At 42.6% G+C, this 60,948-nt stretch overlaps 2 protein-coding genes and 1 long non-coding RNA gene across 3 annotated transcripts; 2 read left to right on the top strand and 1 right to left on the bottom strand.

Annotated features, from left to right (window-relative positions):
* The first annotated feature begins 267 nt into the window (after positions 1-267).
* LOC117446317 (uncharacterized) lies at positions 268-14,580 on the top strand. The gene is made up of 3 exons (XR_004552125.2): positions 268-350; positions 13,648-13,924; positions 14,513-14,580. It is a non-coding gene; the product is annotated as an uncharacterized lncRNA (long non-coding RNA).
* gpr27 (G protein-coupled receptor 27) lies at positions 2,561-6,118 on the top strand. The gene has a single exon (XM_034082472.1). It carries the CDS (start codon positions 3,045-3,047, stop codon positions 4,161-4,163), a length of 1,119 nt encoding a protein of 372 aa, XP_033938363.1. The 5' UTR covers positions 2,561-3,044; the 3' UTR covers positions 4,164-6,118.
* On the bottom strand, positions 11,830-13,852 carry prok2 (prokineticin 2). Its single transcript, XM_034082475.2, has 3 exons — positions 13,628-13,852; positions 12,032-12,157; positions 11,830-11,952 (listed from the first exon to the last, which is right to left on the bottom strand). Exons 1-3 carry the CDS (start codon positions 13,775-13,777, stop codon positions 11,830-11,832), a joined length of 399 nt encoding a protein of 132 aa, XP_033938366.1. The 5' UTR covers positions 13,778-13,852.
* Positions 14,581-60,948: the final 46,368 nt, after the last annotated feature.

Here is a 60,948-nt window from a genome sequence, read left to right as displayed (position 1 = left end):
CGTTGTTGTACACACAATGATAGAACTAACATGTGAACACTAAATACTATTAAATTAAGTGTGCTAAGTACATTTACAAGGTACAGAGTGACTTTGGGAATTGCACTATTCACACATTTTATATAACTTTTGCCTCCATGTCTATCTTCTAGATCTGCACCAAGTACTATGTAAGCATCAAGGAAATGGGCCACCTTTTCTTCATTTTCTAGGAGTGAGGCATCTTCTCATTACACTACCTTCGGTCCCTCGACTCTTGTAGCCTGTTTCAGAGCACTATGGTGCAAGTGCTTTGCAAGCTCCAGCAAGACAGCAGTTCTTTGGGCATTGATTCACTCGGGTGACAAGATGTGAGTTTTTAAAGCTTCAGCAATCTAAATATCATCTGGCTGGATCTGTATTGTCAATGCACTGCACCACCAAACACTTTGTTTAACTTAACCACACTAACACCGAGAGCCATATAACATGTATTAGGATAGAGATTATGATTTACCCTGTTAGACATGTAAAGTAATAAAGCTATTTGAATTACTTATTTAAAGTATTATTCAATACAAAGTGTTTCGTGGTATCAGACTTGGGCTGAGTAGCTTGACCAGTGTGCCTAATGGTTAGTTGTAGACAAAGACTATATTTTCCTGTAAGACAAAGTTGAGGGCTTAAGTATAGCATGAAAAATGCAGAAATCCTAATGGAAAATCCTGAAAACATCCAGTTAAACCAGACAGAACATCAATGCAACACTGTCAAACTGTTAGAAGTCCTTAAATATAACTGGAATTAAGATTATAGCAGAGAAACAGAATGAACTATTTATTCTATATTTAATATTTGTATCCAAAGTAACTATACTTACCAACATTTTGATTAGCAACTGTATTCAACTACATATTTTTACATGAATTAAAACAGATAACAATAACATTTATTTTTAAACACAACCAGCTTGAGTCTACAACCGCCCATTTGATAGTTGGACCCACTGATTCATGCAATGGTGTTATAGGGTTTCGTATCAGTATGAACATCCCTTTTCCATTATTCATCTGGACTTCATTAGATCAGCTCTCCAGTGTGGTCACGGGATCTTAAATCAAAACCTGACTAGGAATGGAACGTGTTTCTTGGCATCAGACTTCAGCTGAGTATTGCGTGACCAATGTGGCTTCTGGTCAGCTGTAGACAAAGCCAATATGTCCCTGTAAGACAGCACTGAGGGCTCAATGTCAGATGTATCATGTGCTCCTGCTGCTCCTCGCCAGCAGGGGGAGCTGGAGACTCACTGCAGGTGCACATCTGTCACATGATGGCAACTGAGGTTCAAAGTACACACGTTCTGCTGAAACCATCAATTCATTATTAACCTATAAACATATTTTAGATATTTGGTCGTCTTTATCCTTGAAAGTCATATGTAGTAAGGCACACAAGAAGAAGAAACAGAAAGATTTAGATTAAGATGGACTTTTAATAATCCCTCGTGGGGAAATTGTTTCTCTGCATTTGACCTATCCTAGTGTTAGGAGCAGTGTGCTGCCATTTTGTACGGCACCCGGGGAGCAGTGTGGGGAACGGTGCCTTGCTCAGGGACACCTCGGAGTCGGTAGCACTTGGTCTTGCCGGGACTTGAACTGGTGACCTTCCAGTTACCAAGCCAAGTCCCTATCGACTTCGCCACCACCACCCCACAAGAGTTGTTTTCTCTTCTGAAAATGCAATTACTCTATTTGGTCTGTTTTTAAGTATACGCTTGACAAATCCTGTTCAATTTCTTTAAAAAGGCATCAAATAAAGCGTTCTACGTCAGAGTTAATTTTCTTCTGCTCTTCTGTCTTCTGAGAAACCCCCGCTCGGTTATATTTACCTTATTTGAACCCACAGTGTTCACTCTGTGTCTGTTTGTGTTTTTCTTTGGTAATTTCATGTGTCAGAGTTGTTCAATGTCTCTTTGTGGTCATTGTGTGTCTCTTTGTTGTTGTTGTTGTTGTTGTTGTTGTTGTTGTTGTTGTTGTTGTTGTATGTCTCCTTGTGGTCTTTGAATTAGTTTCTCTGTTAATCTTGTGTCCTTTTTTAGTTGTTCTGTGTCAAAATGTAGTAATTTTGTGTGACTTTTTATTCTTTTGTGTCTCTTGGTAGTTGTTTTGTTTTACTGTGATCATATGTCTGTATTGGCTTTGTATCACTTTGTCATTGTTTTGGTCTCTGTGTTTTCTAAGTTTTATTAAATAGATCTTCACACAGTGGTTCAAAATCACGAGCTTATTGTGTTTCATGTGTTTTCTATTGATAATTAAGACTATTGACATTCATGAACAATAAAGTGACTCTTACTGCTTAAACTTCAATACAATAAAATATAAAACTATATTTCATAGTATTTCCCTAGCAGGTAGCCTGTGATCAGATGTTTTGCGACGAAATCTGTCCACCTGTGCATGGAGACAGATTTCCTATAGATTGCATTAGAGCCTCTTGGCTGATCCCAGGCCTGCTCACGACATGCAGGAAGCGGACGTGCGTCGCTTACAGTCTGCAGACGCTGACAGAGATCTAGCGATGGACCCGCACAGACGCTCCCAATCCTGCGAGCCTCGGATCCACTCTTTTCCTACTAACACGTTTGTTTTCCGAGGCTATATTTAACTCCTATCCTCCCTGCCTTTTAATGAGGCTTTGGATGCGTAATTGCGCCATGCTTCCGCTCAACACTGTCTGCTTTTTTATTCCCGGAGCCGAAAGGCAGCCCTCCGCCATCGAGAGGAGGCTGGGGTTTTGTGAGCCGCTTGTCTGCTGAGCCTTGCGAGATGGTGTATCAAAACAAAACTAACCCGGGCTGCCTTTACTCAGCAGGGACCCACAGACAGGGACGCGTTATGTGCCGGACACTTGTGAGATGAAGGACAAGAAGAAGAAGAAAAATAAATATTAGATGTTTTGTTTTTTGGAAGTGGGATGATCGGGATGGATGTTTATTTTGTTCATCATTTGCTGGATACTAACACTGAAATTATGTGGGAATAAAGTTCGAATACCCGACTTCGATGGCGAACACAAGCGAGTTGGGAGAGAGCAGCAGTCCGTCCTTCCACAACTATGCGTCCGCGGCCTCTGCGGTCAAGCTGGCCTCCCTGGGTCTGATCATGGGCATCAGCCTGCTGGGCAACGCGTCGCTGTCCCTGCTGCTGCTGAAGGACAGCTCCCTGCACAAGGCGCACTACTTTTTCCTGCTGGACCTGTGCCTGGCGGACGTGGTGCGCTCCGCCGTCTGCTTCCCCTTCGTCATGGCATCTATCAGCGGCGGGTCAGCCTGGCCGTACAGCGCGCTCTGCTGCAAGCTGGTCGCCTTCATGTCGGTGCTTTTCTGCTTCCACGTCGCCTTCCTGCTGTTCTGCGTCAGCGTCACCCGCTACATGGCGATCGCCCACCACCGCTTCTACTACAAGCGGATGAATGTGTGTACGTGCGCGGCGGTGATCTGCAAGGTGTGGACGCTCTCTGTGGCCATGGCGTTCCCCCCGGTGTTCGACGTGGGCACCTACAAGTTCATCCGCGAGGAGGAGCAGTGCACCTTCGAGCACCGCTACTTGAAGGCCAACGACACGCTGGGCTTCATGCTCATGCTGGCGTTCATCGTGGGCACGACGCATGTGGTGTACGTGAAGATGCTGTGCTTCGTGTACGATCACCGGAAAATGAAGCCGGCTCAGTTGGTACCAGCTATCAGCCAGAATTGGACCTTCCACGGACCGGGGGCCACCGGGCAGGCTGCCGCTAATTGGATAGCCGGATTCGGACGAGGACCAACCCCGCCGACCTTAGTGGGGATCAGGCAAGCCTCTCACACCGGAAACAGGAGGCTTCTGGTGCTGGATGAGTTTAAAATGGAGAAACGGATTGGGAAGATGTACTACATAATCAGCCTGACCTTCCTCATTCTGTGGGCTCCTTATATAAGCTCCTGTTACCTGAGAATATTTGTGCGCGGAGCTCCGGTGCCGCAGCTCTACCTGAGCGCTGCGGTGTGGATGAGCTTCGCCCAGGCGGGGGCCAACCCCATCATCAGCTTCCTGTTCAACAAGGAGCTCCGGGTGCGCCTCAGAGCCTGTTTCCCCTCCTGCCAGGGAACACAGACTCCCATGGAGCCATACGGTGTCACCTGAGCCCCCAACATACTTGCAAAGACACATGTTGTTTCAGAATGTACGCAGACTGCTCCCCAAATGTGTTTGTACACATACATAGGGATGATGACTTCTCATTGCTTCTAATATTTATTTAATTGCTTTTTTTGTTGTTGGCAAATATAATTTGCTTTTTTAATCTGAGAAAAACTTGAATGTGATATAAAGTAAAGCTACAAAAAGCATATGATTTGATGGTTTTTCAAAACAATCCCCTTTGCCATTTGTTTTATTGGCTTCACAGTAGAGCGGGGTCAGTTGGGACACTTATGTATCTACACGAAATAACTTTGATTTCATACGTTACTTCAACAATAATGACAATATTTGAATGCCTAAACAGATATCGGTGCCTGCTGACAATCAAACACGTGTTGTAATGCCCAACCAAACATGAGAGGCACACATTTGTAAAAGGTTACCTTGTTTAGGGCAAAACAATTGAAAAATACAAATGTGCAGTCTTAATTTGAACACCATAGTTCATATTTACAATATAATTTGCTTTAAAACTTCTGGGGGAAAATTAAAATGTTAACGGTTTCTAACAATTGCTGCCACTTGAGTAAACATTGCGTCAGTGACGTAACATTATGGTCTCCTTATATCATGTCTTTGTTGTTATTAAAAACGAACTATAAACAATACAGTCCCAATTAAACTCGGGGACATGTCTCTCCCATCCCTGAGAGAGCAGACACACTTAACAGCTGAAATGGGCTTTTATAAGCTGCAATTTATGAAACTCTTTAAAATGTGAGGACATTGACGTGTATGCTCAAATTAATGAGGCATTCACACCCGACGCAAAGCAAAGATTTACCAACCGTAACTCGCACAACTTTTACTGCGGCATCATTTTTAGTTTACTCCGCAATATCAGAATGAGGCCGAAGTAACTACACACTTAAACAAATTAGTTATTAAACCATGAATTAATGCTTTGGCAAGTGTACCTGAAGACGGCAGGCAAAAACATTTGAAATGCTACGCTAATCAGGCCATGCTAAGCTAACGATGTTGCTCCTCCATCCATACTCAAAATAACGTCAGACATGAAGTGAATACAGGCGGAGATTCTTACTGCTGATTGGCTTGCGTGAGACAGCGTCACGCAAATGACTTGTTCAAGTTGAACAAATTGAACTCTTGCAAATTGCGCAGTCATTAGCAAAACCGTTGCAAATCTGCTTCTATCGGGCGTTTTTGCATTTACTTTACATGTAATCCCGCCATGTGGAAAATCCACTTTACATGAGCATTGTGAAGAGCAGAGATGCTTTTTGAAGGAAAGTACCAACTGACCCGCTCTCCAGGTGACACTTATTCCAAATATAGGGTATATGACATGTAGGCCTACTGTCATGTTATGTCCTATTTTTGGAGATTATTTGTCATGTCCTATTCAGTATATCAACTTTATCGGTCCACAACAATATTGTACATGAATGTTACTTTGGCTATTTGTATATTTTCAAATTGTATCCCGGCACACTCGTTTGCCTTTTGATGACTGAAACACAACAGAGCTCTTTTATCAGCTGATCAGAGCCAGTTTCTCTGTGGCACACTGGCTTTCTAGTCGTTTGGATACCACACATGAGACGCAGATCTCAGTATATTTTTAATGAGGACAGCCAGTGTCCCATTTGTAAATACTGTATAGCCTCATTTCCTTCATTCTTTCTGCTTTGTTTTACCAGATGGTATATTTCCTAATCCATTGGGACTCCTTGTGTTTAAAAAGGTGTTAAAACTCACTTTAAAAAAGGTATTTTGCCAATTCTTCTTCTTCATGGGTCAGTTCTGTTGGGTTATCCTTGAATTATATTATTTTCTACAGATATGGACAGAAACATTTTAGCAATTTGGTGCTTTGGAAAGGATGTTTGCATTGTTTGTATTTCTCAGCAAATAAATAAGAAGTGAAGATATGTTCTTTGGGCTTGATAATCTGTTCTTAACAAGATGTCTCTTCTTGCTCACCAGCTCTAATCCCTCCGTCTGGTCAGTGGTTTCTAATATTTTCTGTTTCCCGACAGCCCCCATGAGAGCAGGTGTGATATTGTTGCACTGGTTTTAAAAAGCAGAGGGTGATAGACATGTTTATCGATTATCTTGTTGAGAAAAAGATCAAGTTCACCTGAGGTTTGAAAAAGTGCTGCTCAATCAATACAGACATTGTTATCTTTGTTTTTCTGGGTTTTCTCTCATCAGGTCAAGCTTAGGTCCTATTGGTCTTTATTCTGAGGCGTCAGAGGTTGTAACGGGGCGTTAGAGGTTGTAACGGGGCGTTAGAGGTTGTAACAGGGCACAAGAGCAATTTAGAGTTGCAGTTCCATAAAGTTGAGACTAACGAGAGGCAGCTTCCTTCATTTGTTTTCATCAAGCCACTTAGACGCCTTTAACAGACTTTATCGTTCAATTGTGTTCTACTCACAGTTGTGATGACTTGTTTGGCTTCTCAAATAAAATCCTATTCACGCACACTCAACAAAAATCCGAAATAAAAAAAGGCAAACATATAAAATGGTAAACAATCTACAATTATGCGTAGCTCTAAACGGTGTGTGGAATAAATCTAATAGCAACAGTTTTGTTTTCTTTACCAATGTTGTGATTTTAATGTGATATTCCTTGTTTGAAGATCTTTTATTTAAACCTTTCTTTCCCATATTGATTGTACAGCCACGTGCCAAGGTATAGAAAAAGGAGGGGGTTGGATTCAAACCCAGGGCCATAAAGAACACATTAGACTAACTTGTAACTTCTTGCACTGGGCTACACACATTGTAAAGCAATGTGATATTGAATTGCACCGGCCTGGCCATTGAGCATCAAAACTGGCCATTTCCTTTGTTTACTTCATACGTATGTTCTTGTGAGAGGCTCCGTGTATTTTATCATTATATTATATAGAGTCGTTATTCATTTGTTTTAAAGCTCAATAAATAACAAAGAAGACCTTTGACCGGCACTTTTATAATTTTGTCCGGAAGATTTAAACTTTAATACACGTTGACTGGCGAAAAACTCTGCCCGGTTCCCTCGGCCCCCACCGCGGAGAATAAACAGAAGGGCAACCATGACAACCATGCTTCTTCGCTGCTTTTGTGGAGGAAGTTACAGCGCCACCTACAGGCTCCTGCATATGTACTGCAGCTTCTCCAGCGGTTGGAGCTAAACGGAGCGGTCTCGTGTGGACAGACACTATCCGGATAACTATTGCGTGTGGACGGAAGATTGTTTGCGATTGCGTTTGCGTTAATCCTATGCGTTTAGCCGTTTTCGTCCTCGTGTGGCCGCAGCCTCAAGATATTGGGTTTCTATTTCATTGCAAAGCTGATTTGAATGCGAGGAATGCTTTAGCCCCACTTTCATACGACATTCTCAAGGTGTGGCTTGAACCAAACAACGACATGTGACCAGAAACACAAAGCAAACCACTTGTACCTTTTTAAAGTTAAGAGTTAAAGTTCTGATTTTCACCTCCTAGCAAAGCACCAACTAAAGGGTTCGTTTCAATTACGTTTCAATTACGTTTTTCTGTGGCGACTGTTTTAATCAAACTTCCAATCCTCTCCTCCCTTCTTAAACCTGTAGCTATTGATTCAGCTATGTTCTGCTTTGCATCATTGACACCAAACCACAGCTTTAAAAGGCAGAGCAGTGCTCACTTTAATCACTGATGTCGTGAGGCGTTTCTCTCTGATCTGCCGTCCAACGCCAACGTGCCTGCGTGTTCCTGACAGATGGTTTTGCTCTGCTGTCGGCGTGCAGAGGTCTCACGGTATAATTGTCCCTCACCTGCATGTTCTCATGCAATGCAAATGCAGCTCGGGTATCTTTGGATCATCATCTTGTCTTCAGAGCACGAGGCTCCGTTGTGACGCTGGCTAAATGTAAGTTTTACCATGGCTTTTACTGCTGGCTGTTTTTATTGATCTTTCTAACCGCTCAGTAATTACACTGACCTCTGTACTTCCCATCGGGTTTTCCTACAATACAATTTGTACAATTGAAAATGTAGTTTTTTTGGGAAACAATATCACCTGATGAGGTTAGGAAATGTTGTGTGTCCCAAGTTATTGAAGGCATTCTATAGGCAGGAATTGACGCTTACTTCTACTTGGTATTTTGCCACGCTATATTGTGCGCTTCCTTTTGAATGCTTGCTCTAAAGCCGGGGTATCAAACTCAAGGTCCGGGGGCCAAATCCAGCCCGTGACTTCACTTCATGCGGCCCCACAAGAGCTTGCAAAGAATATAATACGTTTATTATATGGTTACATGCCGATTTACAGAAGCACGTTGCCCATAAACTACATGTCCCACAATGCATCTCAAATTTGACTTTTTTCTCAGAATTTGACTTTTCTCTTTAAATCATTTTTGTGACATTCTCACTGAAGAGACTTGCAATTATTTGCCCGAGACTTCTGCTTTCAGACGTAGTTAATTATGAAGTTATTACCCTATCCGATAATCATCCAATGCAGAGGGAATACAGGAATTTATATAACACATTATTTTATATATTAAACATTTATACATGTATTTTTATATAGTCTTGAAGTTACAACCGGCCCTTTGAGTGCAGCCATAATGCGAATGTGGCCCGCGATGAAGTTGAGTTTGACACCCCTGCTCTAAAGTCAGGGCTTCCAAAAACTCTGCGACTACAGATTACTATGACACAGTCTAATGGTTGAAAATAAAGGACTCGATAGAAATAAACAGAGGCACTGTTCCTAAAGCTTGAAAAGTGCAAGTTCTGAGTGTTTCAGAAACCTTCGGACGCTAAATCAGTCAGAGAAATATTTCACTTTGAGCCTCATACTTTCGTTTTTGGATCCTCAGTCACTGTGTCACACATAGCAACACATTTATTTTCAATTGTGTAACAAAAATAGAACGAGCTGCGGTAGAGTGGTGAAGTTATCAGTCCTAAAACCCGGAAATTGCATAGCATTTTGCCATTTATGGTACCGTCGTTTGAACGTGTGTGGTGAGAGTCCTGAACAAGGTCTGTGTAACACAAGCTGAAGAGATCGTCACGTTTTCTTCACAACACACAACTCAATACTTCCCGAATGTCCAAAGCTTTTATGCGTAAATCTGCAATTGCTAACAAGTGACTAAATTAAAGGGCACCTATTATGCAAAATCCACTTGTTCATGTCTCTCCTACATCAACACGTGTCTCCTCTTCTTCACGTCTCTTCTACATCAACATGTGTCTCCTCTTCTTCATGTCTCTTCTACATCAACATGTGTCCCCTCTTCTTCATGTCTCTTCTACATCAACATGTGTCCCCTCTTCTTCATGTCTCTTCTACATCAACATGTGTCCCCTCTTCTTCACGTCTCTTCTACATCAACATGTGTCCCCTCTTCTCCATGTCTCTTCTACATCAACATGTGTCCCCTCTTCTTCATGTCTCTTCTACATCAACATGTGTCTCCTCTTCTTCACATCTCTTCTACATCAACATGTGTCCCCTCTTCTTCACGTCTCTTCTACATCAACATGTGTCCCCTCTTCTTCATGTCTCCTCTACATCAACATGTGTCCCCTCTTCTTCATGTCTCCTCTACATCAACATGTGTCCCCTCTTCTTCATGTCTCCTCTACATCAACACGTGTCCCCTCTTCTTCATGTCTCCTCTACATCAACACGTGTCCCCTCTTCTTCATGTCTCCTCTACATCAACATGTGTCCCCTCTTCTTCATGTCTCTTCTACATCAACATGTGTCCCCTCTTCTCCATGTCTCTTCTACATCAACATGTGTCCCCTCTTCTTCATGTCTCTTCTACATCAACATGTGTCCCCTCTTCTTCATGTCTCTTCTACATCAACATGTGTCCCCTCTTCTCCATGTCTCTTCTACATCAACATGTGTCCCCTCTTCTTCATGTCTCTTCTACATCAACATGTGTCTCCTCTTCTTCACATCTCTTCTACATCAACATGTGTCCCCTCTTCTTCACGTCTCTTCTACATCAACATGTGTCCCCTCTTCTTCATGTCTCCTCTACATCAACATGTGTCCCCTCTTCTTCATGTCTCCTCTACATCAACATGTGTCCCCTCTTCTTCATGTCTCCTCTACATCAACATGTGTCCCCTCTTCTTCATGTCTCCTCTACATCAACACGTGTCCCCTCTTCTTCACGTCTCTTCTACATCAACATGTCTCCCCTCTTCTTCACGTCTCTTCCACATCAACATGTGTCCCCTCTTCTTCATGTCTCTTCCACATCAACATGTGTCCCCTCTTCTTCACGTCTCTTCTACATCAACATGTGTCCCCTCTTCTTCACGTCTCTTCTACATCAACATGTGTCCCCTCTTCTTCATGTCTCTTCTACATCAACATGTGTCCCCTCTTCTTCACGTCTCTTCTACATCAACATGTGTCCCCTCTTCTTCACGTCTCTTCTACATCAACATGTGTCCCCTCTTCTCCACGTCTCTTCTACATCAACATGTGTCCCCTCTTCTTCATGTCTCTTCTACATCAACATGTGTCCCCTCTTCTTCATGTCTCTTCTACATCAACATGTGTCCCCTATTCCTCATGTCTCTTCTACATCAACATGTGTCCCCTCTTCTTCATGTCTCTTCTACATCAACATGTGTCCCCTCTTCTTCATGTCTCTTCTACATCAACATGTGTCCCCTCTTCTTCATGTCTCTTCTACATCAACATGTGTCCCCTCTTCTTCATGTCTCTTCTACATCAACATGTGTCCCCTCTTCTTCATGTCTCTTCTACATCAACATGTGTCCCCTCTTCTTCATGTCTCTTCTACATCAACATGTGTCCCCTCTTCTTCACGTCTCTTCTACATCAACATGTGTCCCCTCTTCTTCACGTCTCTTCTACATCAACATGTGTCCCCTCTTCTTCACGTCTCTTCTACATCAACATGTGTCCCCTCTTCTTCACGTCTCTTCTACATCAACATGTGTCCCCTCTTCTCCATGTCTCTTCTCCATAAACATGTGTCCCCTCTGTGGAAAGAGACTCTGAAAGTTTCAGGAATAAAGATTCTCTCTCCTTTTGATCCATTTCTATAAAAACCTGTCTGAAAATGAGCTGATCAGATTTTGGCCACTTTATGATGTCATAACGATGTGTTGTCTTGAGTAACCATTAGCCAATCAGCAACCAAGGTAACCCCCCCCCCCCCCCCCTTATCACCTGAATCTCCTCCTAGAGCAACATGGTGTTCTTTGTAACCAAATGTCTCTCAGAGGGGCGTGGGGAGGGGCTCCTTATTTTCATCTAAAGTAACAGACAGAGAATCAGCACTTTGGAAACCGGGCTGAAACAGAGGGGATTATGGGTAATGCTGCAATGCTCTGTTTGGTATTTGGAGCCAAACACATTTTTGTAAATATCTGAGAGCTGTGATATATTGATGAAAAACAGTATAATAGGGGACCTTTAACTACTGAACGCACTGAAATCACGTCAACAGGAGTACACATTTACCTTAGCGATGGTGATGCCAAAATGATGATGCTTTATTAAATATATCTCTTTATTCCACATAAATTAAGAAACAAACAAACAGGACTTCAAAGGCAGATAGTTACATTGCAAGTAGAGATAAAGTAACTGAGTGGTGGTCTTCATAGGTAGATATCTGGAAACTGGTACGGTGAGAGACATTTGAATCTGCCCTCCAACATGAGACACGACAGGTTGGGCAGGCAGGGGCACATGTGGTGGAGTCTCCTCCCAAAGAAAGGAACCTGGACACAGACATCGAGACACATTGGTATTACGTTTGGCCTCTTGCAGAACTGTACGGAAAGAAATCAAAGACCTCACCTTGTGGCTCAGGGCGTGACACTCGTCTCCTTCCTGTCCCATGGGCGTGCACATACGGAGGCCACGGATCCACAAACTCATCGCACAACACATCCCTCCTCCACACTGAGAGTCCTTCTCACATGCCTACACACACACACACACACACACACACACACACACACACACACACGGTTAATATTCTGGGATTTAATAGGCATATTGAAGACTTATTATGCAGAGCAAAAGACTGATTACTTTTATGGACATGAAATAACTTGCCACCGTAATTTGAATCTGTAATAATAATTTCCAGCTACTAATTAATGCAGCCTACAAATGTACGTACTAACATACTCATTAATTATTTTTTAACATTTCTCATTTTCGATTTTTTTGCTTACCCTTTTTTCACCCTTACTATATTGAAAATAGTTTGACAAATACACATGCAAGTTGTCTATGTAATGCATGTATGTAAATTAATGATACAACACTTATTTTCTCATTAGTATATCAACTGTAAAATGCAGGTAATGTTGGTGCAAGCTTTGAATGTGTGAGATATGTATGAGAAGCAACGCTGGTGTTACCTTGACAGTATATTATGCTAATGAGAGGATATTAGTGCTCCATTAGTCGTATCATACATCAACAAAACACGTCAGGATTGCTGGTGATTGATCGTTGAGGGTCTGCACGAGAAGCTGAGTTACGGTTCTCGCTTTGGATGACATGAAGGGAACACACAGGATGATGGAGAGGAACAGAAATGATTTCATGTGACAGACGAGGATGAGAATGAATGTCTGTTTTATGGCCGCTCCTCTGTGCACTCACATCAGCACGCAGAGGGCGGTAGTGACAGGGACGGCTGATTTATTAGAAGGTTATGTCCGTGATTTACGCTCGCAGAATTATGGAAATCCTTTATGGAAATACTTCAAAGATAAGTTTACCTGGATGGTTGTAATGATATGATGTATTGTTGTAGAAACTGATTGATATGCTGCACTCATAATGTTATATTATATGAATAGCCCTTCATGCTTTTCGAATATCAAAAATGCCTGATGTGAGGAATTACTATAATTTATTGTTACAGAAATTTGGAAAAAAAAAGTCAAGCATTGTCACATTCGGAATACATTTTTTATATTTTTACTTAGATACATATTAAAACCACAATAATACCTATACAGATTTATCCAAAAAATAATTCATATTCTTCATAAAAATCCAATCCAATTGAATTGTCAATCTTTAAAATAAAAAAACACTATTCTTGATGGTTACAACTCATATTATATTTTTGCCTTTCATACAAAAAAATATGAAACATTTTCCACTATGAGAACAGCAGTTGGAAAAGCATGCATGTTCCCATAATACACCATTGAGAGCTTCCCATTGCCCTGTGATTAGAGTTAAGATGCCCCTATCTATGTATTTGACTTGTAATTTTTACTTCATTATCTTTGCTTTTTAAAGACTGTTTTTAAATGCCATTTTCTTAATGTCTTTCATTTTTGCAAAGCACTTAGAATTGCCTTGAAATTGAAAGTTAAAAAGTGCTATATAAATAAACGTGCCTATCTACCTGTTTTCTCCACTTACCCCTGTGATGACTGCTGAAGACCCGTTGGACACCAACAACAGAGTGAAGAGCAAGAGGAAGAAGGATTTAATGATGAAGAGCTGCCTCTGCGCTCCCGTGCACTCCATGGTGAAAAGTGATGTTTCTGAAGCTGTCGGACCTTGTTTCATGTGCCTACGTGACGGATCGCAGGGACAAGTGGCCTTCAAACTCCCTCACGGAGGTTTATAAACCCAGCCCGCCATTCAGTAACTCTGTGACTCACTCAGACCAGCATCGCCTCACAGGAGCGTCGAAACAGCAGGACAAAGACCAAGGTAAACATCTTAATGACAATAACCACTGCCGTACGTTTATATTGAAACACGTATATCCCACTCCAGATGAGTGCACACGTGCTCACTGTGGCATTCTGTAAAATACATACCATCTTTATATTTTCCACTTCACCTTTTTAGATCCCAAGGCCACTGTTTTGAAAACATCCTTTTCAAACCCACATTCAATGCTTTTCTCAACAATAAATCCCATTTCTGAGGCCACAGTACTCCTGAAAAGAAATTGTATTTAGGATTCAAGATTCATATTCGTCACGTATACATGCAAGTACATACAGTATAGCAGAATGTTGCTGCTTCAAAAACACATAGCGTGGGCACTACAAGTACAGACATTATTAAAAGGTGAATAAAAACAAAACCAGATTAAATACAGAAATGGAAACTATTTTGCAATCTTACCACATCTGTCTTTAAACTCAACCTTTGTGTTGATCTCAACTAAACATCTGTAAAGTGCTGTGACTTCATCATCCTGCAAAGTTGCGGTGACAAAATAGGTCCTGAAACAGAAAAATTACCACCTGGCAAAGTCTTTTAACTTCTTCTGTGGTATTTCCCTCTAAGGTAGGTGTCTTCAGAAGCACAGTTTGCCATGAAGAGGCACAGAAAGCGTAATAATTAATGGCAGGAATGCAGGTAAGGTATCCACTAGATACATGTACTCCAACACTAAACATGAAAATGCTGTTTGTTTTGGAAATGTCTTTCAAGATTACATTTTTAGTGGTTTGCTCATTTCTCACAATATCTCAATGGATCTATACACACATAATTAAACTCTCTATTTAAAAAGTAGTAGTGTAGACACAATCAATAGAGATCATTGATAATAAATGAGTCTTTTCAAGTAATCTCGGAGGAAGAAATCAAGCATAGAAAACGATAGCTTTTCCATGGCCTTTGAAACTATTACATGTGTCATACATTTGTATTTTTACCGGATGACGAGTGTGTTGGTGTCAATGCGTTTCAGAGAAGTGGCACCTTGGCCCATCAACACTTCATCACAGCTGAGCACAGTGACACTGACAACTGAGTCACACAGGATGTCACAAATAAAGTCTTCACCAAGGACGCTATGTTATATTGATGACTAATAGACAAGGAAGGAATATACCTCAAGACAAGGAAGGTATTTTTAAAGCACAATTGAGGCAATTACAAGGAGTGGCAATGTTATGAAAGAATATACATTAAGATAAATAAAATTAAGCCTGGACTTGAGGACTTGAAAGACTAGTCGACTCCCCTCAACTTCTCTCATATGGTCTGGCACAGGTTGAATGAAAGTGGCCCAAAACTGAAGCCCTGGGGGACTCCTTGACCCATTCAGACTCATGAACACAAATGTCAACAATACAGCTTCCTTTGAGATATGATCTCATCCAACTCACAATTTGACCAGAACATCTTACCTACTTTTCAAGTCCGTTTAGAAATACCTTGTGGGCAACAGTTTAAAAAGGGATGTTTTACCTGAATCTGAGATGACAATGTTTATATACAATCAGCAACACCCTATTATAACCTACTTGGTGCTCTGATGTGGTCTCAATCCAGACAGAAATCTGACCAAAACTCTAAAATGCATCTATCAATCAGAATTGTATTACCTACTGTGCTAGTCTTTAATCTTAGTTTAGCTTAAGTATAGATGTATACAATTCCCAATGCTTCTTTTCTGTCTTTCGTACCCAGGCTGCTTTCATCTCCATCACCTTGGTTGGTGATTGGCTAATGGTTACACTAGCCAACAAATCGTTATGACATCATAAAGTGGCCAATATCTGATCAGCTCATTTTCAGACAGGTTTTTATAGAAATGGATCAGGAGCAAAAGAGAGATAATCTTTTTTCCTGAAACTTTCAGAGTCTCTTTACACAGAGGGGACACATGTTGATGTAGAAGACACATGAAGAAGAGGGGACACATGTTGATGTAGAAGAGACATGGAAAAGTGGATGTTGCATAATAGGTGACCTTTAATATCTCACACTTCTGTGTTGGATTCATTTTTCAGTCCCGGAGGTTGCAGCTTCCATTACAGCCAGAGTTTATCCTCTCATTCATCTGCCATCTCCAATCTCATTTGCTCCACATAGGAACACATGCCAGTAGATTATTGGGTTGTGGCCAACATCAAAATCTTTCTGCCAGAGGATGTCATCAGAGGATTAGACCCTCTCATGACGTGATGATGCTTCCTGCCACACAACATGCCAGCATCTCTCTGTCTCACATAATCTGCTGTTTTTCCTCTATTACATGACCCTCTTGTACAGCGTTTCATGATGGCCCCCCCCACCACCTGCTGGGAAAATCCTAGAGATGAGATTAGGAAGCAATATATCTGAGCATACCTCTTTAAAGTATATAAACCGTTAATGTGCAGTAAATGAAATGCAAATATTCTTGTTTTGCTCGATCTCAGTGCTGCATTTGATACTATCGATCATGATATCTTATTGCAAAGACTAGAACACTTAGTTGGCATACAGGGAACTGCTTTAGGCTGGTTTAGGTCCTATCTATCTGAACGCTCTCAGTTTGTATTCCACGCAAACCAAAGTTAGCCATGGAGTGCCACAGGGCTCAGTGCTCGGACCTATTTTGTTCACATTATATATGCTTCCGTTAGGCAATATTATAAGGAATCATTCTGTAAACTTTCATTGTTATGCGGATGATACTCAACTATATTTATCAATCAAGCCTGATGAAATTAATCATCTAAATAAAATTCAAGACTGCCTTAAGGACTTAAAAACGTGGATGACCTTAAACTTGTTGATGTTAAACACGACCAAATCTGAAGTTATTGTACTCGGCCCGAAGAATCTACGAAACAAATTGTCTAAAGATATACTAACTATGGATGGCATTAATTTGGCCTCCAGTGAGACTGTAAGGAATCTTGGTGTTATATTTGATCAGGATTTATCCTTTAACGCCCACATAAAATCAATTTCAAGGACCGCCTACTTCCATCTACGTAACATTGCAAAAATCAGGCATATCTTGCCTCAAAACGATGCAGAGAAACTAGTCCTTGCATTTGTTACTTCAAGGCTGGATTATTGTAACTCCTTATTATCAGGGTGTACCAAGAAGTCAGTCAAGTCGCTTCAGCTGATTCAAAATGCTGCAGCTCGTGTACTAACCAGAGTTAGGAAAAGGGACCACATTACTCCTGTTCTGGCTGCCTTACACTGGCTCCCTATAGAACACAGGATAGCATTTAAAATTCTTCTTCTCGCCTACAAAGCCCTTAATGGGCAGGCGCCATCTTACCTTAAAGAACTCATTATACCCTACTGTCCTACTAGGGCATTGCGTTCCAAGAATGCAGGGTTGTTGGTTGTTCCTAGAATCTCTAAAAGTACAATGGGAGCCAGAGCCTTTTCTTATCAAGCTCCACATTTGTGGAATCAGCTTCCAGTTTGTGTTCGGGCGGCAGACACCCTATCCGTTTTTAAGAGTGCGCTTAAGACCTTCCTTTTTGATAAAGCTTATAGTTAGGGCTGATTAGATTCGGCCCCTAGTTTTGCTGATATAGGCTTAGTTTGTCGGGGACATCTTACTTCTTCCTTCTCTCTGTCTATACCTGTGTACTCTCATGTTCCGATTAACCCAGCTTCCCCACATTTCTTTCTTTTTCGTGTCTATCTACGCCGGGATCCGGAGTCATGGATGATCCTGCGGTCCTGTGTCCTGGATCGCGAGCCCTGGATCGCAAGTCGTGGCTGTGGTCCTGGATCATCGGTCCTGGATGGATATCCTCGTGGATTCATCTTCCTATTATACATACATGCATTTCCAAACATTTGGACTACCTATGTTGCAAATGTATTATCTTTTCAATTTACACACGGCATCTGTTGCACGTCTGTCCGTCCTGGGAGAGGTATCCCTCCTCTGTTGCTCTCCCTGAGGTTTCTCCCATTTTTCCCTTTAAACTGTGGGTTTTCTCCGGAAGTTTTTCCTTGTACGATATCAGGGTCTAAGGACAGAGGGTGTCGTATTGTCATACTGATATTCTGTACAAACTGTGAAGTCCACTGAGACAAATGTAACATTTGTGATATTGGGCTATATAAATAAACATTGATTGATTGATTGATTGATTGATTGATTGATTGATTGATTGATTGATTGATTGATTGATTGATTGATTGATTGATTGATTGATTGAAAGAGGATTTACATTTTACAATGTGCTTCTACTGTATTTATTCTTAAATGTATTTTATTTTGTAAAGCACTTTGGGTTGCCGTGTGCTGAAAGGTGCTATATAAATAAACTTGCCTTGCCTAAACACTAGCAGGAACAGCAGAAGAAGACCGACAGGAACACTAACAGAAACATGGTGGGATCTGGCAGTGTTTAAAGACTGTTTAATGGAAAAGAAAATATGAACAGACTTGGACAGTTACATAAAACCTCTATTAGTACTGCCATCATTTTATCGTATAATGCTGTTGCCGTAGTTTGGGCCATTGGTGCGAAGTGAAAGGGATTACATTATTCAGTATGTAGCAGTGTCATAAGGAGGATAATGTTATGCCTTATCTATTCATGTAAGCATGTATCAACTGTACCTGACTGATTAAATATTGTTGAAGATACACAGAGAATAACGTTTTTGTGTCGACTATTTCACAGAAGGCTTCTCCGTGAACAACATCGATGAATTCACAAAAGCCTGAGACCATGTGTGCATTTAAATTGGCGTATAATGACGCATCTAATTTTCATATCCACATATCTATACATGCTTGAGTGTATACTTATAATAGAGGAGGAAGGCTGCTATACAAAGAAGAACTTGCAGCTATTCAGTGTGCAAAGGAGCTACTATTCAAAATTCAAAGGGAGTAGGGTGTGCAATTATCTTCCCTGTCTGTCTGATGAATGTTTTTTTTGCTGAAAGAAAGTGGAGTGATTGGTGCTTCTACGCTCCAGAGAGGTTTATAGCCGTCTGGGCGAGTCGGTGATTTTGCTCTTCAGCAAAAGACAAAAAACCAAACCCATCTTTTTGCGCTACTTTTTATAGATATTTCAAAGTTAAACTAGTGAACTTTGAGGAGTTTTGTACCCATTTTGTGACAAATCTGCTCCGTGTAAACTCTATGGCCGTTTCTCAATGTTGAGTAAACCTGCTGCAGAGCCACTATTTCAAGTGTACTACGTCATCGAGTGGCGCTGAAGGACTGTTTCAATGCATGTTAAATGCCCAGCATTCGGCGCCACTCGATGACGTACTTGAAATAGTGGCTCTGCAGCAGGTAAGGTAAGGTACGTTTATTTATATAGCACATTTCAGACGCAGAGGCAATTCAAAGTGCTTTACATGATTATTAACACATGATAATAGAACAGAGAGGAACACAATAAATAAACATAATGAGATATAGTCATAGTTTAAAAACGACATTGTTATTACGGTAAGTGCTAAAACAAGTTAAAAGGCTTCTGGGTAAGCAGCTGTAAAAAGTAGTGTTTTTAGCCTCGACTTAAAAGAACTCGGCGTTGGTGAAGACCTCAGGTTTTCTGGAATTGTATTCCATTTGTGGGGAGCATAAAAACTAAAAGCAGCTTCGGCGTGTTTGGTTCTGAGCCGGGGAACAATGAGTAAGCCCGCCCCCGATGATCTCAGAGCTCTGGGGGGCTCGTAACAGAGCAGCATGTCGGACATATATTGGGGTCCCAAACCATTTAATGCTTTATAAGTTAATATAATTTTAAAATCGATTCTGTAAGCTACTGGTAGCCAGTGCAGAAACCTGAGTACTGAGTGATGTGTTCTACTCTTTTTGTTTTGGTCAGGACTCTGGCAGCGGCGTTTTGGATTAGTTGTAGTTTTCTAACCGATTTTTTACAGAGACCTGTAAATACACTATTACAGTAATCAAGCCTGCTACAAACAAAGGCGTGAACTAGTTTTTCAAGGTCTTGTTGAGACATGAATGTATACTCGACATTGAGAAACGGCCTGAGTCTGTGTCGGACTTTATTCTACGGCCTGACAGCAAAACTCATAAATGAGTTCACTAATGAAGACATTGTTAGCGATCTAGTCGGGTAAACAAGCCTGGTGGCTTTAGGTGTCTCATTAAGTCAAAGAACACAGCCGGTTGAAGATCCAGATCTACGCTACAGACCCTCATTATCTTATAACACTTGACATGCTGTATTTTAAAGTCGTGCGAGCCCCTGGAGACACAGCGATGTTTTTCGTGCCGGTCCTCTGATCATCATGTTGAGTTAGGGGACCAATGGGCCAAAGTTTCAAAAAAGTTTAGGTGGTTTTTAACAGACTTCTTAAAAAAAGGTTCTGATAGCAAAAAGGGCATCTGAGGATAATCCAGCTTTAACTCTTGTTTTTAACTGCACTCCGTCCCGATATAAATCTCAAGGTTTGTCTTTCTTATTCTTCCATAAAAGAGTGTATTGATATCTTAGACTGTATATGAAAAGTAGATCACTGTATAGAGATACCCATTGGTGTGTGGAACAGGGGTTTGGTAGCCTCTAATCTACATTTCAGCTGGGCCCATCTTGGTTCTTTGGAATTGCCAAATTGATGTTATGAAACAAAGTGGAACCAAGTACAACTGAATGCTGGAATAACACTTTTATAAGATACAGTTGTTACAATTTGCTTCTTTGAAAAAAGACTGTAAAAGGGTCAAAGATTGAAGGCGAAAACATGAACACACAATGGCGTACTAACGACCTGTCATTCTCAAGGTATCTACACACATACCCTGCGTCATCATGTATATTTTCTCAATAGGGCCACTGCCTTAATGATTCTGATACTTCTAATTCTCATACAAACGGCAGTTGCTATTAATTAGTAAATAAGACTATTATAAATCTTCATGCGAAACTTTAGGTGCCGTTAGCTCAGCGGAGGCGATGCCTTGCGACAGTGACGTGGTTTGTTTATAGCCTATAAGAGTGGTGTTATTATGTGGAGATTATCCTGCTGATGCAAGTATCATAAATATGTGTTTCAGATACAGATTTCCTGCAACACTCTGAAATCTAATGAAAAGATCCCATTGCTTCCTTAATTGGTTCACCACTCTATTAGTGTGGTCATAGAAACTCATACTATTCATATGAAAGCTACCTCTGTATGCCAATGCCCGTTGAGATACACAGCAGCAATATTTTCATTGGTTAAGAGATCACCAACTGTAGTGCATTATTCATTATTAGCATTATGCATAGTGGGTCTCTGAATGTAATTATGTTGGGCACACACGGGTGGCTGAGCTCTATTTGCGAGGAGATCTAAATGATGTCAAAGCTGACCCATGCATTACTAATGAGGACTAATTGTGCCCAGGGGTTTCATGGCTTTATTCAGTAACCAGTGAACATATAGATATGGGATTCTCTGTAGCAGTACAAATAGGACACATGCTGTAACTCTGCAAGCTGAGGGCAACCCTCAACGTCGAAACATGTTTAAATTCATCATTTAAGACGTTGATACATTACTTTTCATGTATATTACATCTTTAAAAAACAGAGCAAGAGTGCAGATAAAGTTCAGTGAAGACCTTCCAAGGAAGAAATTGCAGGAACTTTGGGATCCATATTTTTAATCTGTATTCTTTCCTTTTGAGCTTTTATATATTTTATACTAGATAATGTAAACCAGTGACGTGGGTTATATCTCAGGCGTCAACTTTTGAATGGCCTGTAGCTCAGATCAGTCAATCAATCAATGTTTATTTATATAGCCCAATATCACACATGTTACGTTTGTCTCAGTGGTCTTCACAGTGTGTACAGAATATCAGTATGACAATACGACACCCTCTGTCTTTAGACCCTCTGTCCTTAGACCCTCTGTCCTTAGACCCTCTGTCCTTAGACCCTCTGTCCTTAGACCCTCACATCGTACAAGGAAAAACTTCTGGAGAAAACCCAGTTTAAAGGGAAAAATGGGAGAAACCTCAGGGAGAGCAACAGAGGAGGGATCCCTCTCCCAGGACGGACAGACGTGCAATAGATGCCGTGTGTAAATTGAAAAGATAATACATTTGCAACATAGGTAGTCCAAATGTTTGGAAATGCATGTGTGTATAATAGGAAGATGAATCCACGAGGATATCCATCCAGGACCGATGATCCAGGACCACAGCCACGACTCGCGATCCAGGGCTCGCGATCCAGGACACAGGACCGCAGGATCATCCATGACTCCGGATCCCGGCGTATATAGACACCAAAAAGAAAGAAATGTGGGGAAGCTGGGTTAATTGGAACATGAGTGTACACAGGTATAGACAGAGAGAAGGAAGAAGTAAGATGTCCCCCGACAAACTAAGCCTATATCAGCAAAACTAGGGGCTGAATCTAATCAGCCCTAACTATAAGCTTTATCAAAAAGGAAGGTCTTAAGCGCACTCTTTTTTTTTTTTTTTTTTTATAAATCTTTTTATTGGCTTCTTGACAGACATCACAATGGCAATACAGTAGGTACGCATGTATAGAAGACGGTCTGTAGGAAAATTAAATAGTTACCTCGCCCCTCCCTCCCACCCCCCACCCTCACCCCTATGGGCTATGATCACATTATAAACAAGACATAAATCAAAAAGTTACAAAAGATTAAAAAAAGAAGAAAAAAAAAAAAAAAAAAAGGAAAGAAAAGAGGGGTAGAAATTACATGAAATACAAAGACCAATACCTGAAAATTACATACAAATACAGATGCTTCTTCATGTTAGTAGTCAGTAAAAATAAATAACAGGGAAATAACGGTACTGCAAGTTACATGAGGAAACAGAGAAGGCAAAAAAAGTAATGGTCAATGTATTAGGGAGATAAGGAAAAGGGGAAGTGAAGGTCTCTCCCCCCCCCACCGGGTTCACTCACACCTCATCAGCATCAGGGTTGATTGTAAGGTCATTGATTAGCAGTAGTAAGGGAGTCCAGGTCTTATGAAAGAGTGTCAGGGATCCTTGTAGTGAAAATCGTATCTTTTCAAGATTAATACACTGTAATAGTTCCTGTATCCACCTGTCATGTGTGGGTGGGGAGACGTGCTTCCACTTAAGAAGAATGGAACGCCTGGCCAGCAGGGTTGTGAAGGCGATGACCCGCTGAGTCGTGGTGGGCATGTTCTGTGTTGGGGGGACGCCGAACAAGGCAGTTAGAGGGTTACGGGGTATGGGTGTGTTAAGGGCCTGCTCAAGGGTTTTGAAAATACTAGACCAGAAGGCATTCAGGCTGGGGCATGCCCAAAACATATGTGTGTGATTGGCAGGAGATTGCTTGCATCTGTTACAGGCATCGCTTCTAAGAGGAAATATTTTGGCTAGCTTAGCATTGGTAAAGTGAGCCCTGTGGAGCACCTTACACTGCATTAGACCATGCCTAGCACAGATAGATGAGGTTTGCACCAAACGAAGAATGTCCCTCCACTTACTGTCAGATATGTCTAAACCCAACTCACCCTCCCAGGACTCTTTTATAGATGTAGTAGAGGCTAGGTCAAAGGAGGCAAGTTTTCCATAAATAGTAGATACCAGCCTTTTTTGGTCACAATCAAGGGTGAGAAACTGGTCAATTCCTGACTCAGGGGGGCGGTTGGGAAAATGGGGAAATTGCTTTTGAGCAAAATGCCTAATTTGGAAGAAGCGGAAAAGATGACTGTTTGGCAGGTGATATTTGGCTGACAAGGATGCAAAGTCAGAGAAAACCCCATCCTTGTAAAGATTACTGATTGTGACAAGCCCGTTGGCAGCCCACATTCGGAAGGTGGGGTCCGAGCAGGATGGAGAGAATGAGTGATTATTTAAAATCGGAGCTTGGATTGAGGCTCTGTGTAAGCCATGTTGCCTTCTGAATTGAAGCCAAATCTTAATAGTACTGGTAACAATTGGGTTGACTGAGATTTTGTGCGTCATTACGGGAAGTTGGGAGCAAATCACAGAGTGTAAGGAGCTAGAGGAGGAGGAGATCTCCATGTGAACCCATGGTGGGCTGGAGTTAGGAGTCTTGGGGCCAGTCCAGTAAATGAGTCGGTTAATATTAGAGGCCCAGTAGTAGTGACGGAAGTTCGGGAGTGCCAAGCCGCCCTCCGACTTGGGGAGCTGAAGAATTGATTTTTTAAGACGGGCGGGTTTGTCATCCCAAATGAACGCATTTAGTTGACTATCAAGACTGGTGAAAAAAGCTTTATTGATGCAAATTGGGATATGCTGGAAGAGATATAAGAACTTCGGCAGAATTACCATTTTAATAAGATTGACACGGCCAACAAGGGATAAGGGAAGGGAAGACCACCTAGATAGATCCGATTTGCATTTAGCTAAGAGTGGGTGAACATTTTTGGGAAACAGATCTTTAAAGGAGCTGGTGATGGATATCCCCAAGTATCTGAAGCCGTCTGATGCAATATTAAAGGGAAAAGCGGTTGGGGGGAGTGTCTTCGCCAGTTGGTTTACAAAAAATAGTTCGCTCTTTTGGAGATTTAATTTGTAGCCTGATAAACGACCAAACTGCTCAAGGATTGACAATATAGGAGGGAGAGAGGACACAGGATTGGAGACGTATAGGAGAAGGTCATCCGCATAAAGGGAAAGTTTGTGAACTATACCATGGCGAGTGATGCCCTCAAACCCATTGTGGCCTCTGAGCCATATAGCTAGAGGCTCGATGGCTAAATTAAACAATAGGGGAGAAAGCGAGCAGCCCTGGCGTGTCCCACGTTGGAGAGGGAAGGCAGACGATTGAATGCCATTTGTGTTTACCGATGCAGAAGGGGAGGCGTATAAAAGTTTAATCCAAGAAATAAATTTGGAGTCAAAGCCAAATTTTTCTAAAATGAAGAACAAGTAGCTCCACTCAACCCTATCAAAAGCTTTTTCCGCATCGAGTGAAACTATGACTTCGGGGACATTGGACGGGGGCGAGAAAATAACTGGCCTCCTGGTATTGAAGAAAGAGTGTCTCCCTATCATAAAGCCTGTTTGGTCAAGCGGAACTATAGAAGGTATCACGAGTTGGAGGCGGACGGACAAAATCTTAGCCAGTATTTTACAATCAACATTTAGGAGGGAAATTGGTCTGTAGCTGCCACAAAGAGTAGGATCTTTATCCTTCTTCAATAGTAGAGAGATGGATGCCATGGATAGGGTTTGAGGTAATCTGCCTTCTTTAAGGGAATCATTATACATCCTTGCTAGAATTGGGGCCAAAAGAAACGAATACGCCTTGTAGAATTCGACTGTGAAGCCGTCCGGACCAGGGGATTTCCCATTTTGCATAGATTTGATGGCTTCCTGTATCTCTAAAGTGGAAATGGGGGAAAGTTAAGGAGTCAAGAGGATTTGGGTTTATTGTGCCAATTATGGGGCATTCAGAAGTGTACAAATTATTATAAAATTCAAAGAAAGTCAGAGACTAAATTGCCTTCGGGCGACTTTACTTTGGGGATTAATCTGGAGGCGTTAACTGCCCGAGCCTGTTGAGCCAGGAGCCTCCCAGCCTTGTCCCCCTGTTCAAAAAAGCGCTGCTTAGTTTGCCTCAGTTGTCTCTCCACTACGCTCGTCATTAAAAGGTCATGTTCCGAATGTAATAATATGCGTTTTTTATATAAGGTCGGTGAGGGGGAGGAGGAATACGTTTCATCAATTCGGAGAAGTTCTTCCAAAATTGCAGACAGCCGAACCCTTTCATCCTTTCTTAGTTTGGAAACATACGAAATAACCTGCCCACGAACATAGGCTTTGAGAGCCTCCCACACTGTTCCACAACTTACATCAGCAGTGTCATTAATTTCGATATATAAACGAATCTGTGAATTAACAAAGTCCTTAAACTTGTCATCTGACAGCAGGTGGGAACTAAACCTCCACAACTTAGCGGGAGTAACACTAAGAGGGAAGTGGATGTCAATTGATACAGGGGCGTGATCTGAGGTGGCTATAGGATGGTATTGACACGCGCTGGCAAGGTGTAGCAAGCTGTCATCGAGCAGAAAAAAATCTATTCGCGAGAATGTGTGGTGGACGTGTGAGAAAAAAGAGAAAGCCTTACTTTGAGGGTTTTTAAATCTCCAAGGGTCTGAGATTCCTAATTGTGCTGCATAATTTGAGACTACATTAGCGGATTTTGAGAGAGTGCCAAGCTTAAGGGATGACCTGTCGAGGTGCACATCTTGAATCAAGTTAAAATCTCCACCCATGATTATGCGGTGATTGTCTGCGTTCGGGAGTTTAGCAAAAAGGTTCATAAAGAATTGGTCATCATCCCAGTTGGGTGCGTAAACGGAAACCAAAATTACAGGCATGCCCTGCAAGACACCTGAAACTATGACGTAGCGGCCATTATTGTCGAGAATAGTATTTGTTGGTACGAACATCACACTCTTGTGAATAATAATGGCAGCACCTCTGGCTCTACTAGAAGATCTTGAGTGGAAGTAATGGCCCATCCACGCCCGCTTGATGCAAAGGGTGTCAGACGTTTTAAGGTGTGTTTCTTGTAAAAATATAATGTCCCCTTTAAGATGTTGCAGTCGAGTCAAGACCTTACCAATTTTAATAGCTTTGTTCATTCCTCTGGTGTTCCAGGAGATCAGACGCACACTTCTGCCAGCAGTCGTCATACTGTTAGTCATATGGGGAGTCTAATGAAGGTGGTCTGAAACCGTTGTGCTTCCCGCGGACTGAGGGGAGAGGAGTGGTGGGGGGGAAGAAGAAGACCGGGGAAGGGGAGAAAAAAAAAACAAAAAAAAACAGTACAACAAAAACAAGCGAAGGCAAAAATAGACAAACCATAAACAAAACACAACCCATAAACCCAAATGTGACCATACCTGGAGCATCCCAAATACAAACCTTGTCTGAGCGCTATAGCTCAAAGCTCAACAGCTGAACTTATCTTCCGGGGTCCCGTTCCCTATACTAAAAGCGGGAAGCCCATTGTAACACGGAATAGTATTAAAGTGAACAAAAAAACCAAAAAAAACTCAAGTGTATATCTATATGCATAGAATAGTACAACATCCATATATAGGTAAACAGCCAGCCAATATAAGCATAGCAGAGGGCAATAAGGCACTGACATAGATCTCAAGTAACATACAGACAAAAAAATAAGGCCCAGAGATAAAGTAAAACAGAATAAAATTGCACTTTAAGGGTTAAAACCCATAGAAGGAATCAGTTCAAACAGCATTCAGAACAGTCCAAGTACTTGGGTCCCATGTAGTGTAAACAGTAGCAGGTGCATTCATGTTCATTGCAATATCAGCACTAGGCTCAAACTATCAGTGCAAATACCAGAGTGGCTAAGGTGCATGTACAAAAAGTGTCCATGAAAGCAGAATCCGAAAAAAAAGAAGTAATAGTCTCTTACTAAACGTCCCATCAGACGCAAGAGTTATCGGCACCGTTAGTGCTAGTCAGCGTCAGGACGAATGGATGCTATGTAGCCTTTAGCCTCTGCCACCGAGGAGAATCTCTTCTTACCTCCCTCCTTCGATACGATGGAAAGCCTCGCAGGGAACAGCAGGGCTGGCTTGAGCCCTAGGTTGTAAAGCTCCGCCATCACCTCTCGGTATTTGTAGCGCTGTTCCATCACTTCAGGTGTGTAGTCCTCGTAGATGGTGATGGGCGTACCTTGGTACTGTAGCTTGCCTCTCCTGGCCCGGGCCTTGCGGATAATTTTCTCCTTCTGCTGGTACCTGTGGACGCGGATGATGACCGGCCGTGGTCTTTGCCCCGGCTTGGGCTTGTCGGTGAGTGAGCGGTGGGCCCTGTCGCACTCCGGCGGCGAATCAAGGACGCCCTCACCAAAGACCTCCATCAGCAGCTTCGGGAAGAATGTCGAGGGATGAGGGCCCTCAATGGATTCTGGCAAACCGACGATTCTTATATTGTTGCGCCGGCTGCGGGACTCGAGATCAGTGACTTTGGCCAGCAGTTTAACATTGCTGTCCGTTAGCGTAGCACAAGTAGCCTCCAGGGCTAACATGCGTTCGTCCTGCAAATTAGCATTGGACTCGAGCGAAGCAATTGTCTGCCCGTGGTCTGACACAGTCGCTTGGATTCGGTCTAGTTTTGCTTCGAGAGTTGAGATGGCAGACTTAAAGTCGGCAGAGAGAGCTCTACGGTGATCTTCAAGGAGGCCAGCTATGCCCTCCATGCTGAGATTGTTGCTAGCTAGCTCGGGGCTATCGGTCCTGGCGCTTTGTTCTTTTTTGTTGCTTTTCGCCGGTTTGGACGGCATACTACGGTGGCGTTGTGAGTGGAATAATATTATTGTTCACTTAAATGTAAGTTAGAGAAGAGTTACGGGCTTCAGAAAAGTTACAACACAAAAGTTTGCGGGAGCAGAACTACGCACGTCTCTACTCCGTCATGCCCAACCGGAAGTCTTAAGCGCACTCTTAAAAACGGATAGGGTGTCTGCCGCCCGAACACAAACTGGAAGCTAATTCCACAATGTGGAGCTTGATAAGAAAAGGCTCTGGCTCCCATTGTACTTTTAGAGACTCTAGGAACAACCAACAACCCTGCATTCTTGGAGCGCAATGCCCTAGTAGGACAGTAGAGTATAATGAGTTATTTAAGGTAAGATGGCGCCTGCCCATTAAGGGCTTTGTAGGCGAGAAGAAGCATTTTAAATTCTATCCTGTGTTCTATAGGGAGCCAGTGTAAGGCAGCCAGAACAGGAGTAATGTGGTCCCTTTTCCTAACTCTGGTTAGTACACGAGCCGCAGCATTTTGAATCAGCTGAAGCGACTTGACTGACTTCTTGGTACTCCCTGATAATAAAGAGTTACAATTTATATAGCCCAATATCACAAATGTTACGTTTGTCTCAGTGGTCTTCACAGTGTGTACAGAATATCAGTATGACAATACGACACCCTCTGTCCTCAGACCCTCTGTCCTCAGACCCTCTGTCCTTAGACCCTCTGTCCTTAGACCCTCTGTCCTTAGACCCTCACATCGTACAAGGAAACACTTCCGGAGAAAACCCACAGTTTAAAGGGAACATGGATCAGCACTGCGAGAATACCTTTTATGTTATGTTTTCGCTTTGTTTGTGCGTTTATATTGTTGTATACTTGCCCAATGTTAATGAAACTTGGTGGAAGGGTGTATTATGAGCCAAGGAAGTTCCTGTTCATTTTGGATATTGATGGCCCATTATTTCAAATCCCAAAAATGTCCCATTGGACTGAAAACCCATTTGTCTAAAACAGCTTGTTATCCCGTAACACCCATTGCTCTGAAAATACACACTTCCTGAAACGATCACAAGCACATTGGTAACACTGTTGCGGAATGACATCTTCAGACTTTCCAGATGTGTTTTCCCAAATGGCCGTAGTATGAACTACCTTTCTCTGCCTAAGATGTGCTCGTACTTATTTCCTCTGCTGGTGGGTTGGTCAGAGTTAGGCATGCCCGTTGACATGCGTTAGGTTTATATAAGAATATCAGGGTTATTTAAACAGGGGAATCGTTGTTTGGGGGGTGGGTCCTGCCTGGTGATCGGGAAGTTCAGATGACAACTTTCTGCATAACAGTGAGCCACGTTACCTCGTAAAGTGAGTCCATTTCCATTGCAATGTGCTTTTTTGATTTGAATTGATCAAAATGTACTAATGCTCGTCTCAGAGGTTTTTTCTCAGTACACACATACTGTCGCCTTGAACCTTTTTGCCACTTCCCATCTTAATCCTGCTTACCCAAGTCAACTGCCTCATGGCAAGGAACATCAGGAGTCCTGGTAACAGGGCGCTCCGCTCATTAAAGACCTGGCAAACCCTCCCCCCCCCCATGTCCTCCAGAGTCAGGGTCTCTGATGGAGAGAGCATGAAAGCTGTGACTTGGTGATATGCGTCTTCTTCTGTACAGTCTGGGAGTCTTGATCTTTTTTCTCACATCTTGTTGATCAATCCCTTTATTACAAAATGCTTTTTATCCCTCCTCAAACACCTTTGTGTGAGGAGGGATAAAAACGTGATGCGCGGCAATATGCTGAGAGTCAAACGCTCTCGTTGAGTTAACATACAGCGTCTGTGGAGTGGAGTGGAGCTGTGGAGTGGAGCTGCAGTCACTGTGCATTAATGTGCAGACTATAGATAGCTTCATGGGTGATAATGAGAGCTGTGACTCATGTGCGGACTTTCAGCAGCTCGATCTGGCTTCGTATTCACAAAGGAACACCTGACTGCAGTCATTTGTGAAGGGAACAAATCAACACTGCAGCACGAAGGGAAGCGCCCGGTGTGAGTGCTGGATGAGTTATGCAACAACTTTAAATAAAGAACATTACTTGGCATGTATTCACGTTTTCCACTATTAATGTTAAAACATTTAATCAGGGGAGTTGCTGATATTACACCGAATACGTTATGAGAAAACATGTGCTACATACTAGCCCATACACAGACCCCCTAAGGGTAAATAGAACACACACAGTAAATAATAGGTGGTTGATATACTGTCCTTACGTTCACCCGAGAAACTTTTGCAATCTTTCTGTTAATCCCCATGACAGCTACTGTTTCCACAAACGTAGCAATGGGTCAGTGAATTCGACAAATATATGTTCGTCCTAACTGTGATTGGAATTTAAGTTTCTACAGTGAGGGGGTCTTTGAAGCCAAATGCAGCACACAGAAAACCAGGACAAGTTTGTGATAGTGTTTACCGTCAAGTCGAGGGCAGAGCAGGTAATTAACACGGGTAATACGTCCAGGCAAACAAACCAGCAGGGGACAGGCACAAGATATTTCAAAACCCAAAAGCAGACACAGGCTGACAGGAACCAGGACGCATATAGGAAGATCTCAAGGTGGGGCAGAAGGCTGGTGGGTTTACCGGGAATCAGACGAGGAGGGCAGGTCGGAAACGGGGAATCAGTCCGGAGCAAAATGCTGGAGAGTCTTGCATTGAAGGAGAACAACTGGCAGCGAGTGCGAGAGCCTGAGACTCAGGAGCACAGGTGAGCTGATGAGGTGGGTGTGGCCGGCCAGTTTGGGGGGGGGGGGGGAGTTGGAGGCGGAGTTTGTGGAAAAATACTGAGGTGGAGCAGGTAAGGAGAGGAAGCAGAGGCCGTTTCTCAGTCTCGAGGAAACTGGCTTCCAAGCCAATATTTCAAGGATGCTACGTCATCCAGTGCCGCCGAAGGACTGTTCCAATCTCCAGCATACTTGGAATTCCACCGAGGCCGCGCCCTTGGTTTGGAGGGTAATTTCGAGGCTGCACATGGGTAGACTTCGCGTCCTTAAAATCCCCACAATGCTTTGCGCACGGACCAATTTCCCCAAATCTGTGGCGGAAAATGTAAGGCGGGCCTCTCATATGAGGGCCTCTCATATGACGCACACCTGCACACTTGCTAGCCTGTTCCACTCTTCGTTTTCCGAATGCCAGGACGGATTCTTGCCTAGCTTCTGAAGCAAGTGACTCGGAAGACATGTGCTATCAATCAATCAATCAATGTTTATTTATATAGCCCAATATCACAAATGTTACATTTGTCTCAGTGGTCTTCACAGTGTATCAAGCAAGCATCCTCGCAATTGAGAAACGGCCAGACTGTGGGTGTTTCTCAATGTCGAGGACTTGGTTGGACATGTCTTCCGAGTCACTTTCAGAAGCAAGGCAAGAATCCTTCGCCTAGGAAAACGAAGAATGGTGGAACAGGCTAACAGGTGTGCGTCATACAAGAGGCTCCGCCTTAAATGGAGCGTGATTTCCGCCAAAGATTTGGAAATTGGTCCGTGCGCAAAGCATTGTGGGGATTTTAAGACTCGCTACGAAGAACGCCGGGCTCTGTAGAATTCCAAGGATCCTGGACATTGGAACAGTCCTTCGGCGGGACTCGATGACGTAGCATCCTTGAAATAGTGGCTCTGGAGCATCCTTCCTTGACATTGAGAAACACCCGGTGACAGCTAAACCCCAAATCTAAAGGGGTCCACCTGAATATTAATTTTTTTGTAGGAACAGATCTGAACCAGAAGGGAAAACATCTGCATTTGAAAGTACCGTTCAGTTGTGGAGAGCAGAACGAAGCGTCTCCGCCAGTTCTTCTGTGTGACTCATGGGTAGATATTGAATCCTGGCTCTGTGCTGTAAGGATCGTCTTAAAAGTGAATGCTGATGAGCCGAGAGAAATTCTCATATGTTTGTCAATAGCTTTCTTTCTTTTTTCTATGGACATTTCCTGAGAGCCACTATGGCCTATTTTTTGTCAAAAGCATTACATTTTGTATACGGAAAAAAATGGCAGTCGACGAAATATAAATCAGAATATGAACCGTATTCAAATCTTTGAATATTACCATGTGGACGTACAACCCGAAAACTGATATAATTAGCTGTATCAGGGGAACGAATCATAAACTATTGCTGTATTGTGAATGGATTATTGTATCCGTTAATGCAGCCTGGATGTCCGTATCGCACAAGACAGACAAATATTAGATGTGAAAGTTAAAGAAAAACTATTCCCAGCTTCCCACTTAAACACATTATTCCCCTAATATTTTTAGAAAGACAATTTCCGCTCTGTGCAAGAGCTTCACATGTATTATGCAACATGCCGTGCCGATCACCTTTTATCTTTGGAGCCAATTTGATTATCCTTTCATTTTCATCTATTTCCAGGATATCCACTTTTTTTCATGTCAAAATGTTAAATGTTCTTCACAAGCAGAACATTCTCATCAAAGGACCTCATATCTCTTCTTTTATTGGTGTTGGGTGTGCATGTCGGGGCATGGTGTTACCAGCGTATGTGAAATGATTACGGACAGCAACATACTGACGCCGTTAGATGAGACGTGTGAGACGTATGAGCCTAAGAGAAAAGTATCTGGAAATGCCTACAAATTCCTCTCCTGACATGTCTCCACGCTTTAATGTTCAAAAAGCTCTTTATTTTTCTCATACTGCCTGTGCTGCAGCATCTCTTTTCACCCTCTGTCTGAAACCAGAGCCCAGTCTGCTCTGATTGGTTAGCTGGCCGGATTGGTCAATCGCTTAGAGATATACCGCCCAATGGATTTTTTTTTTAACTTGTATTGTCATTACACAGTACAGGTACTAGTAATGAAACGGTTTCTCTGCATTTGACACATCCTAGTGTTAGGAGCAGTGGGCTGCCATTATTATGTACATCACCCGGGGAGCAGTGTAGGGCAGTGTTTCTCAAACTTTTTCATACCAAGGACCACTTAACCAATAAAAAAACACTCGCGGACCACCTAACTCCACAAATATCAAAAAACACATCGTTTTTCTAGAACAGATTACAAATCGACTGAAAATGGTACAAACAAGTGGCAACATGTGCGATGAAGGTGTTGCGCTGGGCTATATCATGCAATCGAATGTGAAACTTAACCTTGCTCCATTGCGGAGATATTCCCGCGAGAGTGCGGAAAACTTAAATTGATTAATTAATCTCAAATGTGAAATGTTACCAATATAGCCTACTCACGGACCACTAGGGGACGCTCACGGACCACCAGTGGTCCGCGGACCACACTTTGAGAAGCACTGGTGTAGGGAACGGTGCCTTGCTCAGGGACACCTCGGTAGCACTTGGTTTTGCAGGGACTTGAACTGGTGACCTTCCAGTTGCCAAGCCAAGTCCCTATGGACTTCGCCACCACTGCCCTCGCATGCACACATACCTATAACACAATACAGGAAAGCAAAAACGGGCCTCTTTAATTAATTTAATGAATTTAAAACAGGCCATTGTGTCAGATGATAAAATATCATGACATCATTTTGAGCTACAAGTTAACCCTGAACATTATTAATGGGGTTTGGGCTTCTTCCAAATGATACTGTACGATTCTATGTCTGCTACTAACTGTTAAAGTCGATGTGAGTGAGTCAAGACGGAGGCTACTGGGCTACGAACACAAAGCCGTTTGACAGGTTGATTTATACGTCCTTTAAACCTTAAACCACCGTAAGCTTTTTCTATTGAACTGTCGAGTATCCACTCCACACAGCGAGGACTGTGACGGCGGCACAGAGGCAGAAAGATGCTCTGAAGGCAAACACTTTGTCTCTTACATTCAGAACGACGTGTGCCGCGTTGTGTGTAACGTTGACATTCAAAGTGTGTGTGTGTGTGTGTGTGTGTGTGTGTGTGTGTGTGTGTGTGTGTGTGTGTGTGTGTGTGTGTGTGTGTGTGTGTGTGTGTGTGTGTGTGTGTGTGTGTGTGTGTGTGTGTGCCTTGAGGGTAACTGCTTTGTCCTGATTCTTGCAGTGTGCATGGCAGATGTGCCAGTCTGACAGAAAGCAATATTAATACAGACAGGAGAAGTTTTACCAAAGGGAAGTTGTGACAGTTTTTTATATTTCTGTGTCTGCACTTAGAGGTTGCATTACATCTCGTGCTTCTGGGCTTAAACTAAGATGAATCACTATTGCACTTCATCTTTTCTGACGGACGTCCCTGGATCTGACGTGGCAGGACATCACACACACACACACACACACACACACACACACACACACACACACACACACACACACACACACACACACACACACACACACACACACACACACACACACACATTTCTTTTTTTGGCACTGCGAAATAAATTATAAATTGTGTGGGAAATGAATAGATGTCACGCTTTTTAAAACACTGTAGGCTAAATTGGAAACCTTTCTGTTTGTATAATAGAAGCTAATGATACAGTTAAGATTATGTTAAGACAACAGAAGAGCCATTCATTATCTTAATGAAAACAGTTATGATACTCGATTCTGATTGGTCAATTTGGACCTTCCAGAGTGTGTACATTTTCCCTAATAGACTGTCTCTAAGGAGAACAGAGCGTTGCTAAGGAGGATCAAGGGAGACTATTTCCAGCCATTTGAATCCGCAGAAAGAAGACCGGTCAATATAACTTCAACTGTGGACAACAAACATAGTTTTCTCCATCAGGAATCACCACAGAATACTTTTTGAATATCCTTTTTTATATTTGTGGAGAGCACGACACTTTAGATTCACGATGGCTTAACGGTCCCCAGTAAAGAAAATAAAAACAGAAGGATAGAGGTTAAAAAGACAGAGTACTGGACGTCGGAGAAAACACCAACAGGGTGATCAGCATCCTGGCGCGAAGCAAGTATGTGTCGGAAATATGGACTTAATTCTGAGTGAAATATAATATATAATGCTGCATTAATGCATGAAGCTGTTGATAGCAGCTCTCTTTTCTCCTCGCTCACACAAAAGCAGCCCAATGATTAAAGACTGCTGTTAACCCGTGCCAGAACTCTTCAATCCACCGGCCGCAGGGCAAGGCTGTAACCTCTAATACCCTTCCTTTTCTCCAGATGTGACTTCCTGCCTTTTTTGTCAATGTCACTTTAATGGCTTTTGTCCTTTTCATCCGGCACGATTCCTCACACATAGGACTCATCTGAGTACAGTGTCCACCTCACAGCTTCTCCCTGCCATCCTTCACACACCTCACCTCCTGAGAAAGACACGGTCTATATTCATGTGCTGCAGAAGGTAGCGTGCTCTTCAAGTGTGTCTTCACATGCAGATGTATCTCTTTGGAGTCAAGGACAGCCGAGCACACTGACCTTGTAATGGTAAACTTACTATGTTCGATCTATTAGTGATTGACACTTTCAGTTCCTTTGGAAAGCTTATCTCTCCTGCCAGGGCCCCTCCCCATAAGTGATGACATGTTGTTGAACTGACTAAATGCTATATAACCTGTATGCATCTTTCACTCGGGGCGCACTCGCTCAGGATACTTTGTGTTCTGTGAGACCTGTGTCTTTGAAGCTTCAAATAAATAACCAGATCCAAGACGACTCTGTCTGTTTCACCATTTATTGTTTGATACTTCTGACTTGTGTATCTCCACAGTATTGACTAGGCCTAAGATTTCCATAACAACCTCCAGATACTGATTCCAATCAACGAAAAGTACTTACGAGGCAAATAGAAACGGAATTGGCTGAGATAAGCAAGAACAACATTATTATATTTGGATTAATTCACACCCTCTTCTATGTTTCTAGGTTGGCTTATTGCATTTTGTGCGACTCTTAATTCAATTAGAGGGCATCGATCAATACACTGGATTAGACACAAGGTGAATTCATATGTTTCTAATCAGGCAGATCTTTGAGCTTGCTTCCATTGAATTACATGTATAGGACACGACATTGGATTTAATTAACCCAGCCTGGATGTTAATAATAATAATAATAATTTCAATTTATATAGCGCCTTTCACGAAACCCAAGGACGCTTTACAATGGGAAGTAACCATTAATGCAGAATACAGTTCAATAATGATGAACCTTGGACAGCGCACTCGGGGATCTGTTTGTATGCTGTTTAAAGCCTATTTAGTCGTTAAGTCTGCGTTGGTGGAAATACTTACATTACACAGACATTGCTAGCTTTAATTGTTTCTTCATCCAGTTATTGCTTGCACATCATTGTTGGTGTTTTTTCAGCATTATGTTACACATCCTGGCTTCCTTCATTATTAAAAGGATGTTTCTTTGAATCAACCCTCAAGAGAGGCGTTTAGGTCCGAAATATAGGCTACATATGCTATGCTAATGTGCTGCCTGTAGTCAACATCCCACCATATCACATGGAAGGGAAGATGCGACTCCAGCACATTATTCAGTTCAATTGCCCGAGTGCTCCTCTAAAAATAGGGCACACAGCTGAGAGCTCTGGGGGATGTGGCACACGGTACAGGGAAGAAAAAAGAAAAGCTCTCACAGAAAAGCAGGAGAGAGGAAGGAGTCTTCTAAAGCTGCAGAAGAGGGATGATGTAAATAGGAGGCTACGCAGAGAAACAGTTTCTCAAAACGTCTACAAAGCTGTTCTAAAAACCCCAACTTGCCCCTTATAAAAGATGAATCTGAAATGATGTGGGCGTCCCGCTGAGCAGGTTTTTGTCTCTCTCTCTCTCTCTCTCTCTCTCTCTCTCAATGGGAATCAAAGGAATGCTTAATGACGACTTCAAGAGCGGAGCCGGGCTTCCCTCTGAAGCTAATTTGATAATCGCGGCTGACTTCTGACAGGGCACAGTGAACTAAGAAAGACACTTCTTTGAGACTGTTCTAAAGCAAGAGTTCAAGTGTCTTTTCAACAACTCATAGACGCACAGAAAACATCAATGGGGAAATCCAAATGGTAAAAGCATCAATTGTAAACGTTTTTCACATGAAGAACAAGGAATAGACAAATGGCGTTGGACCAGTAATCTGAGAACGAAGACATCTCCAATTAACCAGTGCCTAAGCAGAGAGGACACCGTATTAAAAAGCACTTTCTATAACTATGTGCTCCAGAACTGGACTAGTAGACTATCACACTTGATCCAACAAAGGTCCAAGGCTTCAGCACTTTTCTACCAAAGTACATGTGTTTTGCAATTGGGATAAAACCAGACCAAGTGTTTTAGTGTTTTGGTATTAATAGCATAGTGGTGCGTAGCATAGAAACCGTTACGCAGCGTCCACATGGCGGCGTGCGTTGAAGCTTGCCGGCGAACCAATCACATGAATCTCCCGCCCCGGACACACAAGCACGTGGTTTGATTGGCTAGAGCTTGTACTGGCATATGATTTGATTGGCTGACGCTTCCGTCGAAGCTTCAAAAGTTGAACATTGCTCAACTTTTGAAGCGAGCAACTCTGAGAAGTAAAGTCTACGTGAAGCTGATACTTTTGTAAAGACAAGCAGGGGGCAACTGCACTGTTGAAAAGAACAGCCTGAATGTATAGAGGTCAGTGAGGAAATGACGCTTCATTCATTACCTGGATTAACATTAACAGTAAAGCCTCAATCCCAAATGTTCAATCTACGTAATGATGTTAACTTGAGTTATTTAGTGTGTGGCTACTTAGTGTCACCAGTGTCGCCTTAAAAATCGTGGGTTCAGCTCTCGGTTTTACGAAACGATATTTTAAGGAGTTAGTTGGCTGTACATTTTTTTCCAGTAAGTATGTTCGTTGCTAGCGAAATTAAAGTTAGGGTCATAATGGATGAGCCAAACAAACAAAGTTGGCTACATAGCATAGCATAGCATACGCTAGTAGCATTGGCTAACAAAGCTTATTGTAGTATACTGTACTATAACATGACATATTATAGCATCACCTAGCATACTGTAGCTTAGCATAATATACCATCACATAGCATAGCATTACTTAGCAAAGAATTTAGGTTGATTTATTGACATTGAGTTGTATTCCACTTTTGCTCCAAGTGCCAGTGTCTGGGGTTTGTTCCAGACAGCAACAACTACATCCATATTGATTGAGCTGCTAACTGTGAAACCTATTGTTATACCACCTGTCTATTGCTTCTGCTCCTCTCAATTTCCAGCACCTCGACGGCGTCTTTGTTGTGACTTGCTGTCTTCGCTGCGTCTGTGTTAGTGTTCTGCTTGGCGCGTTCGTTCTCTCATTGTTGTTTGGACAATCGTTCCTTCTTTGTCTTTGTACTTGTTCTTAGTGATGTATTCATAGACGGAGCTCAGTTGTTAAAAAGCCCTCAGACTCGAGGGAAGCACTTTGTGAGAAAGAAGCATGAATAAACAAAAACATCTCTGTGATGCAACAATGTGACACGGAACAGCAGATTCACAGAAGATGCACTTGCACTTTCCATTCTATGAACTAATTTATTTAACATCAGTCCAGTTCTGCCATTGCTTCTCAAATATTGTGGGAATCATTTGCACATATTCTTGGAACACGGATCTTTTTATTGGATCAACCTCCTGCTCTTGCCTTCATTGTGGGATTACATTGTTCTTGGCTGATGCCCATCTCTTCGGCTTTAACGCGGTGCAGATATAGAGGAATGACCGGGAGGCACGAGTCTCTTGCAAAGCACTTCTCTGTCTGGTGCTGTGCCAACGACTGGCTCTTTGTGATATGCAGCGTCCCGACGGCACATTGCACTGCGAGAGGGGAACATGAGATGATATGGAGGAGAGATTCCCGACATCCTCCGGGGCTTTGTGCAGCGCAGTGAGAGCAGCATGAGATACAAAGCCCAGTGTGAAACCTCTATGTGCCTTTGTGGTCAGTGTATCTGTTTGCTAAAGTCTAGTTATGCCTACAGTCTGTATCACAAGATGTTGATAAGCATCTCTTTGCTTTCACCTGCTGGATTTCTGTTGCTTTGATGCCCGGCTCCGACATGTGGTTCCTGCACATTGATAACACGTTTTAATTGTAGTCTGCATTTTGTTACAGCCTGGCGAAACGTCCGTTCTAAAGATGGGATGCTAACCAAGTTTAAATGCAATTGAATGAACCTTACACATTTAGTAATCAGTCCTGTGTGCATGTATTGGTGTGTAGAAATGTGAAACAAAGTAACCAGCAGCTCTGTCCAAAGGAAGAGTGAAAGCTGAAAATAGGACGGTGTTGTTGAAATGCAATTTTCACAATATATACATGTTCTGTACGTTTCGCAGGGCAACCCCACAGTCCGGCAACCGATCTCTTTTGTTCTGTAGTCTTGTTTCAAGTCAACTGTGATGCAAACTTTAGCGGACTTTGGCGGAATGTCTCAAAAAGTTAATGCAATTTAGCCACATGTACATCATCAACTGTTTCGGAGCGAGATATGTAAAGAATAGTTTTGTTTTAAATTGGCGGTTGAAGTCTTCCTCACTACCTTGCACACTTACATAAAAAGGGCACTAAAATGTCATTTCAAAGGTCTTGAAAAACGTTGGTATCTCCCTGCAGGGGTGTCTGTTTTTTCTGTTTGCCCTCTCTTAAAATGCGGGGGTTGAGCAAGAGGCTACAGATGTGCTTGCAGGTTGAATGAACATTTCAAGATTAACCTTGTTTTGTCGATTGTGTTTTGTGTCTGTGATTTTGTGCCCCAGGTTGGAGGATCCTAGTGGGTCCTCCATTTTAAGGGAGGGGGTGTGACGACCCCTCCCCCCCTTCTGCCTTGCTGTCCTCTGGCAGGTACTGGGAGTGTCGTCCTGTTTGTGCCAGGCTGAAGACTTTTCTTTTTGCCGCTGCTTTTAATTGAACTATTCACATCTTAAACTGCACGGTAACTTTTATCCATGTATTTTTTCTTTTAATGTTTATTTTATTAGCTTTTCTTTTGTAATGCTTAATGTCTTTCATTTTTTGTAAAGCACTTTGAATTGCCTTGTGTTGAAAAGTGCTATATAAATAAACTTGCCTTGCCTTGTGCCCGCCCATCTAGAGGCGGAGCCACAAGAAGGTATAACGGTTGCCCAGCTGCAAGGATCTCTCTCTGATTCAGATCCTGGCATGCTGCAGCAACCTCCGCCTACAGCCTGTGTTCGGTGATGCACCCTCCAACATGCTACAACACCCTTCCACACACCCACACACCCACACACTGCTGACAGTCTGATTCTTACATACACTATTCATCAGAGGTGTTTTTCTATAACCTGGTGAATAAACAGATATTTGGCATTTAACTCCGTGTGGCCTCCCTAGTTGTTCCAGCCTTAGGTCAGGGTTGGATTGACTAAAAATGATTTTATTGCGTTAAAAAATTTTGTATTTCTTCCAATGGAAGTTTTATATTCATGTGTTTTGTAAGCCAAAAGCTCTGCAGAAACATGTTCAAGAAAGAAACTGTAAAAGGTGTTGTGAACTGTAGGTCGCATTGCTCTTGTGTGAGAAGGAAAAGAGACATTCAATAGTGTTTCCAGATGATTCCTCTGATATCGTGCACAGGGGCTGCAGATCAATACTTGGTTGGTTTATTCATGTTTTGCATAATCTGCACAGAGATTGTTTCATGGGCTGTTTCGTTAATACATTGAATTGCAGCGAGTGAAGCGCATTATAATTTCTTTGTGTTGCAGGAAAGCTCAGAGAGCAGGAATTCTCAAGGACTTCTGCTATCTCCGGGGAGAGCGGAAACACAACTGGGCCTCGCTCTCAATGTTTATACAGACGCACCTTTGCGTGGGCAATAGGCCAAAGCCGTGACGCACTCAAAATAGACCCTTGCTTGCATTGTCTTGTCTTCCTCCAAGGTATCTGTGGGGAAGCGTTGACGTCGGCATGGCTACTTGAGCGGAGGATGTACCCTTGGAGAGCGCTGACGGCAAACCTCCATGTTACACAAATGAGCCCCGTCCGTCCTCCGGGGGCCGAGGACACGGAGCCCCAGGTGTTACTGCTGTCAAAGGACAAGGACAGAAAACCACACGTGAGAAACCGTTCCTATGTAACGTGTTAACGTGAACCATTCCCTGCCTAAAGATGAGAACATGAATTGTAATTCATACTCCGTGTCAATATGAATATTATGAACACATGGAGGGTGTAGCACATGAGACGTATCATTTTGCCTGTAACCAACCTTTAATTAACGTTTGTATTATTATGAAAAGTAACCACAATCTTTCCCCAACCTTAACTAAGTGTATGTGTTGCCGATACGGCAGCAAATCACTTTTTCACAATTTAACCATAATTAATATTGTAACTGAAACCATTATATTTGTTCTTTTATAGCTAAAGGTTGTATCAGAGGGAATTTCTTTCCCACACACATAATGACATCACTGTGTAACACTCGTGTTTCTATTGGCTAGCGCTCCAACACATTGTACCTGATACGCTGTGGGGCTTATGTTCTTGCTGGTTAGCTGGCCGGCTCTGTTGGTCAACGTTTTAGAGATGTCCCACCCCTGAGGCGGTGTTTACACGAGAACGAAACGGGTTGTATCTGCTTCTTTTCTCTCGCGTATAGTCCGTTCGTTCACACGAGCCGTAACGGAACCGCGGAAACGGACCCCGCAAACGATAACGGGTCCCAAGGTGGATAGATCTGCAAACGGAACGCTCTGGGGGGCCAAACGGCTCAGTGTGTACGCCCTATACAATAATATCCTCATAACAATGAAGCCATAGCCCCGCCTCTCCCCGCCTCTGCTGCTCACTGCTGTAGCACGGTCAGTAGCTAGTGCTACCGCTACTGAGCATGCTACAGATGTTAGTGCAAAATCTACAGCTCCTCTACCACAACCATCAGCAACAAGTGGACATGGAGAACTACATGAACTACATGTTGCTAAATCCACTGCGGGGCATAAACAGAAGGGCAACCATGGCAACTATGCTCGGGGGTCTTCTTCGCTGCTTTTGGTGTATTTTATGTACAGCGCCACTTACAGGCCCGGCATATGTACTAATCCAATCCAATCCACTTTATTTATATAGCACAGTTTAAAAACAGAGGGTTTGCCAAAGTGCTTCACAATGAACATTATAATAAAATATAATATTACACGAAAAGATAAAAGGCACACATAAGAATAAATACAAGGCGGTCTCGTGCGGAAGTACAGCGCCACTTACAGGCCCGGCATATGTACTACAGCGTTTCCAGTGGTCTCGTGTGAACGGAAGACTTTTTTGATAACGAATTCGGTCCGTTTGCATTTGCGCTCCCGTGTAAATGGGTGTCTAAGCCTATCACGTAAATGTGATGGAGCGCTAGCCAATAGAACCGTGGGGGTTACATAGTGATGTCATTATGTTACAGAAGAAACTCCCTCTTGCATTTACTTGAGAATTTTAGAATCCTATATAACACATTACAGGAAAGGGAAAACACCCAAAAAGTATAACATGGCCTCTTCACTGAAGCATAACAACATTAACGTGCAATTAAGGACGTTCTATCAAAATTGCAGTTCCTGCGAATAGGCCTTTAGTGTTTCATTTAATATTGAAATGAGTCTTTTGATATATTGTTACATGTAATACAATGTGTCTGCTTTCAGCGTGTCACAGTGGGGTTCATGACGGGAGATAAAGAAGCTCCTCTGTGGCCGCCACACACACCTGGATCCCATCCTCCAGGAAACTGAGGCTGCGGCCCCACGAGGACGAAAACGGCTAAACGCATAGGATTAACGCAAACGCAATCGCAAACGGCTTCCGTCCACACGCAATAGTTATCCGGATAGTGTCTGCCCACACGAGACCGCTCCGTCTAGCTCCAACCGCTGGAGAAGCTGCAGTACATATGCAGGAGCCTGTAGGTGGCGCTGTAACTTCCTCCACAAAAGCAGCGAAGAAGCATGGTTGTCATGGTTGCCCTTCTGTTTATTCTCCGCGGTGGGGGCCGAGGGAACCGGGCAGAGTTTTTCGCCAGTCAGCGTGTATTAAAGTTGAAATCTTCCGTAAAAAATTATAAAAGTGCCGGTCAAAGGTCTTCTTTGTTATTTATTGAGCTTTAAAACAAATGAATAACGACTCTATATAATATAATGATAAAATACACGGAGCCTCTCTTTTTCCTCCCTCTCTTCGGACAGCGCCAGTGTCTGTCTCATGCAGCAGCTGATCCAGTAATCAGTGACCCGGCCGACTGTAAAAATAAACATATTTATAACTAGTTTAGGGAGTTTGAGAGGTGTCTCCGTCCTGTCAGATTAGACTTCACTCGCGTGTATGTCCATATCGAGAGAAAGATAAATAATCTGAATTCAGTGTGCAGTTTACTTTGACGCGGGGGTGAGCAGCAGAGGTGGGGAGAGGCGGGGCTATTGCCTCATCATTATAGGAAATTATCGTATAGGGCGTACACACGGAGCCGTTTGACCCCCCAGAGTGTTGCGTATGCCGTTCTATCCACCTTGGGACCCGTTATCGTTTCCTCAGTCGTTTAGTGCCGTATTCGGTCGTCCTCGTGTGGCCGAACGGTCTATATGACACTAAACAGTACCGCAAACGACCGTTTTCGTCCTTGTGTGGCCGCAGCCTTTATCTGACCTGAACCGGCTGCAACACTGATCCTGAAGCGACCTCCACTCCACTGGCCTTTACTCGACACTGTAGCACCAACACTGCCAGCCAGGATTACATATTTGATTCGCTGCCACGCAAAATATTCATGCTCACACAGAGAGAGGCACTTTGAATAAATTGCAATCACCAAATGGCAGTGTGTTATATCCACATCGAAGAGAGGAACAGCAGCCGGTGTGTTGCATATTTACTCCCTGGATATCCCAGTCTCATTAATCGACTTGGTTTTCACAGCTTGCCTCGCAGCTCTAGAGACCATCTCCATATGTGACGTCCGCGTGCACGCATCTTGTCGATTGCGCCAGTCACCATTCATGAGATGGGTGCATCAACGTTGCTTCTGCTTATATCTGCATGCATACATGTGTGCATATTTTGTAATGCTGGTGGTGGCTGATTCTGTGCAGGGAGGCAGGGACGAGAGAGAGGTATGAAGTTTGTCTCCAGGCAACAGATGTCCAATTAACATATCCCCATAATTATGATGATGAGGATGGAGATGTAAGGGAAGAGCTGCTGTCCATCTTATCTGAATATTCATGTGACATTTTTCTGACTTTTGAATTTCTCGCCCACGACGCCGCTGCTACGCTCACTGATTACACAACGTGGGTGTTTATGTTCATTAAAGCTGAAGGGGATCTTGTTGGAGCTAAATGAAAGAGGTCACCAGTGTTGAGTTGCTATAGAGGGGTTGTTAGGGAATAAACACAAGGAAAGGCAATTCATAAGAAAAGGTAGAAAAGGGTTTTAGCATGCGAATAAACTCATTTACTCATTTAGAATTCCCCCTACTGCGATTGAATATGTGTGTCAGATCATCACACGGCTGATTTTTAGCTCACACACGGGAGAATAATGGAGAACGGAAGGAGTCGACGATAAGCTCCAAATAGCTGCACTCACTCCTTCGTCTTTGTCAGGAACTTCTGCTCCAGTAACTCCATTCGGCAGCTACGAGGCCTCTCTTTGTGCCCTCGTGACGCAATGGCCGGGCTACTTTGACTTCCAGATCAATTATTCAGACGGCTCTCCTATAAATATCAGCCCGTTAAAGGAAGGAGACACCATATCATCTGAGGGGAGCTGCGTGCATGTGCTAAACTTAACCCCGTTTTCAAATCAGTGGAGAAATTACAGTGTTTGATCCGTGGCATGAAATATAGCTTTTTGAGAGCCTGTATTCTGGAAAGGCAATGATTGATCTTTTTAAAATATAACATTTACAGTATGTTTGGTTCAATATGTTGGAAACAGCTTTGTGAAAAACTGCAATTGCTTGACTTTTGACCAGTGGTGGCGCCAGAGTATTTGTGTTGGGTAATCTGTGGTAGGGCTAACCCATACAGCGGTGGGGCTCAAGTCAGTATTTGCAATGTCATTACATACACGCTATATCGCCCCCCTTGACAGCGAAACGCCACGCGTGAGGTTTAGATTATTTCCCTGTCTCAATCCAAATTGAACTGTATGAAATAAAAAGGCACATTTGTCATGTAGTAAATAAAAAGGGAGACCTGGAGCCAATCCTGCAATTTCCCCACAGGTGAAAGAGTTGACATGCTGAAAGCCCAACCCCTGCAGGGGAGGGGGGGTCTGGGGGGATTCTCCCCCAGGAGATTTTTTGAAATACTAACATAAAATACACATTCTGGTACTCTCTTGAGAAGAAAAATAAATAAATCTATTACTACACGACATATTTAAAAAAATGAATACCATTTTAGTTTTGTTACTTTGTTCTGAAAGCTGAACCTGCTGAGAGAGAAGAGGGAAGAGGCTGTGTGAATTACTTTACATTGTGGATAAGGGTGGAGAGCCCCCATTGTTCTGTGTGTCAACATGAAAGACAGCCCACACACCTATCAATCATCAAACCGTGGGGTCTTATTTCATTACAGGGTTGACAACTCTCACGCATATGGCGTGTGACACACGCTTTCACTCTCAATCTCACGATCTCACGCTGCCCAAACTATTCTCACGCCAAAACAAGAATACCGAAGACTATAAACGGTTTTGAAAAGTTTTGTCACGTAGTGATCATCTTCTCAATAGAACATCTTTGATAATGTCTTCTGACCAATCAGAATCAAGATAACGGCGTGGTGTTGTTGCAGGAAGTCCCGACGGAGAATACTTTTGCTGTAGTACATCTCTATACATCGATGCAACATTACGTGTTGATAGAAATCAACACATAATGAAATAAGACTCCACGGTTTGATGATAGGTGTGTGGGCTGTCTTTCATTTTGACACACAGAACAATGGGGGCTCTCCACCCTTATCCACAATGTAAAGTAATTCACAGCCTCTTCCCTCTTCTCTCTGTGAGGAGCAGCAGGTTCAGCTTTCAGAACAAAGTAACAAAAAACTAAAATGGCATTCATTTTTTAAAATATGTAGTAATAGAAGTATTTATTTTTCTTCTCAAGAGAGTACCAGAATGTGTATTTTATGTTAGTATTTCAAAAAATCTCCTGGGGGAGAATCTCCCCAGACCCCCCCCCCCCCTGCAGGGGTTGGGCTTTCAGCATGTCAACTCTTTCACCTGTGGAGAAATTGCAGGATTGGCTCCAGGTCGCCCTTTTTATTTACTACAAGACAAATGTGCCTTTTTATTTCATACAGTTCAATTTGGATTGAGACAGGGAAATAACCTAAACCTCACGCGTGGCGTTTCGCTGTCAAGGGGAGCGTGTAATTACATTGCAAATACTGACTTGAGCCCCACCACTGTATGGGTTAGCCGGCCCTACCATAGATTACCCAACACAAATACTCCGTGGCCGCCACTGCCGACCCGTATTGCGCATGCGCAGATCTAAGATCCAGTAGAAATGATAAAAAGTAAAAGTTTGCTGCTTATTGTTCAACTAGGCCAAAATAGAGTCAAAGAGTGTATGAGAGTGAGAGTGTGTTAATTCATATATTTTGCAGTTTGGAGTAAGTCTGTAGATTTGTTTGTGTGTGTGTGTTTCATGTATCGGCCTCTCACGATAATTAATTTTGTTGGATACATTTTCCCGGAAATTATTGCGATAAACGATAATATTGTCGGCACCGTTGTATGACCATTTTAGACCACTGACATAATGATAAAATATAATAATAATTCAAGTACATCCTTTCAAACTGCTTGTCACATCCTCATGTAAATGGCAATTTATCGAGTTTATTTTTATTTATCGTACGATAAGTCAACTAATTGCTTATCGCGACAGGCCTATGCACACAATAAAACAGTGGTTTGTGTTTGACTTTCATTAGTGAATGAAACTGTGTGCCCTTTATAGTCTGTGTCCAATATTGTGTATTTGTATATATTGTATATATATCCTATATCCTATATATATGCTAAGGTCCCGCTACTGACACGATAGCAGTCATTTCGTGCTCATATGTGTAATCAAACCCATGATACCAAAATCTCACTCCAGCCAGGTACCCAAAGTTGGCAACCCTGACGTAATGTTGTATCGATGTATAAAGAAAGAGATGTAGGCCTACTACCGCAAAAGTATTCTCCGTCGGGACTTCCTGCAACAACACCACCCCGTTATCGTGATTCTGATTGGCCAGAAGACATTATCAAAGATGTTTTATTAAGAAGACGATCACTACGTGACAAAAGTTCTCAAACCCGTTTCTGGTCTTCGGTATTTCCAGACAAGCGGCTATTGAATCAATCTTACTAACTGCCGTCTGTGCAATTTACTCCGGGCGAGTTGGCAGACTTTATTTTGCTTACTTTAACCTCATTTTTCATGGTGGGGCTAAGGTACCTACCCCAGCCATACCCTGGCGCCGCCGCCACTGCTTTTGACATTATAACTCCATTTTTGGAACATTTCTTACCTTTCAAACTGCATTTAAAGCATTCATCTCCTTTCTTCTTTTAAAATGTGAGATGAGGAGGATAGTCAACACTAGAAAAAGTGATGTTTTATGTTTACTGTACTACAGTATATCAGTGTGCAGTCTGACAGATTCATCTTGGAAATAATGTTTAGAAATGTACAGAATAACATCGAGAAGGAAGCAGAAGCTCTCTTGCACAATGGTACACTAAACCTAACATATTCAAAAATAGGTTACACTTTGAAATGAACTCTCAAGTATTGTCATATTCAAAACAATTAGGGTTGGTGACAGCTCTGCAGGTCTTTAGTCAACATTTGGAACAGTGTATATGACACTGGCTTCAATTCTGATATTCACAGAAACAGGAGAAAGACAGAAGTGACTAACTACCTCTACTGGTGAGAAAAGGAAGGACGGGATCTGTCTTAACCTGTTAAAACCATAGGTTAAACCCTGTGAGACGCAACATCTCGCAAGAAACAGCGTCTGAGGGCTTCTTAACATTTAATAAACTATGAATGTGTCATACCCACCTAACGGGAGGGAACTCAGCTAACTGACGATACGAACCATTTTTACCGAAACAAAACACAACACAACCTCGATTCTATTCGCTCTAACGGTTAAAAAGAGGTGTCAATCATCAACATCGACCGACGGGGGCCAGAGATAGGCAAATCCACCCAAATAAACCTCTCTAAGAAGGTCAAATGTCACTTGTTTTGCATTTGCAAGTTATAGTCATTTGTTCTGGGAATGTCATTTTCGAGCCGGAGACCTGGAAAACAGGCTTGGCGCTTAACAGGTTTTCAAGGGTCCCGATTAGGCTTTCTTTGGTTTTCCCTTTCATGTAATGCAGGGGTCTCAAACTCAAGGCCGGGGGCCAAATCCGGCCCGCGACTTCATTTGATGTGGCCCTGCAAGAGCTAGCAAAGAATATAATACTTTTATTATACGGTTACATGCCATTTACAGAAGCAGGTTGCCCATAAACTACATGTCCCACAATGCATCTCGTTTTGTGGCATGGCACTGAAGAGACTTGCAATTATTTGCCCTGGACTTCTGCTTTCAGACAGAGTTAATTACTAAGTTATTATCCTATCCGATACTAATCCAATTCAGAGGCAATAATGTAATATAATACATTATTTTATATATATTATATATTTATATAGTTACAACCGGCCCTTTGAGTGCAACCTTGATGCGAATGTGGCCCGCGATGAAATAGAGTTTGACACCCCTGATGTAATGTGTTATCTGTAAATGCTAAAATCCCATAGTCCACCCCAGAGGAAGTGTATCTCTGTTTACAGCTGTAACAGAGTGACACTGAGTAGAAGCATCAGTGCTACATAGTGATGTCACTCTGTCTATCACTATCTAGAATCTACTGGATAGTGCTTCAACATATTGTACGTAACTCAAAGCTGTTGACCACACACTGGGCTCTGGTTTCAGACAGAGGTGCTGCAGCACAGCCAGTATGAGAAAAATAAAGAGCTTGTTGAACATTAAAGCATGGAAACATGTCGGGCACAGAACACAAATATGAAACCTGAAAATGACCATAACATTTCCCCCTTATAGAAAATACTAATATGAACCTGACCATTGAGCATAACAGAGCCCCGGCTTCAGGAGCCCCTACAGACAGAAGCCGGCAGTGTCTTGTATTTGAGTCTCCAGACTGTCGGGTCAAAAATAAAGAGATGACTTTGAATTAATTGCTCTGTCACAAAGAGACAAACTTGAGGAATAATTTCTATAACCAGTGGCTCTGTGACAGTTTGAAATGATGGTGTGATGATGAGGTATGGATCTAATCAGCGAGTGTGTGGAGCCTCGAAAAATGCCGCTGAAAAAAAACTGCGCCATCTGACAGCAGCTCCTCTTTGTGCCAGAGTGCTGTCGACAGACTCGTCATAAGTGGTGCATAATGCTAATTAACACGCCAATTAGACATCTGCTGTGTTTCCAAGGATGTCTTGAGAATAACGTGTTTACAATTAAGAGGAGGGCTCAAATGAGCAGAGGCCACACATCATCCCCTTAATGGCCAACGTTCAACGGCTCGTCCCAGGCGCCGTGATTGTTGTGTAAGTGGAGGCCCGGGGAGCTTGTCATATCTGATTAGGTGGAGGGCGATGCAGGGGCCAAATGATCTGGATGGAGCAGCAAGCACCAGGAGCGACACGTCACCACTGGGTGTCACCACTGATCACATCATATCATCGCTCCCCTTCACCCCTGACAACTCCATCAATGGCCTAATTGACTGGGACTGGGTCTGCTGTCACAACAGGATCCACCACTCAGAGAATGGATCCGGCTCCGGTCTGATTCTAGGATTTAAAAATGGTTCACATTCCTGCCCAAGAACTCTATATCAGAATACCTGTATTGGTCCCACAGAGGCAAGGTCCCCTGGCTTCCTTTATTTTATTCTTGTTTTGTTCGCTCCTCATTGTCTGTTTAGTTTTCTCTGTCCATGTACAGCGACCTTGGGTCCCGTGAAAGGCGCTTTATAAATTCCATGTATTATTATTATTAAGGCAAGGCACGTTTATTAATATAGCACATTTCAATACAAGGCCATTTAAAGTGCTTTACAAAAATTAAAGACATTAAAAGCATTAAGAAACATATTGTGAAATGACATTTAAAAACACTCATTTAAAAAGGGGGCAATTTACATTGTTACGAAGAGCCAAAGGCAGGTTACCTTAGCAGCATGCACACAAATAATATTAAAGATTAAAACAAATTATAATGTAAAAAAGTTACACAATTTACAAAAAACAACAAATCACCACTGGCTGGCAGAGAACTATCTGCTCCATAGCTTCTCAACATTTTACATTTCTATTCAATCTAATATGTAATATTCCATTCCTCACATGTATATAATATCCTGCTATATATTTTGTTACTGTACATTTGTAATTCAACATGTATATGTTCTACTTTTTTAATGCTATTTTATTTCTATTGAGATGTTGACATTTTGGAATGCTTATTTCTAGTCTTTTAATTGTTAAATGCCATGTCCTTTATATGTATATATTTTATTGAGTACAAAATATACAATTACAGAATAAGAAAGGGAAAGAAACATAATGCTCACTTTCAGTTTTCTATTTTAAACATCCCCCAATGCCTTTACTTTTTATGCTGCTACAACGCAAACATTTCCTAAATTGGGATCATTAAAGTGCTTCTTATCTTATCTTATAGCTCAGAGGCAAAGTGTGGTTTGAAAGGAAACTCTTCTTTCTGCTACTAGTTTAACCACAAGATGGCGGAGTTGGACCACACAAAAAAGTAAAGCTCTTTGGTTTCCTGCTGTGTGTTTTTCTGCCTTTGTTTATCTCACATCGTAACGTTTTTAGTGTTCTCCATCAATCTGTGCCGACTGTTGGTGGTAACTTAGCAGATCAATAGTTATATATGATGACAACATGCCGGAAGAAAAGCAGGAGAGGGGTTTTCTGCAGTTTACTCTTGTGGAGTCATCTCATTAAAAATCACCTGGATTAAATAACAGCTGCTGACCCGAAACTACACGAGTTATTTGTATTCAACTTTAATTTTCAAGTACACGGTTCACATGTTACAGATCTAGGGGTAATCTTAGACCTAATCTTTCCTCAGGCAGTATGAGAAAAATAAAGACTTTTTTGAACATTAAAGCATCTAAACATGTCACGGTAGTAGAGGAACAAAGTACAAATATGAACCTGAAAATTAGGAGAATATGGACCCATGTAGGAGGCATGTTATAATTGTTCATGTATTATTGTATTGTGATCAAAATCTTTCGGTTTTATTTTTGTAACTCTGACTTTCACCTTTTTTCATTGTTGTGTTTTTCTGCATCTCATGCTGTTCTGTTAAGCACTTGGGCCTGCATCCTTGCATGAAAGGTGCTACGCAAATAAAGCTACTATTATTATTACAGTTGTACTCCAATGTCGACGAGAAGCTCTCAAAATATTCAAGCTGGCCAACTCAAAAGCAACATGTCTTCACGTCGACTAATAGCCTTTTGAAAACGGTTACCAAAGTCCAAAGTGCAGGGTAATCCTGAACAACATGAAACGTGATCAAGTGAACACACACACACACACACACACACACACACACACACACACACACACACACACACACACACACACACACACACACACACACACACACACACACACACACACACACACACACACACACACACACACACACAGATGATGGACTACTCATTCACTTATACTTCCTGGATGAGTGTTTGTCGAAAGTAGACCCTAGATCTGTCAGGGTTATAATGGCTTGACGGTTGCTGGTATATTGCATGGAGTGAGTGTGCTTCCAGCTCCTCTGCTGAGCGTTCCAGAACGAACCTGAATATCCACTGGTTGGCTTTAACGCACACACATTGTTTGACTAATTGAGCCAGTTGTCTGCATCGCCTTGAAGCTTGAGTCTGCCAAAGAAAAGTCCCCATCTCTCAGGGAAATCATCAATCAATCAATCAATGTTTATTTATATAGCCCAATATCACACATGTTACATGTGTCTCAGTGGTCTTCACAGTGTGTACAGAATATCAGTATGACAATACGACACCCTCTGTCCTTAGACCCTCTGTCCTTAGACCCTCACATCGTACAAGGAAAAACTTCTGGAGAAAACCCACAGTTTAAGGGAACATGGGAGAAACCTCAGGGAGAGCAACAGAGGAGGGATCCCTCTCCCAGGACGGACAGACGTGCAATAGATGCCGTGTGTAACTCGAAGAGATAATACATTTGCAACATAGGTAGTCCAGATGTTTGGAAATGCATGTGTGTATAATAGGAAGATGAATCCACCGATGATCCAGGACCGATGATCCAGGACCACAGTCACGACTCAAGATCCAGGGCTCGCGATCCAGGACACAGGACCGCAGGATCATCCATGACTCCGGATCCCGGCGTATATAGACACCAAAAAGAAAGACATTTGGGGAAGCTGGGTTAATCGGAACATGAGAGTACACGGGTATAGACAGAGACAAGGAAGAAGTAAGATGTCCCCCGACAAACTAAGTCTATATCAGCAAAACTAGGGGCTGAATCTAATCAGCCCTAACTATAAGCTTTATCAAAAAGGAAGGTCTTAAGCGCACTCTTAAAAACGGATAGGGTGTCTGCCGCCCGAACACAAACTGGAAGCTGATTCCACAAATGTGGAGCTTGATAAGAAAAGGCTCTGGCTCCCATTGTACTTTTAGAGACTCTAGGAACAACCAACAACCCTGCATTCTTGGAACGCAATGCCCTAGTAGGACAGTAGGGTATAATGAGTTCTTTAAGGTAAGATGGTGCCTGCCCATTAAGGGCTCTTGATTCCTTGATTCTCATCTAATTTCTCAGCAAGGAAGTCAAATGATATGTGATTGTTACGACCCGGCTCAGGCTGCAACAAGAATGGGAGACCAGACAAGTTAAGTGTAACAAAAGCATATTTATTGACAATACCACAAAAACCAAAGGTCTTCAAAGAAACCTAATAAATGTGGAAGTCAGTTATCAGTAGTGATTGCGTGCATGGGTGTGTGAAAATGTGCAGACACAAAGACGCGGCCGTGTCCAACAGAAGAGTGAGAGGGCAGTATGGGTTGGTGTTGACCCAGACGGCCCAGGTGCGGCTCATCAGGTTGATCACCTGAAACACAAACAAGGGCCAGCAAGCAGAACACAAAGGCAGAGACCCCTAGTGGAGTGGAGGGGGTCGTAAGCCCCCCCCCCCCCCCCCCCCCTTAAAAAAGCAACACATCCTCACTCCCAGGTCGGCCTATGTTGACGTTATGTCAAGTTCCCTGCCGGCTTTTTCTAACGCAAGGGGGGGTGGGCCTTAGAGTCCATTTTCAACGCAAGGGGAGGGCCCTTAGCGTCAAAAAGAGGTTCCCCCTAGGAACACCGTCCAAACATAAGAGGGGGACATCTAAAGAGGAAGAAGCCCTAAAGATAGTGGAATCAAATAAAACGTATTTCCTGATCTGAATTATGATTATGATTCATACATGTGCATCACAGCTGGTAACAGTGGAGCTAATTTAGTTATATATTGCTGCTGGATATTTTAACCTGTTATATTGTTATATTATCATTCTCTTTATATTATATTATATGTATTTATTTATTAGTTGAAATGTACTGTGTATTCCGTAAGAATCTGAATCTCTAAAGTAACTGGTTACCAAAATCATCAAATAAATGTAGTGCAGTAAAAAGTACAATAAAAACCACTGACATTTCAAAGATGTCTACTAAACATTAAACAGTGAGAAGGATACTAGTGCAAACATTGGGAGGGAAAACAAATGAAATGAAAACCCCCCACAAAGCCCAATAGGGCCTCTTTAACCGCTACGTGACAAAATAAGCTGATAAAAATAAAAATATAAAGCATACAAAACTCAGTAAACCGACTAAGACGGATACTAAGGAGTGAAAGAGTGATTTCTTGCTATGTGCTGTAACGGGCTGCCTTCCTGTTTCCACGGCAGCACGAAGTGGTGGAGGTGCATAACAGCAGAGCCGCCTGCTTTCACATTCATAGAAATCCTAGCCATTAATTCCCAAGTATGGAGGTGGGTTCCAATGCTGATGAAATATATGAGAGGAGCAGAAGCAATTTCTATCTTTAAGCCAACAGACACCCCTCCTCCCTCTTCTTCATTCTGTCTCGGCTGCTTTGGGTGCTGGTGATGTGGAGAGAGTGAGTGTTTTTGGGTTTGTTTTTTCCAGCCTGTAAGTCCCCTGCATCTCAATCAGACTGTGAAAACATCAGTCTGCTGCGAGCGGAGAGAGAGAGAGAGAGAGAGAGAGAGAGAGAGAGAGAGAGAGAGAGAGAGAGAGAGAGAGAGAGAGAGAGAGAGAGAGAGAGAGAGAGAGAGAGAGAGAGAGAGAGAGAGAGAGAGAGAGACTGGTTTGGCTGGTGATGTAAACAAAAAAAACTGCAATTCATGACTGCTGCACACGCACAGCCATGCCAAGGTATTATCATTCTGGAGATATATTTGTCTCAACCCTAAATATCTCCTTACAGCACATCGCTAAAAAGTGTGCGTTGGCACGTCGGAGCCAGAACATAAATGATTCACTGGCAGTGACTGGGTGCGTCGGTTGGCACAGCTCACAGCCCTTGTAAGGATACTGACATCTTCAACAGGATTGTAACATCCCATGGTGATTCTCCCACCCCCGCTCCTGGATCCAGACAACCCTCCTCACCAGAGCCTGAAATAACTCCAGCTCCACACTCCAGCTCCTCTCAACATCTCATTATGCTCCTCGCTGCTTTTTCACCGCTTCCTATGAGCCTCAGGAAATAATCACGCAGCGGACTTCAGTGCATAACAACCACCACCAACCACTTGTGAATTAAATGTCACAGCAGAAACCACTTTTATTTTGCCTCCCGTCAGATTTAAGTTCCACCCTGCCCCCCTCTTCTTTTTCTCCTTCTGCATCTTCGGTATCTGTCGCTGTCGGGAGACCTTTAGCTGCAGTGCTGCAGGAATCAGCTGTGGCACACGTTCCTTGTTGCCTCCGTGAACATCAGAAACCACCAAATTCCCCATTTGGATAAAAGAGGTGAAAGCAATGCTAACAGCCTGTCAATATCTCACGTCCGCCTCTAACACTGAAACGGCAAATCTCTCAAACTGTGATCTTAAGCGCTGAGTAATGTTGTTGGTGTGAGTGTATTTCAGAGGAACAGCTTCACTCCCCACTGCAGGGGTTCCCAACCTTTTTTCCCAAGAGCCCCCCCAAATGACTCCTGTTGGAAGTTGCGCCCCCCCCCCCCCCCCCACACACACACAAGGGGGGGGGGGGGGCAACAGCGGTAATTAAAGTTTAAAAGTCTCAAAATGCTACAACTACTGTCACAAACTGGATGAATGTGAAGTATGTTGTTAAAGGAGGATGAAAGCGTAGTTAAGGAGCACTATTGGAGCGACTTTGATGGTTATTGGACTCAGGATGAATTTATTTGGATTCCCGCTGTATGAAGACATTAAAGGACGGTGGAAGTGGAAACAATTCACAAAGGGATTAAACTGTTTAAAACACATGCTCAAAGTAAGCCGGATTTTGCCGATGTGTTTATGTGGATTCAAAAGTCGTAAATATCTACAAAATGGAGGAGACCGATCTGATCGGAGCATGGACAATGACTATGTTTTAAAAATGCGCTTATCCAAACTTTACGGGCAGAAGAAACATTTCTATAGAAAGAATTATACATTTCTGTCTTTTTATGCCTTTAATACTAACTTGAATATTTATCAAAATTAATTCATCAATATTTTTTTATATTTTATTGTAATGTAGAGACAAGGCTTTTAGTGACAATCATGTATTGCCTTACAATTATATGTAAAAAAATAAATAATAAAATTTTTATTTTACCACTGGGAACCACTGCCCCACTGGATGCCTTCTTTTGCACCGTAACCCAGGGGAATCATTTCTACCGAAGCCTAGGGAGTTCACGTTAGCCTACCTCCGGCTCCTTGGATCTCTCATTAGGAGCTTGGCTGAGCACTCAATATTTTGTTTGAATGCTTCCCAAATGGAAACACACATTTGGAGCCGTGCTGTCAGCCGTGTGCATGATTTGCAGGGTGAACGATTGCTGGCTCCTCAGATAGAGCGGTCCCAGGGCCTAGCTGTCAGTGGAACAAACTCGGAGCAGCTTGTACTCATTCACGTATTCAAATGTGACACAAAAGCAACAGCTGAACATGAGGGTGTTTGCGTTTAATGTCTGTCTTCATGCTTCAACATTCTATAGAAAAGGTTTCCTGTTTACAACTGAGGATGCACGTGCAGCCGAGGAATACGAAAACAATCCATGCCACTATATATCATGCTAGTTTATAATGGATATTTGAGATATGTTTAGGTCAATGTGTGTGGAACTTTTTCCAAACATTTGAGGTTTATTTTCTCTAAAAAGTGAAAAGCTTAATGATATAATGTAAATATCCATCTACAGCTAACAGCTGTCCCACACTGGAGCTGGGGTTACTTTACAGGGTTAATAATATATACTTGCCACCATTACATCTCCCCAGTTGTTCACTTAAATTAACACAAATATTTTCAAATTCCTTGAAATGTTTTAATAAATATTAGGGCCGGGACTTTAACGCGTTAATTAAGATTAATTAATTACACAAATATTAACGCGTTAAAAAAATTAACGCATTTTAATCGCACTTATTTTTGCACAGCGGAACGTTTCTCACTGGATGAGTTTCAGGCGTACCGATTATACTGGAGCACCAACTAACGTTCATGACTTCAGCATGGGACTTCAAACAACAACAAACCACGGTGAACAATATTCAAACATGAACGAACAAGCTGATGAGACCGCTTTGGTCGGCCCCGTGGATGGGACATTTTGTTTTAAAAAACGGACGGATGGAAGCGTCGACAAGAGCACGGCATATCACCGCAGCACATCAAGCCTAAAGTATCACCTAAATGCAAAGCATGTAGCAGCTAGCTGGACGTTAGCCCGACTCCAAGTGCAAGGAACCACACCCTGACCCAACCCACACTCAACCAGACGACTGGTTTCAGGGCCAGGATAAGTAAGTCCACGTCTGAGAGAATAACCAGCTCCCTGGCTCACTGCATTGCACTCGACTGCAGACCACTTGGAGTAAAATCCATGTGAAAATGGCTTCTCACTGTTCTCAGGTCAGATATGTATATTTGATTAAAAATGCGATTAATTTCGATTAATTAATTACAAAGCCTCTAATTAATTAGATTAATTTTTTTAATCGAGTCCCGGCTCTAATAAATATGCAATGAAGACTATTTAATATTGCCGTGAAAACACCCAGGTCGTTTTTTTGCTAGCTTGCGCCACTTAGCACAGCTGTAATTTAGTTGGTTGTGCCTCGAAAGGTCAGAAGGAAATCAGGTCAAAGTAAAAATAATTGTAACTTTGATCCCGAACGAGACCCCAAAATGATACAGCCCGGCTCTTAGGCTTCCTGACATGCTGTGTTTCAATGTGAGGCTTTATCTAATATTAAGTGTGGAGGAAACCTCTGAAGCAATTGGAAACCGGACTAGAAGCCCCTTTCACAGCAACGCGGTTCCCGTTCTAGCTCCGTGCTAGAGCTTTTGTGGTTCGGAACCGGTTTTTCTTTTCAGCCCCCGTTTTGTTCACACCGCCCGGAGCCCGACTGGTGCTGCCGCGGCTGCGTCATGACTTCACCGTTTACGTCGCTGATTTTCTCCCCAACGGCGTCGGGTCGATGATCGTGTTGCTTTTAATCATACGAAGCCAGATTACATTAAATAACTACTTCTCAACCCTTGTACTTTTCTCCAGAGTGCCGTGGTTCATTGTTTGTTAATGTGTTTCAGCGGCATTTACCGACCACTGCAGCGCTGCCCATTGTTTGGCATCACAACGCTGTTATGAAAGTTTCTCTGGCATAAAATGGGTGATATTAGCATAGCAACCGAAGCTAAACTGACTATCTTGACTACTTGTTGCTATCCTATCCTATCCTAGCTTATTTTTCACTATGATTCTACTTGTGATAGTCGGACATGAGTCATGACAACCTGTGCAGCCCATGTATTGATTTCATCCGATAGCTGCTATATTACAAAACAAAACGTCTGCCTGCTCTCCACAATCAATGACAGCGAACGGATGGTCAAAGTAAGGTACAAATAAACAGAATCACACTAAGCCTGGTTAGTGTTGCCCGACTTTATAAAGTGTGTTTTTTTTAATAAGTGTGTGGTTGCGTTCTAGTCACTTTGGTCAGCGCTACTGCTTATTACAACTTTAATTTTCCCTACTCGCCATAAACTGTTATTGCTCAGGTTGATACCGCCCCTGCCCCCGCCTCCGACGTAAGCGTGACGTATGCGGTTCTTGCTTCTACCAACAATTTTTTGGTGCTTAAAAAGCACCGGGTTTCGGACCTTAGAGGCGGCTCCGCTGCGGTGTGAACAGGAAAAAACTGTGCTTTTCAGGCTCTAGCTCCGAACCGGCCCTGGAACCGCATTGGTGTGAAAGGGGTATGAGAGACACGAGGAGAGCTGGAGCTTTGATTGCAAACACTGACGGTTTATTTGGAGCTTCGGCCGGAGAATTCACAAGACATGTCACGTGCCACGTTCTGAACACACGGTAGAGATGCTAAATCAATTCTGAAGAACCCTTCTGTAGTTCGATGTTTTAATCAACATAATCAACATTCTTCGATAGATAGACTAAACAGCTGAGGACACTGAATCACATTTGTTGTCGCTTATGGCTCGGGTCATCTACACCCCGAGAAGGATGTGTTCCAGGTGTCCCACAACAATAACTATCTCTGACCGACAGTTGCCCGGTCACAAACTGGCAACAATAACAACAACTTGCTAGGGCAGCCCCTCCTTAATGGAGATAACGGCTGCTCAAGGTTGGAGCATCTGTGTCAGAAACAAAACGTTTTTATTTTGGTCTGCTTGTATTCCTTATTCTTTCACCTCGGCTCCACTTCCTCTTCCTCCCCCTCCCCACTGTCCAACCACAGTTATTAAGAGCATGGATTAAGTGGATAGCACATCCCACACAGTTTGGTCCTATTAATAATTAAGCAGGGAGAATATAATACAGTACACATACTTCAAACATGCAGTTCAGTGAGTAGGTCAAGAATGATTACACACTGCTGGCTGACAGGCAGCGAGAAACCATTTGTTCAGCGGTAATTAGCCTAAATGATAAAGTAATGCACCTCCATTAGAGGCAGGGAAGACAGGAGAATTCAACTGCAGATTAGCCTCAACAACACAGGCAGAAGTGCAGATTGAGGACGTTATTTCCAAGAAACAACACTGATTCAAATGTCTTCTGATCTGATAAAGAGGCTGTACTCAAAACGTGCGGCAGACAGTCATGTTTAATGTATTTATCATGGTGTCTAAATTGTGTCAAAAAGCAGCGAGCGGGCCCTGAGGGCGAGCTGCGACAGATATCAGAGGCTAAGCTTCTGACCTCAAGGTGAAGCTGCTTTAAAGCCTCTCAACGCTCCTGGGTTCATCAATAATTGACCGCACCGCCGGTCATGTTCACACTAGCCTTAACCGCGCTCATTGTGTACCTCACACACACTCAGCATGTAGACACACACACGTAGTGAATTAAGGATATAAAACAATCCTCATTATCTTGTATTTTCCATTGAACTGCAGACAATAACAACGAGGTAATTATAGCTATGTCAATGCGGTTCCCAATGAAGGTGATTTCCTGTCAAATATCCCAAGGTGCATTGGATTGTCCAAAATTAGTGCTTCCTTTTCTATTGGGCTCTTGGCTAGAAGAAGAAAAGCAGCGTCTGTAGGCTAAGCAGAAACAAACGGACAGACCAGCTTGGGACAAAAGAGTTAAAGTTCTCCAACAGAAATGTACTGTTCCACTTTATGAGCACCGAGGCTGCCGCTCAATACATCCTTTATCATTGTGCTTTTTATTGAGAGACCTGATCTTAGCCAATAATGAGGGGGGCAGTGTTATAAAGCTATCTGACTTCACCAAAGAAACCTGTTTTGATGAGTAATGGTGGGGTTTCTTCCCCGTTGAGTCAAACAGCTTGTGTGTGAGCTGCGGTGAGTTTGTGGTTTGACACGGTGTCTGACTTATCCATCTTCATCGGCTTTATCGTACTCACGCCAATAGAAATATGGCAGAGAGCTCTTTTAGTCAGATGTCTGGCCATAAACACATCGTCTTCTCCAAGCATTGCCACAGCAATGTTGGCAGAGAGTGATGCATTCCCTCAATGTCAAATTGATTGATGGGCACCAAATAAGTGGTTCACTCCATGGTCTACTGTTGAAGAGGTGAAATAAGGACTGCTGGGGTTTATGTATCATAGTATGCTTTTATGTTTAACCTGTGTCCTGCTCTCATATCAGTGTTCATAGCAAAACAAATAATATTGCAAATATTATTTAAGCATAGTTTGTAGAGTTTGAGACAGCCTTGTTGCTCTTACAGATCCACAATATGAAAAAGGCCCTATTATTCCCTTTGAGTTTTCCCTTTCCTGTAGTGTGTGTGCAAAGGATAACACCCAAAAGTTCCCTCCAGAGGGAGTTTCTCTCCCACACACTCCCCTCCTGCCTGAAACGCCTCCATTGGACTCATTGTGTATGGAATATAGTGACATCACTATG

This window comes from Pseudochaenichthys georgianus, chromosome 5 (genome assembly GCF_902827115.2).
Source record: "Pseudochaenichthys georgianus chromosome 5, fPseGeo1.2, whole genome shotgun sequence".
Lineage (NCBI taxonomy): Eukaryota > Metazoa > Chordata > Actinopteri > Perciformes > Channichthyidae > Pseudochaenichthys > Pseudochaenichthys georgianus.
Note: the sequence above shows the minus strand (reverse complement) of the source record. Positions and strands in the feature narration are given on the sequence as shown.

What these genes read in the sequence shown, in the direction of transcription:
- gpr27 (XM_034082472.1), top strand. Translation starts at nt 3,045, where the DNA reads ATGGCGAACACAAGCGAGTTGGGAGAGAGCAGCAGTCCGTCCTTCCAC.
- prok2 (XM_034082475.2), bottom strand. Translation starts at nt 13,777, where the DNA reads ATGAAACAAGGTCCGACAGCTTCAGAAACATCACTTTTCACCATGGAG. An exon ending in CTTCAGCAGTCATCACAGGG is followed by an intron (nt 12,158 to 13,627) that starts GTAAGTGGAGAA and finishes GTGTGTGTGTAG; the next exon opens with GCATGTGAGAAGGACTCTCA. An exon ending in GTCACGCCCTGAGCCACAAG is followed by an intron (nt 11,953 to 12,031) that starts GTGAGGTCTTTG and finishes GTCTGTGTCCAG; the next exon opens with GTTCCTTTCTTTGGGAGGAG.